Source organism: Schistocerca serialis, chromosome 2, assembly GCF_023864345.2.
Source record: "Schistocerca serialis cubense isolate TAMUIC-IGC-003099 chromosome 2, iqSchSeri2.2, whole genome shotgun sequence".
NCBI lineage: Eukaryota > Metazoa > Arthropoda > Insecta > Orthoptera > Acrididae > Schistocerca > Schistocerca serialis.
In genome coordinates, this window is record NC_064639.1 from 591,003,731 (window position 1) to 591,075,819 (window position 72,089).

The window sequence follows — 72,089 nt, forward strand, 5'->3', positions numbered from 1 at the left end:
TTTTTGTTTCTGTGGTATAATCAGCGAAGCGCGTCGTCCGTTGTAACTGGTCGTTTAACTGGGGGACGACGCCTTGGAGCCTGCCAGTTTGAATTGTAACCGACAGTGCTGTCGCTGTGTGTATCAGTAGACACCGGTTCCTCAGCGAATTTAAGTTAGTGTTTTTTTATTTGTTCCTGGTGACTCCGAGACGTCCGTCTGTCCTTTTCACCGTTCCTTTCAGCTTTCATCCAGGCTCGATCAGAGTTGTAGTTTCCGCGCACCCCTGAGTTGCCACAGAGATTTTGCTATACCTCAAAGATTCCTTTCATTGAACTGGGTTTTTAACATCTTACGAATATTCAGGAAGAGAAATTATGAGTTGTTTCTGCTGTTATTACTTGAAAGTTGTCCTGCCTCTGTGGAAGTTTTTCTCAGTAAACCATTTATCCTTTTTAAGGTTCTTAAGATTTATGTACAGACGTTTTTTTTTTATTTATTATTTTTTTTTTTTTTTGGTGAGCTTTGGCGCCCATAGACATTTTGTCTCTTTAGCAATGTTTCAGATTCTAGGGCAGTTATGCACATTATTCTGGGGTAACAGCAACTTGCTGTTGTCATGTAATTGTTATATAAAATTCTGTAATAAATTATAAACCAGAGTTTGTGTTTAGTAATTATCTACATCTACATCTACATGATTACTCTGCAATTCACATTTAAGTGCATGGCAGAGGGTTAATCGAACCACAATCATACTATCTCCCCACCATTCTACTCCCGAAAAGCGTGCGGGAAAAACGAACACCTAAACCTTTCTGTTCGGGCTCTGATTTCTCTTATTTTATTTTGATGATCATTCCTACCTATGTGGGTTGGGCTCAACAAAATATTTTCGCATTTGGAAGAGAAAGTTGGTGACTGAAATTTCGTAAATAGATCTCGCCGCGACGAAAAACGTCTTTGCTTTAATGACATCCATCCCAACTCGCGTATCATATCTGCCACACTTTCTCCCCTATTACGTGATAATACAAAACGAGCTGCCCTTTTTGCACCCTTTCGATGTCCTCCGTCAATCCCACCTGGTTAGGATCCCACACCGCGCAGCAATATTCTAACAGAGGACGAACGATTGTAGTGTAAGCTGTCTCTTTAGTGGACTTGTTGAATCTTCTAAGTGTCTTGCCAATGAAACGCAACCTTTGGCTCGCTTTCCCCACAATATTATCTATGTGGTCTTTCCAACTGAAGTTGTTCGTAATTTTAACACCCAGGTACTTAGTTGAATTGACAGCCTCGAGAATTGTATTATTTATCGAGTAATCGAATTCCAACGGATTTCTTTTGGAACTCCTGTGGATCACCTCACACTTTTCGTTATTTAGCGCAACTGCCACCTGCCACGTCATACAGCAATCTTTTCTAAATCGTTTTGCAACTGATGCTGGTCTTCGGATGACCTTACTAGACGGTAAATTACAACATCATCTGCGAACAACCTAAGAGAACTGCTCAGATTGTCACCCAGGTCATTTATATAGATCAGGAACAGCAGAGGTCCCAGGACGCTTCCCTGGGGAACACCGGATATCACTTCAGTTTTACTCGATGATTTTCCGTCTATTACTACGAACTGCGACCCTCGTGACAGGAAATCACGAATCCAGTCGCACAACTGAGTCGATACCCCATAGGTCCGCAGCCTGATTAGATGTCGCTTGTGAGGAACGGTGTCAAAAGCTTTCCGGAAATCTAGAAATGCGGAATCAACTTGAGATCCCCTGTCGATAGCGGCCATTACTTCGTGCGAATAAAGAGCTAGCTGCGTTGCACAAGAACGATGTTTTCTGGAACCATGCAGATTACGTATCAATAGATCGTTCCCTTCGAGGTGATTCATAATGTTTGAATACAGTATATGCTCCAAAACCCTACTGCAAACCGACGTCAATGATATAAGTCTGTAGTTAGATGGATTACTCCTACTACCCTTCTTAAACACTGGTGCGACCTGCGCTATTTTCCAATCTGCAGGTACAGATCTATCGGTGAGCGAGCGGTTGTATATGATTGCTAAGTAGGGAGCTATTGTATCAGCGTATTCTGAAAGGAACCTAATCGGTATACAATCTGGACCTGATGACTTGCCCGTATCAAGCGGTGAGATGCTTCGCAACCCCTAAGGTATCTACTTCTAAGAAACTCATGCTAGCAGCTGTTCGTGTTTCAAATTCTGGAATATTCCATTCGTCTTCCCTGGTGAAGGAATTTCGGAAAACTGCGTTCAATATCTCCGCTTTAGCGGCACAGTCGTCGGTAACAGTACCATCGGCACTGCGCAGCGAAGGTATTGACTGCGACTTGCCGCTTGTGTACTTTACATACGACCAGAATTTCTTCGGATTTTGTACCAAACTTCGAGACAATGTTTCGTTGTGAAACCTATTAAAGGCATCTCGCATTGAAGTCCGTGCCAAATTTCGCGCGTCTGTAAATTTTAGCCAATCTTCGGGATTTCGCGTTCTTCTCAACTTCGCGTGCTTTTTCCGTTGCCTCTGCAACAGCTTTCGGGCCTGTTTTGTGTACCATGGGGGATCAGTTCCCTCTCTTACCAATTTATGAGGTATGAATCTCTCTACTGCTGTTGCTACTATTTCTTTGAATTTGAGCCGCATCTCGTCTACATTTGCATAGTCAGTTCGGAAGGAATGGAGATTGTCTCTCAGGAAGGCTTCTAGTGACACTTTATCTGCTTCTTTAAATAAAATTATTTTGCGTTTGTTTCTGGTGGATTTGGATGAAACGGTATTGAGCCTAACTACAACGACCTTGTGATCACTAATCCCTGTATCAGTCATGATGCTATCTATTAGCTCTGGATTGTTTTTGGCTAAGAGGTCAATGTGTTTTCGCAACCATTTACAATTCGCGTGGGTTCGTGGACTAACTGCTCGAAATAATTTTAGGAGAAAGCATTTAGAACAATCTCGGAAGATGATTTCTGCCTACCACCGGTTTTGAACAAGTATTTTTGCCAAAATATCGAAGGAAGGTTGAAGTCCCCACCAACTATAACCGCATGAGTGGGGTATTTATTTGTTACGAGACTCAAATTTTCTCTGAACTGTTCAGCAACTATATCATCGGAGTATGGGGGCCGGTAGAAGGAGCCAATTATTAACTTAGTTCGGCTGTTAAGTATAACCTCCACCCATACCAATTCGCACGGAGTATCTACTTCGACTTCACTACAAGATAAACCACTACTGAAAGACACAAACACTCCACCACCAATTCTGCCTAATCTATCTTTCCTGAACACCGTCTGAGACTTCGTAAAAATTTCCGCAGAGCGTATTTCAGGCTTTAGCCAGCTTTCTGTACTTATAACGATTTCAGCTTCTGTGCTTTCTATTAGCGCTTGAAGCTCAGGGACTTTCCCAGCACAACTACAACAATTTACAACTACAATTCCAACTGTTCCTTGATCCGTGCACGTCCTGTATTTGCCATGCACCCTTTGAGATTGCAGCCCACCCCGTACTTTCCCGAGGCCTTCTAACCTAAAAAAACCGCCCAGTCCACGCCACACAGTCTCCGCTACCCGTGTAGCCGCCAGCTGAGTGTAGTGAACTCCTGACCTATTCAGCGGAACCCGAAACCCCACCACCCTATGGCGCAAGTCAAGGAATCTGCAGCCAACACGGTCGCAAAACCGTCTGAGTCTCTGATTCAGACCCTCCACCAGGCTCTGCACCAAAGGTCTGCAGTCGACTTTGTCAACGATGTTTCAGATGGTGAGCTCTGCCTTCATCTCGTAAGCAAGACCGGCAGCCTTCACCAAATCAGATAGCAGCTGGAATCCAGAGAAAATTTCCTCAGATCCAAAGCGACACACGTCATTAGTGCCAACATGTGCCACCACCTGCAGCTGGCTGCACCCTGTGCTCTTCATGGCATCCGGAAGGACCCTTTCCACATCAGGAATGACTCCACCCGGAATGCACACGGAGTGCACACTGGATTTCTTCCCCTCCTTAGCCACCATATCCATAAGGGGCCCCATTACGCGCCTGACATTGGAGCTTCCAACTACCAATAAGCCCACCCTCTGCGATTGTCCGGACCTTGAAGGCTGAGAATCATCCTCTGAAACAGGGCAGGCAGCTGCATCTGGCTCAGCCAGAGACAGCACCTGAAACCTGTTTGTCAGACGCACCAGGGAGGCTTCCTGATCAGCCTCCGGGGACGTCTTTCGCTGGCTGCCACGCCTTGGAACGACCTCCCAATCAACCACAGGTGAGGGCTCAGCCACACTGCTGGCAGCAACTGGTGCAACCACAGCAGCAGACCGATCTGGGGACAGACAGGAAGAGGTTGACATCCCCGTGATACCCAAGTTCGGCTTCCCACAGTGGTGCCCATTGGCAACAGCCTCAAGCTGCACGACCGAAGTCAGCGCCGCCTGCAGCTGTGAGCGAAGGGATGCCAACTCAGCCCTCATCCGAACACAGCAATCACAGTCCGTGTCCATTCTAATCGCTGTTGAACAACAGTTACTGAAACATGAGTCTGTGCCTAGATAACGCAAGGGAAACACGCAAAGAATGTATCAACTAACATGTAAAAATGCCTAACGACTGTGCAACAATCTGCCTGAATTTACGATTACAGTAACTAAAACTCGAAATTACACCTCCTATACGAAACTACGTAACAAATAAGTGAGCTAGGAGTATACAACTTGCTGCTGGCAGCTGCTTATCCAATGGCGGCAGGAAGCACACTGGCTGTGACCAACCGACACTGGCCATTCAAAACAAGAACAGAAGACAAACGACTACGCGAATTTACACTATTCAGGTACTAAAGCGCGATGCTACAAATCTCAGATACTATAATACACCCGAAATTTATGAATTAAACAATGCAAGTACCCAAAAACACGCAAAGAAATTAAGAATTAAACTATGTAACAAATAAGTGAGCTAGAAGTATACGACTTGCTGCTGGCAGCTGCTTATCCAACGGCGGCAGGAAGTACACTTCTCTTTATTGAGCTGAAGTACCTTGAGCGTGTGTCTCACGTCTCAGCGGTTATGGGAAATACAGTTACTCAGCAGTTACTGTCCAACATCTAAATGTCGAGTAACTTTCTTTGGTGCGAATGGAAACTCACAGTAGTCGACGACGACACCTCTCGTTATTACTTCCTTGCTCACGGCAGTTGGATTTGAAAGTAGTAGATTTCCACGAATCAAGGTACACTATCCGATGAAAAGTTTCCTGACACGTATAAGTGGATATTAATAACACCAGGGTCCATTCTTTGCCTTTATGTCGACTCGCACTCTGCCGCGGACATGTACAATGAGTTGCCTTGATATCTGCGGAGGAATGGCAGCCCGTTCTTCTTGAAGAGCCGAAATCAGAGGATATGTTGGACTCTTGGATCTGGAAAGAAGTCGACATTCTAACACCTGCCAAAGGATTCCATTGACTTCAGGTGGGGACTCTGGGCAGACCAGTTCATTTCTACAGATCATTGCCTCACAAACCTGCTTTATGACAGAGTGCACTGTCATGGTGAAACAAACAGTCTTCGTTTCTTAACTGCTCCTCTACCGTACACAGAGAAAACTGTTATAAAATTATTCTAAAACTTCCTCATTTAATCTTCCTTAAACACAATAAGATGACCACACCCTAGTCACAAAAAACATCCCCATACTGTAACACTACCTCCTCTGTAATTCGCTGCTGGGAGTACACGTGATGGCAGGTAATATTCTCGAGGCACTCACCAAATCGAAACCCTACCATCGGATTGCCACTGGTTATACGTTGATACATCACTCCAAATTACTCGATTGTAGTCATCTGCGGTCCAGTGCCGTTACTATTTATTCCACCTCAAGTGTGGTTTAGCGTTGACTACAGAAGTTTGTGGCGTGTAAGGAGTCGTACCTCATTCTCTTTAACACCCAACCCAGAGTCACTGTGATATGTGGTCTGTTAGCAGCACTTGGGAACTGACGAGTGACTTCTTCCGCTGAATTCATGCGATTTTAATAACCACCCGCCGCTGTGCTTGACGCTCCCTGTCCGTCAGTACAGGAATTCTGATGGTAATGGTTTAGCTTTGGTTTATCCTTCGCGTTTCCACTGTACTACTACATCATCAGCAGGCGACTTGGGCAGGTTCTGAAAGGCTGAAATGTCCTTTAAGGATATGCTACTAAGGTGACATCCAACGACCACGTTTGGAATCACTGAGCTCTCCTGTCTACTGTCACCGCTTCTCTATTGACTACAGAATAGACCCCATCTTCCTTTACACTTGCGTATCCACCTACCATGGCATCTAATTGTCAATTACGTTTTACGGCGTCCGGATGCTTCTGATCAAATAGTATACTCGTGGTGCGGACGTTCGGCAGCGTCATGTGGAGAGCCCAGCGGCTTAAAGGTCTCGGAGATCCGGCGTCACGTGCCTCGCCGTGCACCCACAACCCGCGGGTGATCAGAGATGCTGGTATCAGGCGTCTTACCCAGCCTGAGCCCGACTATGTAAGGGGGCCAAGTCGTTTGACAGACGGACATTCGCTGAGCATTGTCGTGCTGGTAGTGCGAGTTTTACAATTTGAGAGGGCTTGCGTTTGGTGATCGAGTGAGCAGTAGGACACGTCGCGAGTTGTCGTAAGCATAACTGGAGTGGAACAGAGCTGTATTTAATATTAGCGAAGATGTAAGTGAAATCAGTGTCTACAATGAGTAAGTAGTTGAAAAGCGATTAGAGGAAGAACTTTAGTTAGAGAAATCTGAAGGAAAGATGTGGGAAAGAAGTTGTGGAGGATGTTGCCATGGAATTTATTTGGCACAGGCGTCACAGGTCAACAATCACAAATTGATGATAAACAGTAATTGTACTATACGATGCTTGATCTGAGATTTAGTGATTTTCAAGGATAATATTCTAGAATGGTATTAACCAGAGTGTAAATGTCGTAAAGCAGTGACGTGTGCGACTGCGTACTGAAACTTATTAGGGTAGGACCTTCTGTGTAATAAACCGTAGCTGTAGTCGCAAGGGCTCCTGGCTAATTATTAAATAAAAACCAGGCCAGCCTATTATCTATGAAATTGTATTAATACATGAAACAGTACACTTAATCCTCCTCCACTAGCTGTATTTGAGTTCTTCACTCTCCAAAGGAAATAACTAGCGAGTGCTTTTAATTTCACTTGGGACCTCTAGAACAATCGAAATATAATGAGAGGGGCTGGAAGGTTATCACTATCACGCTGGCGGCCGCGTGCGAACTATTTCTTTCCTCATAACTATTGGAGCACTTCCTCTAATTCAGGTTACTTACAAGTGAAGCGATTCCCAGAGCATGGATTCAGATGTATTCAAACTTCATTGTAATTGACATTAAGACATTAAGAAATATGCTCTCCAGCAGACTGAATGCCGTCTTACTCACATTGTGATCTGAAAATCCTGATTTCTGTGTTTGTGTGCGTGGTATTGGATGGCGGGGGGAGATTAGGTGAATCGTTGCTCTTCTGACATGTCTGATGTGGCGGGGCCGTAACTCCCTCTATTCTATCATCCTCTTCAACTCAGAGCAGCACTTACATTCAACTTCCTGGATTGTTTGTGGTATATATTTCAATCTCAGCGTTATGCCACAGTACTCTCCCTTTACAACTCACGTTTGTACTATGCAACTTATGCTCTGACGTTATTTTATGCATCCTGGATGTTTTAAGACTAAAAATTTAAGTAAATGTGCAATTGACACTCACATGCATCAACATGGACACTCAGTTTCTAACATTAATGATAACTTAAGATATTACACACCACTATCAAGAGCAGGTAAACGGTTCAAACCAATACATTCTACATGAATTGGAGATAACTAAGTTTTTTCTTGGATTATTTGCATAAATTAAACACAGCATGGTTTCCCAACTGTCTGAAGAGGAATAACCTTACTTTGATAATACCTGTACTAGTTAACATTCAAAGAAGTTCTATAATAGAAAGAGAACAGAGACCAAAATTAATGCGCAAGATAGACACTTAGGTTAGCCTAACAACAACTCATGTTTAATTTTTCCTATACCCTGCATAAATTTATACTATAAATAAACTGTTTATGGTGTCAGTCCAAAGATAATACTAAACTCTGACACTGAGCAAATATGTGGCTCTTCTCCCACATCCACAGTGTGAGCTCACTTATCAGTGTGATGTTGAACACCCCCCCCCCCTTCCCCCTCCCCACTGACCTGGATGCCTGCACCCATTCGGTTGGGTAGGGTGTCACAGACCCTTTGTACCCTCTTCAGAGGCAAGGCAGCCTACAGCTGTTGTAGCTGGTCCTTAGTATTCTGGATACTGACACTGGGGCGGGCTTGATATCCGCACTGGCTCCACAAATCTTCTATCGGAGACAGATCTGGGAATCTTGATGGCCACGTGAGTACCTCTACGTCATGCAGACATTTCAAAGAGACACATCCTATATATTGAAGAGCATTTTCCCGTTAAAAAATGGCACCACGGTATTATCACATGAGAAGTAACATATAAAGTCGCACGATGTCATGACATACCGTTATGCCATCACAGTTCCCTCAGTCGCAACCAGCCGTAATTTGAAGTCATACCCGACGGCTCCCCACACCATGACGCCGGCAGTAGCACCGCTGCGCCTCAAATGTTGGGAGAATGGGACCTCTCCCCAGGTCCCTGCCATACTCGCCGACGATGATCCTACGTGGTAATGCTGAACCGCGGTTCATCGCGACGCCATTCATTAGCAGTCTATGCTTACTGGTCGCTGCTCCTCTCCAAACGCAGCCGTTTGTTTTGTGGTGTTATCGGCAGCCTATACATTGGGCGGCAAAACCCTAGTCCGGCTCCTGCTTGTCTCCTATTAATGGTGTGGGATGGCACAGAATGTTGCATAGAATTCATTACTTGTTCTTGGATGGCACGTGCAGATGTGAAGGTGTTACGATTTTCTTGGTACACAGTATGGCCGTCCTACCTCGCGGCTGTCAGAAGTGGCCGACTGGAATCTTGACGACTAGCAGTCCCGCCCTGACGTTCCCACGCAGTCCAAAACTGGGCAACTGTCACTCCCAAATTCCCTCAAAGCTGGATATTGCGCGATTCGACCAACCAGTCAAATGGGGACGTACGATGACACCCATTTCAAACACTTGTCAAAAAATGGTTCAAATGGCTCTGAGCACTATGGGACTTAACTTCTGAGGTCATCAGTCCCCTAGAACTTATAACTACTTAAACCTAACTAACCTAAGGACATCACACACATCCATGCCCGCAGCAGGATTCGAACCTGCGACCGTAGCGGTCGCGGCGAAACACTTGTCAGGTGCTGATAACGCTGTCTCACTCGAGAACGCAGTATCTCCCTGTCTTTTACAGTCCTCACACCGATCATGTGTACGTGTACGAAGTTAGTTTGACATGCGGCCATGTCTTCAGGATTCTTCACTGTGTGTATGTATGTGTCTGTGTGTGAACACGTGCGCTCTCTCTTTATTTATTGTACGCAATCTGATGGCTCTATAATCCTTTTGTCTTTTTAAATATTTCTGCTGCCAGTCAGTGGAAAAAGCTCCCTATAGTCCTTAAATAACATGTTCACTCTTAGAGTAAAACCATTTTCGTTATTAGCGTGATGCGACTCCCACTCACTTTCTCTGCTGAAAAGAAGGTCTTTTGGAGCCGCCTGGATAGCTGTGCGCGTTACCAGGCTGCTTCCGGGATTCGGGGAGGCGCGCTCCCGCGGGTCGAACTGTGCGGTGGATTAACGGTGAGGCTGGCGTGCCGGTCAGCCTGAATGTGGTTTTTAAACGATTTACGGCATCCGAGTTATCAATAGAGGGCTGGTACCCAAGTCCTATCTCAGTTACATGACTAACAAACGTTCCACAAACATTCACACTAGACGCAGATACTTGGGGTACAAATTCCGTTCTGGGGAAGGGGGGGGGGGGGGGGGCGGGGAGCGGGGAAGATGTTGTGAGAGGATGGACATTGCCAAATGGAGATTGACTTTCTGACCCTGTGGAGATACAGGATAAGACCAGCAAAAGAAGTGTGAGGTAGTTTGAAACTTTGTTAAACATGATTTGAGTGACTTCTTTGCTTACCGGGTGTTCTTAGAACTATAAGAAGAAACACTAAATGTGAAGCACATGTGTGAGGTGAAACTAATACGAAGAATATCATGAAGTGTTTGTGTGCCCAAGCGGTTTATTATATGTGTGCTGTCTGCACTGCAACGTTTCATGCATCGTCCTGAAAAAGCATTAGGACCAGAGCAACACGAAACGCCTTCCAGTGGAACATATTTATTTAATTCAATCGTATGGCTAGGGCCCCCTGTCGGGCAGCCCGTTCGCCGAGTGCCGGTCCTTCAATTCGACGCCACTTTGGCGACCTGCAGTCGATGAGGATGATAGGATGATGATGAGGACAGCACAACACCCAGTCCCTTGGCGGAGAAAATTCCCCGACCCAGCCGGGAATCGAACCCGCGCCCAGAGGATTGACAATTCTTCACACTGACCATTCAGCTACCGGGGGGTGGACGATGGAACATAGGTAAGTGCATAAAACTGTTTCACGTTAAATGCAATAGAATACAGGAACATTAGAATGTGTTTGATATCCAAAAAACTTTAAGAATTTGTGCTAAATACTCAATTATTCATATACAGTACAGAAGTGGACGAGATGCTAGTGACGAATAAAATGGCTCTGAGCACTATGGGACTTAACTTCTGAGGTCATCAGTCCCCTATAACTTAGAACTACTTAAACCTAACTAACCTAAGGACGTCACACACATCCATGCCCGAGGCAGGATTCGAACCTGCGACCGTAGCGGTCACGTGGTTCCCGACTGACGCGCCTAGAACCGCACGGCCACAACGGCCGGCTAGTGACGAATACATGAATATGCCATTTGAATACGAGCATGATATCCCAAAAACAATAACTGCATTACAGTAAAGTTCTTTAAAAGTACCTGTTTTTATGCCTGGTTGCTCTGATGTCTTAACACATCCTCCGTCACCCTGTCCCTCTTTCTCTACGCCGTTTTCCCCACATTCTCTTGCTGTTCAGTCCTGCAGAGAAGTTCATTTCCTGTCTTCTCAGTGCACTTAATTTTCAGCCTCTTCCTACAACGCTACAACTCAGACCTGACGACTTTCTTCTTTTTCCGATTCGTACGTTTCCAAACTCCTTTACCTGAAGTTAAAGCCCGCCTACCTACGCCCACCGTCAACTCCGGACTTCAGAGCCAGAGCTGCCAGGGGCTGACGGGAGCCCGGTGCCTTCAGGCTTGGTGCCCACCCCTACCCCCAACCCTCTCCCCTTGCCCTGGTCGCGCCAGGCCTGGCCCGCACAACCGCAGCCCACGGGCGCAGTAAAAGCCGGCCCAGCTGCATTCCGAGAACTGCGCGATAGCGCCTTCCCCCACCAAGGCCGCACCGCTCCGCACGCGGCGCCATAAAATGCAGGGACTGCGCCAGTTGCCTTCGTGCGCTGCACTCAGCTATCAACCTGGGTCCTGCCTTCAGCCTTCCTACCCTCTCTCTAAGCATCTGCGGCACGGTACCGCATACAGAAACACGGAATTTCTCCTTACCTTAGATATATCAAAACTGTGCACAGTGTTCCTGGAAACTACCTGCTCAGTAATTCGTGACCTACTTGCTTTCTTTCTTTCGCTGGTGCTTTGTCCGGCGGTTATGCAGGCTCGGCATGGCTAGGATCGGATTTGGAAGGTTAATTTTAAGGAGCGGCCGGATGCCCTTCCTGCCACCACCCTGTATTCCCCGAACGGAATTAGTGTACCCAGCTGTCTGCGTCTAGTTTAATCCATGGAATAGTGCGAACGTTTTCAGATGTCTACGAGGCGTGTAGCTGAGGCGGAAAGTGGGGACCCGTCCCGTAGTCACCTAGCGGGATATGGAAAACCGCATAAAAACTACATCCATGCTGGCCGGCACACCGGCCGACGTCATTAATCCGCCGGACGGATTTGATCCGGGGTCGGCGCCTACCCGAGTCCAACAAGCAGCGCATTAGAGCTCTCGGCTAACCTGGCGGGTAAGTTGTGGCCTGAAACTTCCTGTGTGCCGGACCGAGACTCGAACTCGGAACCTTTGCCTTTCGCGGGCAAGTGCTCTACCATCTGAGCTACCCAAGCACGACTCACGCCCCGTCCTCACAGCTTTACTGCCACCAGTACCTCGTCTCCTACTTTCCAAACTTAATCTTCCAGGAAGTTTCATATCAGCGCACACTCCGCTGCAGAGTGAAAATCTGATTCAAGTTGTGACCTACTTGAACTGTGAAAGTCCTCGTTCACCCCAGTGGACGTTCTACGGTATGCTCTCTTACATACGTGTATTACACTAGTATGTAGCGCTAGGAGTCGAAGGAGAGGCTAAGCACAGCTTATGTCACCTGTATACATACATACTCCTTATCATTCACTTGATATGAGAGTACCCCTTACAAGGGAATAGTCCAATCCGACATGTCGAAACCTCTCCTGAAACTTTTACGCATATAGAATACACCGAAAAAAAGCAGTGTCAGAAGGCGTACTGCAAGTAATTTAAAAAGAAATGTTAGAGTTACTAATGACGCTCACTAAGAACGTTTATAACAATAATTTGTACAGATCTTCCTGCCTAGCCCTCGAATCATCGGATAAACAGACGTAGCCGTGACAACAGGACGCAGCGCCGCATAGCACGAAGGCCAAATTGCACACACGTGAATTTTAAGCACTTAAACCGCCCCAAAACTTTCTCATCTGATTATTTTTTTCGTTTACTAACAGTTCATATCGGCAGCTAAACTGTTGCAGATTTTATTACTGAAAAAGCGACTAGCAAAGCGAAAAGAGTCAAGGCGGTGTATGATCTTGGGACTTTAATTTCTTGACATATTTTGAAATATTTTATAACAGTCCTTGTAGCACACTTCTTATGATAATTTTTGGATAATTTATGTTTCGGTAACAATCAAACAGTTCCTTGTTTTTTTCTTGTAGTCGTCACAAAAATGTGAAGTACACTACTGGCCATTAAAATTGCTACACCACGAAGGTGACGTGCTACAGACGCGAAATTTAACCGACAGGAAGAAGATGCTGTGATTTGCAAATGATTAGCTTTTCAGAGCATTCACGCAAGGCTGGCGCCGGTGGCGACACCTACAACGTGCTGACATGAGAAAAGTTTCCAACCGATTTCTCATACACAAACAGCGGTTGACCGGCGTTGCCTGGTGAAACGTTGTTGTGGTGCCTCGTGTAAGGAGGAGAAATGCCTACCATCGCGTTTCCGACTTTGATAAAGGTCGGATTGTAGTCTATCGCGATTGCAGTTTATCGTAGAGCGACATTGCTGTTCGCCTTGGTCGAGATACAATGACTTTTAGCAGAATATGGAGTCGGTGTGTTCAGGAGGGTAATACGGAACGCCGCGCTGGATCCCAACAGCCTAGAATCACTAGCAGTCGAGATAACAGGCATCTTATACGCATGGCTGTAACGGATCGTGCAGCCACGTCTCGATCCCTGAGTCAACAGATGGGGACGTTTGCAAGACAACAAACATCTGCACGAACAGTTCGACGATGTTTGCAGCAGCATGGACTATCAGCTCGGAGACCATGGCTGCGGTTACCCTTGACACTGCATCCCAGACAGGAGCGCCTGCGATGGTGTACTCAACGACGAACCGGGGTGCACGAATGGCAAAACGTCATGTTTTCGGATGAACCCAGGTTCTGTTTACACCATCATGATGGTCGCATCCGTGTTTGGCGACATCGCGGTGAACGCACATTGGAAGCGTGTATTCGTCATCGCCATACTGGCGTATCAACCGGCGTGATGGTGTGGGATGCCATTGGTTACACGTCTCGGTCACCTATTGTTCGCATTGACGGGACTTTGAACATTTGACGTTGCATTTCAGATGTGTTACCACCCGTTGCTCTACCCTTTATTCGATCCCTGCGAAACCCTACATTTCAGCAGGATAATGCACGACCGCATGTTGCAGGTCCTGTACGGGCCTTTCTGGCTACAGAAAAAGTTCGACTGCTGCCCTGGCCAGCACATTCTCAAGATCTCTCACCAATTCAAAACGTCTGGTCAATGGTGGCCGAGCAACTGGCTCGTCACAATACCTGTACGCGCCATCCAAGCTCTGTTTGACTCAATGCCCAGGCGTATCAAGGCCTTTATTACGGCCAGAGGTGGTTGTTCTGGGTACTGATTTCTCAGGACCTATGCACCCAAATAGCGTGAAAATGTAATCACGTCAGTTCTAGTATAATATATTTGTCCAATGAATACCTGTTTATCATCTGCATTTTCTCGGTGTAGCAATTTTAATGGCCAACAGTGTATTTATTGGATGACGAAAACAATCATTTTCATTACAACAGGCACACCTCATAAAAAAAAATCATTAAGGTACTTCCCAGTAATTTAGAGAGAATTGGAATGGAGTGGTAAATGATCGTGGCCGTTTCTCTGCATATTGTGCTGCGTACTAGGCATAATCGATCAAATTCGTAAACTGTGGTGATACAAAGTAACAATGCAGCAACAACTGAAGTTTATCGATAGTGTTCCGCAGATCAACCTTGAAACGTCCCCTTTGAACAATTTATAAGACTGTGCTTAAACTGACACACAATATTTTGTTAGCGCAATCTGACTTTCAAAATTCCCTGCAAAAGAATGGCCCTGACTAACATTAAACTATACCCTTCACAAATCACTTACCTCACAAAAATCTTCGCTGCTCAAGCTACTGCAACACAGCGAGCGCCACTACTGCCAGCTAAATAAAAGATTCAAACTATGGAAGGCACTAACTACTGATAGGGATAGTTAGCAAATGAAAGATATTAATAGAGAACAAACAATGTATTTACCTTGATATCATCATATATAAATATAGCAGTTCATGACAAATTTCAAAACTCCGCCATCTCTCTCCCCACATCCACCACTGCTGGCGGCTCACCTCCAACTGCGCAACGCTACGCGCTGTTCACAGCCAGCTGCCTAACACTACAATGGCGAGAATTACAACAATGCAAAGCAGCCACAGACTGCACACAGCACAGCCAGTGATTTTCATACTGAGCGCTACGTAACGTTGCCAATAAGAAAACATAGACAGCCTACTTACATAGAGAAAACATAAACAGCCTACTTACATAGCCCCCATGCTCCCCACAAAAATTTTTACAAATTGGATTGGGCAGTGGCCAATACAGATTTGAAAAAAATTTTTCATAATTACAATAACAAAGAAATCAAATGCACACACTTATTGATACAATGTTGGTCAAAAGCTAAAAATTTCTCACAGTCCACAAAGACAGTCCACATTGTTCATCACAGTAAAAATGCAGAGTTTTTCTCAAAGTCTGAGCAGTTAAAGAAAATGCACATAGAAGTAGTGGATTTCCATGCAGTCTTGAAGAAGTAGTGTTGTCCTTCCAACGGAAAGACAGTGCGGACTCTTGACATGCAGACAGGTAATGGGCCACAACATAGCAAACCCACAGCAGAGTCATTCGACGTTTTGAAGAATATTGGTAGGTAGGTCATCACAGAACAGACCCACTGTAGTCCTGGTAGAGATTACGGTATTGGTGGGCCACCAGAGGTGCAGACCCACTGCAGGCCTTGTAGAAATAATGGTACTGGTGAGTCAGCAAAGGTGTAGACCCACTGTAGTCCTTGTAGAAATGGCCAGCAGCCATCTGTTGCGACTGTGCAGGTGCACAATCACCATCGAAGAGTCTTGCGGAGAATATAGCAAGTCCATAAACCACCACTTGTGCACTCACAAAGTTTTTGGAATTGTCCTTAGAACCAGCAATGCTGTTATCCAGTCCCTTGCTGAATTATTAACACACGTGCAAACACTAACAGTCCCTACTTCTCACATATTGTCCATATACTATGACCAACAGAAACGTGTGCAGTGAAATGTAACTTACAAGTTAATAATAAGATGAACTGGTGACAATTACAATTTTATAACATAAGAATACAATAAAGGTACAAAATACATCATTAAAAACATAACACTATAGATAACATTTGTAGTACAGGCTTTACAAAAGAATAGAAATAGACATATACGTCAGTGTTAGAGGAATTATGACATGAGTACATACATAGAAGATCAGAATAACTTGCGAAACATCAACTTCACACATGAGCATTTAAAGAGAATGAATAATGTCTAACATCTTTACAAAGTAAATAACATATTATTAATGCAAATTATATTTGAGGATAACAGTATTCCTCATCATAGTTCATGTAGCTGAGTATGAGAAAAATTCTACAACAAAAGTCTGATGAGGTAAACATATAAAGACAGGAAGAACATATATACACAAGGGTACCCAAACACATAGTGGGATAACACAAAAGGAAAGGACAGGGTTTGTTTCATTGCAGTATTTTGCAAACAAAACTTTCTTTGCTTCTTGGAGATCTCCCTTTTTTCATCATTATTCCCAAAAGTCCTATCTTACATAGAGAAAACATAAACAGCCTACTTACAACCTGAAACGACAAACAGCTATCTGAAATTATACTGTCTGACAATTATCAGAAAATGCTTTACACTGTTGAAAGATGTTTTTTCTCGAGAGCTGTGTTCTGAGTGGAAACCGAATTATGACAATGGTCTTTTCATTGTCCTCCAAGCCAAGAGTCAAAGAAAAGAAATGAATTCTTCTCTGCAAATGAAAAGAAGACGTTTCAGATGTAACATTGAAAATTATTCTCACCCTTTTATACACATTTTGCTATATCAGTTACAAGACTTTTCCAAGTAATCAGTACTTTTTTTAAGTTTTGCTTCTGATTTGCTGTGTTGTTCCTGAAGACGATGATGAAGTTGCAGGAACAGTCATCTAATGATAACAAGCACTAGCATTGTTTTTTATGACTATGTCGTAGTATGCATCGGCTGCCGAATCGACTCTTGCTTTTTTTCGCTCGAAATGATGAAGTGTAGTTCGCACGAAACTTGACTGACTGCATTTGTACGCAGCTTTTATGGATAAGGTCAAGCTTTGCCTGTATGTCAGCTACGACTTTCTCTACAGCATTACCTATTAAAGACGTCTTCCCCACACGTTTTCTTCAGATAAAGTTCGTAACTGTGTGACTTCCTTTTCCATGAGTTTCCTGTATCTCTTTAACCAAGTGGAAGAAGCCAGGATATAAATAACGTTAATCTCACTTGCAATTCAGAAGACTCGGTCTCGTAGATCATCCTTGATAGCTGTGCACTGACTCTCATAAACGGTTGAAAATCTTTCAGATAGTATTTTTTTTTCATACTTTTGCGAGTTTCAGTCTGGCGCATATTTTGTACTTTCTGTAAATCTTTCGTCCATTTACAGAACTCATGTTCAGATTTTATGAAACGAAACTTGCTTTCCACCCTGGTTATGTTTAAGAGATTTATTCTTCTTCGTTGCTACAAAAAATTTACAGCTTATTCTTTGAATCTGAAAGCTATTACTGTACACGTTTTCTTTCGGCTTGGAAGGCACTCTGTTTTTGCTACGCACTTTAATTAGCACAATAATCATTGTTCGAGCCCCAATTCACAGAACTGTCAGAATTATTTCCTGTTTCTTCTAATGCTTCCAAAGTTTCCAACGAAATTTCGACATCAGCTTCAGAAAGAAAATAGTATAATTTAAGTCACTTTCTACCATAAATATTTTGGCATTACCCTTCTCGATGAGCAGCTCCAGCCCTCTTCATCAGTAGTTTATGAAGTTAACACCACATAAGTAAACTCAGCTCTTATATCTGCCGAGCAAGCTGTGCAGTTCGGACGGGGGGATTAATGAACATTTCATTGACTCTTTCTGAATGCAAATTCCAGTGGGTGCAGATTTCACTGAGCACAGTCTACGGGACACCCTAAAAACTCTTCAGTGTTATGTGAAACTACCATCATTTTAGATGTTCGAAATGTTTTGCTCCACAATTTTCGCAAAGTCATCAAGTAGAAGTAATCTAGAATGTTTCAACTCTTAAAAACAAAATGAAAATATAGACAGTTAATGAAACCTGTTAGTTTGCTGACGGCACTTAATTCACACAATGGATTTCGAAATTATACACTGAAACATTCACATAAATCGATCCAACATCTAACCACATCGAAAATCTGTACTGCTACTGTAAGCATAATGTAGCCAGTTCTTGTGTGCATCTTGTATGAGGAATAAATATGTAGCCAGCCGCGGTAGTCTCACGGTTCTAGGCGCTCAGTCCGTAGCCGCGCGACTGCTACGGTCGCAGGTTCGAATCCTGCCTCGGGCATGGATGTGTGTGATGTCCTTAGGTTGGTTAGGTTTAAGTAGTTCTAAGTTCTAGGCGACTGATGACCACAGATGTTAAGTCCCATAGTGCTCAGAGCCAATAAATATGTAATAATCGAAGTTTCATGTCGCAACTCCCACCTATTGCTCAAAATGTTTAAGTGATGTTACGTATTTGGCTACAGTGATCTGGAGAGTTCACGAATTTCTTTCGGAGTGTGCCGTGGATACAGTGAGAAGTAACTGCATTAGCGCACTATTCGTTTGGAGATCGAGACGCTCACCCTTCGCGGTAATGGTAAGTGAATGAGCCGAGTGATGCTCTGAAAGAATCTTATACTGTTCTCGGATATATTTCTTTAATTCCAGTAGGTGATCACAAACAATATACAGTCGTTGAAATATAGATTTCGGTTCATAATGACCATTTTCAGATATTTCGGAAAAGAGGAAAACAAATACAACTGCTCAACAACATAGATCGCGTAAATAATTAACTATAAAATATCGAAGTGGTGCCAGTTTCATTGATTATCTGTATCACAAATCAAATATCCTGGAATCTGGTACCAGTTGCAGATTGCCTGTATAATGGGGAAAGAAAGATTTGATTATACACTCCTGGAAATGGAAAAAACAACACATTGACACCGGTGTGTCAGACCCACCATACTTGCTCCGGACACTGCGAGAGGGCTGTACAAGCAATGATCACACGTACGGCACAGCGGACACACCAGGAACCGCGGTGTTCGCAGTCGAATGGCGCTAGCTGCGCAGCATTTGTGCACCGCCGCCGTCAGTGTCAGCCAGTTTGCCGTGGCATACGGAGCTCCATCGCAGTCTTTAACACTGGTAGCATGCCGCGACAGCGTGGACGTGAACCGTATGTGCAGTTGACGGACTTTGAGCGAGGGCGTATAGTGGGCATGCGGGAGGCCGGGTGGACGTACCGCCGAATTGCTCAACACGTGGGGCGTGAGGTCTCCACAGTACATCGATGTTGTCGCCAGTGGTCGGCGGAAGGTGCACGTGCCCGTCGACCTGGGACCGGACCGCAGCGACGCACGGATGCAAGCAAAGACCGTAGGATCCTACGCAGTGCCGTAGGGGACCGCACCGCCACTTCCCAGCAAATTAGGGACACTGTTGCTCCTGGGGTATCGGCGAGGACCATTCGCAACCGTCTCCATGAAGCTGGGCTACGGTCCCGCACACCGTTAGGCCGTCTTCCGCTCACGCCCCAACATCGTGCAGCCCGCCTCCAGTGGTGTCGCGACAGGCGTGAATGGAGGGACGAATGGAGACGTATCGTCTTCAGCGATGAGAGTCGCTTCTGCCTTGGTGCCAATGATGGTCGTATGCGTGTTTGGCGCCATGCAGGTGAGCGCCACAATCAGGACTGCATACGACCGAGGCACACAGGACCAACACCCGGCATCATGGTGTGGGGAGCGATCTCCTACACTGGCCGTACACCACTGGTGATCGTCGAGGGGACACTGAATAGTGCACGGTACATCCAAACCGTCATCGAACCCATCGTTCTACCATTCCTAGACCGGCAAGGGAACTTGCTGTTCCAACAGGACAATGCACGTCCGCATGTATCCCGTGCCACCCAACGTGCTCTAGAAGGTGTAAGTCAACTACCCTGGCCAGCAAGATCTCCGGATCTGTCCCCCATTGAGCATGTTTGGGACTGGATGAAGCGTCGTCTCACGCGGTCTGCACGTCCAGCACGAATGCTGGTCCAACTGAGGCGCCAGGTGGAAATGGCATGGCAAGCCGTTCCACAGGACTACATCCAGCATCTCTAAGATCGTCTCCATGGGACAATAGCAGCCTGCATTGCAGCGAAAGGTGGATATACACTGTACTAGTGCCGACATTGTGCATGCTCTGTTGCCTGTGTCTATGTGCCTGTGGTTCTGTCAGTGTGATCATGTGATGTATCTGACCCCAGGAATGTGTCAATAAAGTTTCCCCTTCCTGGGACAATGAATTCACGGTGTTCTTATTTCAATTTCCAGGAGTGTATATATTTCGCGAAGTTACTGACCGAATTTAAAAATTTACAATGTTGTTATTATTTAATCATTATGATGACACAAGCATCACAGTTACAAACTTTAGTTTTCGTCTTGAGGAAACGTAACTGGTGGCGCGCAAATAGAAGATCTTGTTTATTTTGTATTTTAGAGCCCACCCCCCCACCCATCCACACACACACACACAGCACACTTAACATGATGAAAGGAAACAAAAATTATCACTTACGATATTTTAGCTATTGATGCAGTACAACTTCGGCATGAGACATGACGTTTTAATTCATTTCATTAGTCGTTTACTACCTACTCAATTTACAGCACTGTTTGGAGACAGTATTAACACATACCACTGAATTCACCCTCAAAATTATATCACCGTACAATACATAGTTCAGGAGATATGACATAGATATTTATATGCGTGAAAAACTAGATTCTGCTTTAAATTGAGCGCAGTAAAACTTCACTGTTATGCATGACGCTTTAATTTATCAGTTCTTCTAGCTCTTTTCGCAACACACTTTGCAGAAAGTATCTACATATATCACTGAATGTAGTAGCAAAATAATATCATTATACGTTACATATTCTGCCTTAAATTGAGCGCACCAAAAACTTGCTTTTCCTTAAAATGGAGCGCAAATGATCTAGACTATATTCATCCAGTGTTTCATAATCTTACCTACTACCAACCAACTTTATCCATAATTTCAAACATTTTCTAACTTCCTGGCAGATTAAAACTGTGTCCAAAACTGAGAATGGAACTCGGGACCTTTGCCTTTTGCGAGCAAGTGCTCTACCGTTTTTTTTATTTTTTTGTTTATTTATTTTATCTGCTCGGGCTCGGTGCTGACGTCGCAAGACACCCGTTTCAGTTCGTCGTTGATCCATTAACTCAGTTTTTTATTACAGAAGGCAGCTAACCCTCTGACGGAACGCGCTGAGTTACTGTGCCGGCGCCGTCTGAGCTGCGCAAGCATGAGTCACACCTCCTCCTCGCAGCTTTACTTCTGCCATTACCTCGTCTGCTACCTTCCAAACTTCACGGGAACTCTCCTGCAAAACTTGCAGAACTAGCACTCCTGGAAGAAAAGATACGGAGACATGGCTTAGCCACACCAAGTGGGATGTTTCCAGAACGAGATTTTCACTCTGCAGCGCACACTCCGCTGCAGAGTGAAAATCTCATCCTGGGTTTTCTAAACTTGCTGTCACCTACTTGTTTAGCGTCAAGTATTTAACACATTAACCCATTTGTAGAAACAGACGTTTGGAACTGTTTTGTTCATGGGAGGCAGATTTTTAAATGAATCGAGGTTTACTGGTCTATGTACAAGAATCAATTTAAAAAAATAATGACTCGTACTTGAATAAAAGAGAAAAGTCCTTACACCATCATAATACGATTAAGCCAAAATGGCTTCGTATTAAGATATAAACAAAGGGTCGTGAGGAATGGCGAAAACTCCTACATTGTTCTATACCAGCTTAACATTCACCAGCGACGTACAGTCATTGCAGGCTTTGGCTTCCGACACAATCCTACTCAGAGAGAGTCTTGGATGTCGCCGCCAGAATGTACTCCAGTAGTTCCCACTGCTCTGGTAGACACAGTAGCAGGTCAAGGCAAAAAATTACTCTAACCACTATACACACAGTTATGCTATCCATCTCTCGAATTGCGTGTTTCGCTACATCACTGGATGAGGGCTGCACAGTGATGAGTTTTGAGGGCGAAACTGGCGGGCCATACCCCTGCTAGTAGCGCAATTTTTGAGGAAATAGTTCTGCGCGGACGTATATCGCAAAAGGAATGAAGACGGGGTTTAACGTCCCGTCGACGTCGAAGTCATTAGAGACGGAGCACAAGCTTGGATTGTGTCAAGGACGAGAAAAGAAATCGATCGTGCCCTTTCAAAGGAACCATCCCACCATTTGCTAGGAGAGATTTAGGAAAATCATCTGGATGGCCGGACGCAGGTTGGAATCGTCGTCCTCCCAAATGCGAGGTCAGCGTGCAGACCACTGCGGCACCTCGCTCGGTGCAGACGTGCATAGCGTTGGTACAACAATGGTGCCAATCTGTTCCACGGTTGCCGAGCGATGTGCAGTTGCTGGTCGTCAAAGGCCACGGAGCAAGCGTGGACCAGTACGCTACTGGCGGCAGGGACCACGACAACGTGCACTCCTTTGGACCACAAGATCGACACTGAGACGCAGGTAAGTAAAGGTACTTTCCCAGAATGTTTGCCTATCGAAGCCGCGGGTTCCTAACGATAGATATCGAACGTGCTATCGTAAATAGATAAGGCGACTGTGGTGGCGAGCGTCAGGACTCGTAAATTATTTGTGAGTTGCTAGGGAAACCCAGACGATTTATGTCGGTAGTGAGTGGGATGTTTGGTGTCGTTGACGTTTCTTCGGCCGATTTCCTCACATGGAAGAATCTGATTCCATGTTTACGCAATGTAGAAAATGTTTGCCTTTCTGTCGCAAACATGGACGAGTCAATTCTAATGTCCGATACCACCCGTTGGCTGTGACCAATGACGTAACGTGTGCTGTTATTTTGTTTCTGCCGCAGATTGCTGTCGATGAACATTAAATTACTTCTCTGGATTTCCTCGTTATGCGTGTATATTAAAAATTCGATGTAGATTGTTTTGTTTTCATCTCGTAATTTGTTTTCGGCATCTTTTGTTAATGAAAGTAGTCGTGATTTATAAGTAGTGGTGATCTATAAGGTCTTGATTTCTGACGCTGTTCGTTGTGGATGAGTCAGTTGTTTTTGCTGCGAAAATTCTGCTTCAGAAAATGAGTGACCGTAAATCAACTATAAAATTTTTGCCATCATTGGGCATCATTTCTGAATTTTGCAAGTGCAGTGTCTGTGGAAATTATATGCTTTTGATGAAGATTGCGTCATCACGAACATCCGACGAATTCATGTGGTGGTGCAGAAAAAATAACACATGGAAATCCATACGCAAGGGGACGCGGTTCGAAAGATCGAGGCTGAATTTAGACATAATTGTCATGCCAACCTACTGTTTTTGTTATGAATATTCTTGGAAATCTGTCATGCACGAAGCACGGGTTTCGTGTGGAACTGTAGTCGACTGGTTCTCGTTTTGTAGAGAAGTCTGTGGGGGTTCATTGAGAGGGGGGGGGGGCTGGGGCTGTAGTTGAAGTAGATGAGTCATATTTTGGAAAGAGAAAGTACGAAAGGGGGCACGAGGTTGTTGGGCTTTGGGTTTTTGGAGTAGTAGTTTCAGGAGGAGATTGTACTGATGTATTTAGGGTTGTACCAAATCTGACAAAGGAAGTCCTGACATCGTTAAGAGAAGAATATGCGGAAGAAGGTTCTGTAGTTCCGTCGGATGGGTTTGCTTCGTACAAAGGGTTGGGTGAAAGGAGTTATCATCATTTGGTTTAAAGGTTATAAGACGGGGGCATGTATTAATACTATCGAGTGGAATTGGGGGGCTGTAAAATCTGTTGTTGGGCGGGGAAAGAGAAGGATTTCTGTGTTGCAAGGCCATTTAAATGAATACTGTTGGAGGAAGACTATTCCTAAAGATTATTGTTTATTTCTTGCATTTATGAAAGTAGTCAGCAATATGTACAAGCTTCGTTTTGTTAGTTAGGTGTTGGTGGGTCTGATGCTTTTTTCTTGTTTTACGTTGGGTTTTTTATGTTAATGTATTGCGCCAGTGCTACTTTTTTTATTTCTCTGGAGGAAGATTTTTGTGTTGTTTTCAAATTTTCTGGTTACAATGGTGGGCCGAGGGGTATTGCTGTGTCTTTGCCGGAGGCCTTATGTTATTAACTCGTGGTTTCATTTTTTTACTATTTCAAAATATTGCGTCCCATTGAGGGCGGGTGGTAGGGAAGAACTGATTTGGGTGGTACCTCATTCGTGCCTGGCAGTTTGTGTTTCTTATTATTTTTTTCATTACTTATTCTGGATTTTGCTTCTTTCGTTACAGTTTGACCTTCTAACATTATTATTTCTTGTTGTGTCCTTATTTCGTTCTTGTCAGTCTCGATCTCTGACTCCTTTGGAAGTTCATATGCGGTAAGTTTCTTTTTATGTAGCCACTTTTATATTTTCCTTTTCGATGTTTCTGCTACGCTTCTCGTATTTTTACTGTCTCTCCTGGTGTATCAGTTTTACTGAATGTCATTTGGAGCTACTGTAACTGGTGTGAATTCCGTGTAGTATAGCTATCGGTTGCAAGGTTTGGTCATTTTTGCGTTTTATTTCTTTGTGTGTGCAGTAATGCGTGTAAAGATTTTCATCTTTTGAAAATCTAGTCATATTCTGTAGTTCACTAACATGATAATTTTTTAAGCACGTCTCTGAGATGTTATAAGATTTTCGTGCAACAAACAGTAATATTGGAAATGGTAACTAGAAATGACCTCCTACATAGATTGCTTTTAGTTACCGATTCCAGCGATTCGATGGTTCATTATTTAGATCGTTTTTGCAGTACGTGTGGAAAATACACTCCTGGAAATGGAAAAAAGAACACATTGACACCGGTGTGTCAGACCCACCATACTTGCTCCGGACACTGCGAGAGGGCTGTACAAGCAATGATCACATGCACGGCACAGCGGACACACCAGGAACCGCGGTGTTGGCCGTCGAATGGCGCTAGCTGCGCAGCATTTGTGCACCGCCGCCGTCAGTGTCAGCCAGTTTGCCGTGGCATACGGAGCTCCATCGCAGTCTTTAACACTGGTAGCATGCCGCGACAGCGTGGACGTGAACCGTATGTGCAGTTGACGGACTTTGAGCGAGGGCGTATAGTGGGCATGCGGGAGGCCGGGTGGACGTACCGCCGAATTGCTCAACACGTGGGGCGTGAGGTCTCCACAGTACATCGATGTTGTCGCCAGTGGTCGGCGGAAGGTGCACGTGCCCGTCGACCTGGGACCGGACCGCAGCGACGCACGGATGCACGCCAAGACCGTAGGATCCTACGCAGTGCCGTAGGGGACCGCACCGCCACTTCCCAGCAAATTAGGGACACTGTTGCTACTGGGGTATCGGCGAGGACCATTCGCAACCGTCTCCACGAAGCTGGGCTACGGTCCCGCACACCGTTAGGCCGTCTTCCGCTCACGCCCCAACATCGCGCAGCCCGCCTCCAGTGGTGTCGCGACAGGCGTGAATGGAGGGACGAATGGAGACGTGTCGTCTTCAGCGATGAGAGTTGCTTCTGCCTTGGTGCCAATGATGGTCGTATGCGTGTTTGGCGCCGTGCAGGTGAGCGCCACAATCAGGACTGCATACGACCGAGGCACACAGGGCCAACACCCGGCATCATGGTGTGGGGAGCGATCTCCTACACTGGCCGTACACCACTGGTGATCGTCGAGGGGACACTGAATAGTGCACGGTACATCCAAACCGTCATCGAACCCATCGTTCTACCATTCCTAGACCGGCAAGGGAACTTGCTGTTCCAACAGGACAATGCACGTCCGCATGTATCCCGTGCCACCCAACGCGCTCTAGAAGGTGTAAGTCAACTACCCTGGCCAGCAAGATCTCCGGATCTGTCCCCCATTGAGCATGTTTGGGACTGGATGAAGCGTCGTCTCACGCGGTCTGCACGTCCAGCACGAACGCTGGTCCAACTGAGGCGCCAGGTGGAAATGGTATGGCAAGCCGTTCCACAGGACTACATTCAGCATCTCTACGATCGTCTCCATGGGAGAATAGCAGCCTGCATTGCTGCGAAAGGTGGATATACACTGTACTAGTGCCGACATTGTGCATGCTCTGTTGCCTGTGTCTATGTGCCTGTGGTTCTGTCAGTGTGATCATGTGATGTATCTGACCCCAGGAATGTGTCAATAAAGTTTCCCCTTCCTGGGACAATGAATTCACGGTGTTCTTATTTCAATTTCCAGGAGTGTATAATATATGCACTCGTAATTGCTCTCGTGTTCTTATTTATTCAAGTCATCTTCAACTTATTTAAATGAAATTCGCGGATAAATAATAGTCGCGTTAAATGTATTATTTTATGACATGCTACATTCGTTTGTTTAAGAGTATGATCGGTTCCATTCATAGATGGTCCATTGCATCATCTTTGCCTTACGTATGACGTCATTGGTCAAAGCCGACGGGTGGTATCGGACACTAGAATTTATCCAACATGGACTAATACCGGTTAAGGAAAGGAGGGATTGTGTAGACTGCCGTGGGGCGAAGTGTATGAGACTTCGTAATAACAGTTCTGATACTGAAATACCGTTGCAATTTCATTCCGGAAAGTGTGGAAAACGAACGACTATCAGGAAGAAAACATGGTTTGACTATTCCAAATTATCAATTCAGAGCAGCGCAATTCTTCTATCTTGGTCGATTAGGGACTACACCCTGCAAGCAACAGCATCGGAAATTGTCTTATCTACTAATACCATGTGCGACTATTTCGGGATTTGCAGAGAATTGTGTAATGTAATACTGAGCGAACGACAGTGTACCGATCGATAGATCAAGTAAAGTTGTTGAAGTGGACGAATCGCACTTAGCAAGAAGGAAAAACCGGAGAGGGCGACCTTCAAATAATGAAATGAAACACATTTGGGTATTCGGTGATATTGAACGAGAGTCTCGGAAGTGTTTTGTTGTGAGAGTGTTGTTCAGAGACAAGGTAACTTTCGTCGGTTTCATAAAGCACTTCATACTGCCCGGTAGTAAAGTCATTACAGGTACTGAAAGCTGAAGGATTCCACCACTAGTTCGTCAACCACTCTGTAGAGTTCGTGTCTTCTGATGACCTCAGTGTGCACCCGCAGAACATAGAGTGGTTGTGGAAATCTGTGAAGTCTTCCATTAAAAGAGAAGGGCATCCAGGAGAAAAAGACGGACTCTACTTGTTTCAGTACCTCAATTTCCATAACTTGCGTTTGTAAGGAAAAGTTAACGCATGTGACACTCTACGCATATTTTTGCGTGACATTGGCAGAGTTTGTTCAGGCTACGGCAAAAAGGGAATGCTTCCCGTAGCATACACATCAAATGGACTTCCTCATGACAACATCGACGACGAGTGAGGTAAGTCGCTTCCTTTGTAATTACAAGTATTTTAGTAACGCTCTTCTTTTGTCTTTTCTGTAGTGACCACTATAAACATGCTCATAACATCCGCACCACAGTCGCGTGATCGATTTACAATCGCACATTCGATATCTATGTTTGGACCCCGCGGCTTCGATAGGCAAACATTTTTGGAAATTACTAATTAAATTTCTCGAAAGTACGATTTTGCCACCGCAGACCCATAATACATCAATGAAATTTATTCAAGACGGGAATTATTCTTGTCGGAACAATTCCGCTATGTCAAAAATCTACACATATTACAAATTAAAGCCCAATGCCGCGTTTATCTGTCTCTATGTAAATGCTAATTTCAGGAACTACTGGAGGAATTTGATATAATTTTCACTATTAGATGGAATGCTTGAACAGGAATCCTAATACGTTCATAGCGCGGCATTTTTCGTTCAAGCGCATCGTCCGATTCTATCCGACTGATTTGACCCAAGGCCTTCTGTGTGACTTCATGAGTTTACTATGCGAAAGTATGTAAGCACTCTTTCACTAAATGTGCCATGTTGTTGTCTTAGTAACCGATGTAAACTATGAAATTTGTAAACTACGCAGTTCATTCGAAATATGTCGTGATTTACGAAGGTGTGGTTATGGTGAAACCCGAAAGCACAAATTGCGTAATTGTTGCTAGAGAAAGTAGTAGCGATTGTGTTTATATTTCTCTTTGCCACAAATAGCCCATTTGACTTTTTCTTTCCTCCTTTGGCGCGATTTCCCACAGTAAGGTTGCTCAGGAATCTAAGAGCACAATTTAAATTGTTGCGATAAAGGATTAGTGTTTGTCATAATAATCTTGTTTCTAAAGTTATTTGATCGTTCTTGAAATGTGTCACGTTTATTGACGGTTAACTTAGACAGAAACCTAAGTGCACAGTTAAAATGGCTGCGAAAGAAAAGCCTATTGATCGTATTTATAACCTTGGTTCTCAAAGACATTTGACTGTTTCTTTTTTCGAATGTGACGTTATGAGGCTGCGGCGCATATGAAATGGATCGTGTTTTAGGAGTAATGATTTTAACGGCAGCTCCCTCTTGTGATGGATGTTCGTTTTTATGACGTCGTGATAATGGTTCAGCTGAATAGAATCGAATATCTCGTAGTTATTGCCTGTTTAGTTCTTTTTGATTTTTTCTGGTAGTTTTTATTAGTTTATAGTTTTTTAAGTTGAATGTTTGTGTTTATCTGATTTGGTGATGAGTTTGAATGTATTGTTGTTTTCTGTACGATATTTCTTTGCTTGTTTGTGTGTGTGTGTGTGTGTGTGTGTGTGTGTGTGTGTAGTGCGTTTTTTTGGCCAGCTTTGACTAATTTGGAGTTGTCTATGGTTGTTCAGTAGATTTTTATGACCTTTTTCATTTATTGTGAGATTGTACTTTGTGGAAGGAAAATGTCTTTGAAATGAGGGTTTTCAGATTTGTGTTTCGTTTGTTGGATTTGAGGGGAGGGGGGGAGTGTATCGATGTCTATGTGGCACTGACGTATGTGTAGTTAAAGTTGCACTACTGATTTTTCTGATTGTGTATGGGGTTTTGGTATTGCTGCCTTCGTTTGAGCTATTTAATTCATGCAAAATATTCTATTCCCACTATGCGTTTTTTAAATTCTTTTGTGGAGTCTGTTCTCTGAAAAAATTCCGTGCTTTATTTGCCGTTTATGTCTTAATTTATGCAGGGTGGCTGATATCACGGTATTCATTTGAGGTGTATAGGTCAAGTGACTTATTCAGTTCAGTTTTGTGTTTCTTGTACTTTTTTCATTCTGTATGAACTGGTCCACATGATTTTCGATTTTTTGGTTGGTTATTACAAGTGATTAAAATTTCAGAAAAAGCTGAATGATTTATTCATTGGAAAGAGCTTCACAAGTTAAGCAAGTCAGTGAAGTGTTGGGCCACCTCCTGAAACTATTCGGCTTGGGGTTGATTGGTAGATTTGTTGGATATCCTCCTGAGGGATATTGTGTCCAATTATGTTCAATGGCGCGTTAGACTGTCAAAATCCCGAGCTTGTTGAGTTGTCCTGCTCATAATATTTCAATTAGGGAGAAATCCGGCGACATTTCCTGCCAGGGTAGGGTTTGGCAAGGACGAAAGAAAGCAACAGAATCTCACGGCCTGCGGACGGGTAATATCTTTGCGTAATGTAAGCGCAGGGTGATTTGCCACGAAGAGCAACAGAACGGGTTGTCGATAATCGTCGACGTACCGCTGTGCTGTAACATGCCGCGGATAACACTCAAAGGTATCCTGCTGTGAAAATAAATGACACCGAAGTCTTGTTTGCAGTGCCACATGGCAGAAGACAGTCAGGTTGGTATCCCACCAGCAACCGGGGCTCTCCAGACACGTCGTCTGCCTGAAATCTCATTACTGGAGTAGTGATGAGTCCCGCTTCGAACTGAGGCACCAGTGAAGACGTCTCGGTCAGCTGTGAGATGCCAACGTGACTCTCGTCCGCCATATCACCCGACAACCACGAGTGATGATCTGGAGTGACATCTCACTTCAGAGCAGGACCTCTCTGGTTGCTACCCGCAGCACCCGTACAGCGTTGCGGTACGTCGACGATATTCTACGCCCCATTTTGTTGCCGTTCATGCATGCCATCCTGGGATTACATTCCACAAAGGTATTGGCTGTCCGGGCGTGGTAAGAGCTTCTGCTACTTGTCTTCGTGCTTGCCAGACCGTGCCGTGGCCGGAAAGATCGCCGGACCTCTCCCCGTTGAGAACGTTTGGAGTATTATAAGTAGGGCCCTCCAACCACCTCGGGATTTCGACGCTCTAACGTGCCAGTTGGACAGAATGTGGCACGATACCCTCAGGAGCACATCCAACAACTGTGTCAATCAGAGCCAAGTAGAATAACTGCTTGTATAGGAAGAGAGGTGGGTCAACTCGTTATTGACTGGCACAATTTGTTAAGCTCTTTTTTCTTTTGAGAAAATCATACAATTTTTGAAATTGTAGTCATTTGTTTGTCTGTACAGGTACATAACGCCTACCGATTTCCATCCCATTCGTACCATACCTTCGTGATACGTTTTTATTGCTTTTTATGTTACTTATTCTTTGTTGTAGAGTGCACATAAATATTTACGGCTCCTATAAAACTCCGTGAGTGCCTCAACCAGGAGTAGCCCTGTATTTTCAAAAACAGCACTGTGAGCACATCAGTTCCTATCGATACGTAATTACTCATCATCAGTCATAGCTGCCCACTGTGAATCATCCATTATGAAACACGATTTTCGTATATAAAAAAATGGACGAGTAATGCCAGTTGGGTTTATATGAACAATTAGAAGATTCATCGGCACACAGTTTGCTAAGTGACGTATTACAAGATAGAAATGCAAATTTCTTCAAAATTTCACCACAGTCGAAAGCTTGTTTCTTCTTTTCCTAATGCCCTGCTTAGAACCGAGTGAAATTACTACTCGCCGGTCTTCCGTTTAGGCCGATACTCACCACATGCAACGAGTGAACGTGTTTTCTCTGCGCCGTCCATGTTTGGTTTTTCTTCCTACTCTCTTAGCTAAATACCTGTGTAATTTGACTGTCCTCACTCCACTCCGGCGTGTAGGTTTCGTGAGCTTTATTCCTTACAGTTCTCTTTGATTTCTTATTCCAGCTGCTTCTACGATTGCTGTTATTCAAGAGCTTGTGAATCTGGTGGATTATATTGTTTGGATCCGTCCTTTCTATGCCTTCCGCAGTCCTTACATTCGTATTGTAACCGTGAAAGAATAATTTGCTTAAACTTTATAATTGGATTTTGACTTTTTCTATCTTTCATTCCTTGTCTTCAGATACCTACCGTAATTTTGTATAATTTTACCTCTCATTGCTCATGTTTTGTGGTGTAGAGTCCGTGTCTCTGAGGCGTAAGGTGTTTCTGTTTTCATTGATATTGTATAATGTATACTGTCTCATTTTATAGTTTCAGGTGACTAGTTTTATGTTGTAAATACTTTTTTTTGTCAACTGAAACGTGGTTTCTAATTTTTGAAGTCTGGTTGGAATGGATGTCGTGTCGTTACAATTTTCAGTAACAGGCAATTTTTTGGCATGGAATACTTTAGTGCCAATTTTAAATTCACTCGGAGCTGTTAAGATACCCGTCAAAAACACTTTTTTGCGTGATAGTTGTCCATTTCTCTCTGTTTGTTTCTACAACATTTCAAGTTATTTTAGAGAAACTGTGACGTATCTGGTCATTATTGCCATGGTATGAGAAAATTCTAGATTATCTATTACAAACCTTTGAGTTTAGCTTCTGGACGATGTTTTGGTCCACCTGCCCTTCTCGATTCTTAACAATATTTTTGCGGACGTAGTTGAATACCGATGGAGACGGGCCATCCTGCCGTCGTGTTATGTCTATTTCATATTCGTTGGCCAGTTCTCCCATAAATTTTACGTTTGGAAACCTCTGCGAGTGTTTTATTTATGATGTGCATTTTCCTCGGATCTAATCCATATTCAGCTAGTATTCCGAAGAGGGATTCTCTGCGTGTGATATCATGTGCTTTTGTTTTCCAAACAGACGATTCCGATGGCGTGTCCTTTGTTTACATTCCAAGAATACTTGTTTCATAAATAACAAAATGCGTGCAAAATATGATGAATTAGCCATTCATTCTTTGGTAACAGCAGCATGTTTACTCAACACCAATTCGATGTTAGTGTCTGATATGACCAGGAACTGGGGCGTTTAACGTTTCGCCTTTATAACACGTACACGTGATGATCTGTGTACTGCGGAGATCGACGTCATTTTTAACCGTCACGAAGATTTTATACTTACCAGGCACGTTGATTGACATAGGTGTACACAGTAGACGCCTCTGATTATGTCTATGTGCCCGAATGACGGCCTGGAAAGTAATTACGAAGGTTGGAACTTTAATAGTGGCAACGGTTTATTTACAGCGTGCAAAATAGATACGTGTTTCAAAGTTTTACTGACCTGCAAAGTAGTCACCAGCATTGTGTATAACCCGTTGCCAGAGATGTGGAGGTCGTAGGATACTCTTAGTAGTGCCAGTTGTGTTGACATTTCGAGCGACGTGGTCTATTAGCCGACGAATTTGTAGCAGTTCTGATGCGAATGCCATGACGTGTTTCCTTCAGTTTAGAAATCGAGAAGAACTTACGAGGGCTTAAGTCAGGGGAGTGCAGTAGGTGGTATAGCATTTAGCAGCCCCAAAAATCGAACAAATCAGTAACAGCTTGCACTGTACGTGCTTGAGGTTTGTCCTGCAAAATGATGGTCAGGTCCTGGAGAAAGTGTCATCACTTTTGTCTCTACGCTGATTGTAGGTTGTGTTCCAAAAATGAACAGCATAGAGACAGAAGCGATGACATTTTCTGCAGGTCCTGACCATCATTTTGCAAGACAATGCTCAAGCACGTACAGTGCAAGCTGTTACTGACATGTTTGACTAATGGGGCTGCCAAGTGCTATACCACCTACTGCACTCCCCTGACTTATGCCCTCGTAAGTTCAACTCGATTTCTAAACTGAAGGAAACACTTCACGGCATTCGCTTCAGAACTGCTACAAAATGGACCGCGCCGCTCTACCTGTCAACACAACTGGCACTGCTAAGAGTATCCTTCGGCTTCTACATCGCTGGCAACGGGTTATACACAATGCTGGTGACTACTTTGAAAGTAAGTAAAACTTGGAAACACGTATTTACTTTGTACGAGGTGTAAATAAATAGTTGCGTCTATTAAAGTTCCAACCCTCGTAATTCGGAAGTGCAGCTAGTGGTGTACAGCAAGATGCCTTTTTTAAAATTATGTAAAATGTAGACATTTAAATAAAGAAATGTTATAAGTTACGTAGTTATAAAAGTGATTATCACACACACCATTGGGAAATGTTGTTAAACGCGTAACATGCGCTCATTGTATTTCAGTATTTTTTGCAAGATAGTATGCAATATCTTAATAATAAGAAGAAATTTTTGCATTATTCGCGGCTGTTTGTAGTTGTTATTTTTACTCATAATGTAATCATCCTGAAATTTCTTTCTTAGCTGTGGAGACGGTTAACGAGGTTGTAGGTAACTGTGTGGGTAAATGAAGTAGTATTTGATAATTTTAATGAATATCTTCTGAAATCTAAATCTCATAGCGATAGTAGAGTGTCACATAAAGGCATTACGTTTGCCATATCCAAGTTGAATTTCTCAGCAAAGATGCTTTAGGCCAACGTTCTCAGAAACTACGTCGTCCTGTTTGATTTATGGTGTCTCGATTACTATTTTGTGATTTTCTTCGAGTCTTAAGCATCAACGAGATGCCCTAAAACACGAAACTTGGAAACTGGAACTACAGCTTTGACTGTGAAGCGTGGACAATCGAGGTGTTTGCCAGGTAATGAGGGCTGTTGAGTGCGCATAAAGTAACTTGGCCCGCAGCTGTGCGGACGACTCTTGTGCGGCATTGTAGGGGAGGGGCTACGGCAGTGGTCGGAGCACCGTTGTGGAGGAGCACTGCGCATTACGTGAGAAACAGTTCGACGGCTGTGGCTTATGCTGAATTAGTAAGCTAAAGTCAGCAGCTAGCAAATGATTTTTTCAATAGTTTGTATTGTATTGTATTCTATGTTAACCGGGGGCCTAGAAATGACGGAGAGGCACCGTCCCCGCCGCAGCCGCAGTGGTCCACAACCCCACGACGACTACCGCAGTCCACTTCACCCCTCCGCCGCCCCACACCGAACCACTCTTTCAGGGTTATTGTGCCACTAGTGTAACCCCTATGTTTGCGTGGTAGAGTAATGGTGGTGTACACATACGTGGAGAACTTGTTTGTGCAGCAATCGTCGACGTAGTGTAGCTGAGGCGGAATAAGGGGAACCAGGCCGTATTCGCCGAGGCAGATGGAAAACCGACTAAAAACCATCCACAGACTGGCCAGCTCACTGGACCTCGACTCAAGTCTGCAGGGCGGATTCGTGTCGGGGACCAGGCGCTCCTTCCCAATCCGGAAAGCCGTGCGTTAGACAGCACGGCTAACAGGGCGGGCTTATCAGTAGGTTACGTCAGTGCAATTATTCGACAAAAACAGATGTTCAGAGTCAATGGTTCCATAAAAAAAGGATGCACCAAAGCAAAACAAGCAGGTAGTAGATACCCCTTCGGTAAAACACCGTGTCCTCCTGCGTGAAGACGTTCGTAATTGCCTGCTGCACATCCTCGTCAACACTTGAAGATCTTTTTTAAGGTACTGGAAAGGCTTGATAATCGCACAGGGAGAGATCAGGCCACAGGGCGGATGCTCGAGTGTTCCCACTTTTCCTCAACGGATGAGGCTGGCCTCCAAGTGGTGTCTTGAGTAGAATTGCAACCAGCATAGAACTTGGCGTTCCACTCCAGAACGATGGTTTTCGACAGACGTGCTGCCCCAAACACATTCTTCATTCTCCGATCAGTGTTAACCGGTGTTCGTCTTTCGTCAGCCAAGAAAAGGGTAACAGCTCGTTGGTCCTGTTCTGACACTTTTGGTAATAACGTCGCCATAGTTCACGTTTCCGCATTTACCGCACGCACGTCAGAAGACACAGTGCCACACTAATCCCTCGCGTGCATGTCGGTGTTTATGTACTCACATCGGAGTCGCGCTTCATTGCATATACGCTTGCAGCAACAGCCTCAGGCGGAATCTTTTTGATCGCTCCTTATAAAATAAGCAACAAGCGTCATGTGGAAACCGCGCCAGTCCCCTGATAATCTGTTGGGAATTACTACTCAAAATAAGATTCTCTTCTCCTTCTTCGTCTTTCAAAAGTAGTGAAACGAGACCGTGGATAGCACTTGTACCTTTGCTTACCCGCCCCTTTTTTTCTCTTTACTGAGTGATTTGAGTAGCTCGCGGTTCCTACAACCCTCTCCATACGGGTTTTAATGAGATTTTACTTTCTTGTTTGTTCCTTCTGACATAAATTTGATGGCTCTGTGTATAGTCACAAGTGCCTGATTATGAAGAACTTTCCTGTACCTATGATGTCCAAAGACTAAAGACTGAAGTACCATGCCACGCAGTGAGCAAATAGCAACGAGATCGCTGGAAGTGGGCAGTGTGCAACGGACAGTCAACAGAGGCAGTCGCCTCCGTGACAACAACGAATCAAAACGCCCAGCGCTCGCGATGAGAATGCGTTTCTGTGTACGTGCCATGATCTTTTGTGTCAACTGTACTCTTTAAGTTGGTAATATTAAAGAGTGCACTGTTAATGCAGGGGAAAGAGCGGATGGGTGGGAAGAGTACATTGAAGGCATCAGTGAGGTGGAAGGCTTGTCCGTTGATGTGACAGGAAGAAACACGAGTCGCTACACAAGAGATAGGGGATCCTGTATTAGAATTTCAAAGAGCTTTGGAAGACTTAGGATCAGATAAGTCAGAACGGATGGATAACATTCCATCAGAATTTCAAAAATCATTGGGAGAACTGGTAACAAAACCACTATTCGCTTTCATGAGTATAACCACTAATCAGTTTGGTGAGTCAGGCGACATTCCATCTGAATTTCGGAAAAACATCATCAACACAACTCTGAAGATTGTAAGAGCTGACAAGTGCAAGAATTATAGCACAGTCAGCTTAGCAGCTTATGCATCCAAGCTCCTGACACGATTAATAAACAGACGTAAAGAAAAGAAAATAGAGAATGTGTTAGACGATAATCAGTTTAGCTTTAGGAAAGGTAAAGACAGTTGTGACGTTGCGGCTGATATTGGAACCAAGACTAAAGAAAAATAAGGACACCCTCATAGCATTTGTCGACCTAGAAAGGCGTTTGACAACGCCAAACGGTACGAGATTTTCGATATTGTGAGGAAAATAGGGGTAAGCTATAGATAAAGACGGGTAATATACAGTATGTATAAGGGCCAAGAGGGAGCAATAAGAGTGGAAGACCAAGAACGAAGTGCTCGGATTAAAAAGGGTGTAACATAGGGATATTGTTTCAATCCATCCAACGAAGAAGCAATGACGGAAATAAAGAAAGATTCAAGAGTGGAATTAAAATTCAAGATGAAAGAATATCAATGATAAAATTCGCTTATGACGTTCCTATCCTCAGTGAAAATGAAGAATTACAGGATCTTTTGAATGGAATGAAGAGTCTAATGAGTAAAGAATACGGATTGAGAGTAAATCGAAGAAAGACGAAAGTAGTGAAAATCTGTAGGGAATTCTGCTACCTAGGCAGCAAAACAACCCATGACGACGGAGCAAGGAGGTCATAAGAAGCAGACTAGGACTGGCAAAAAGGGCATTCCTGGCCTAGAGAAGTATGCTAGTAGGCCTATCGAATATATACCTTAGTTTGAGGAAGAAATTTATGAGAATGTGCGTTTGGAACATAGCGTTGTATGGTAGTGAAACCTGGACTGTGGGAAAACCAGAACAGAAGAGAACTGAAGCGTTTGAGATATGGTACTATAGAAAGATGTTGAAAATTAGGTGGAATGATGAAGTAAGCAGGTTCTCCACAAAATTGGTAGGAAAGGAATACATCGAAAACACTGAGAAGAAGAAGAAGGGGCAGGATGGTAGGACGTCTGTTAATACATCCCGGAATAACTTCCATGCTACTAGGAGGAACTATAGAGGGGAAAAATAGTACAGGAAGACAGAGGGTGGAATACATACAGCAAATAGCTGAGACGAAGATGTTGGCACAGGAGAGCAATTCACAGCGGGCACCATTAAACCACTCAGAAGAGTAACGACACAAAAAAAAAATGGCACCAAGTTCGATCAAACTTGAGGAGATATACAGCGTGGTCCATTGATCGGGACCAGACCAAATATCTCATGGAATAAGCGTCAAACGAAAAAACTACAAAGAACGAAACTTGTCTGGCTTGAAGGGGAAACCAGATGGCGCTATGGTTGGCCCGCTAGATGGCGCTGCCTTAGGTCAAACGGATATCAACTGCGTTTTTTAAAAATAGGAACCCCCATTTTGTATTTCATATTCGTGTAGTACGTAAAGAAATAGGAATGTTTTAGTTAGTTCACTTTTTTCGCTTTGTGATAGACGGCGCTGTAATAGTCACTAACATATGGGTCACAATTTTAGACGGACAGTTGGTAACAGGTAAGTTCTTTGATTTAAAATACAGAACGGAGGTACGTTTGAACATTTTATTTCGGTTGTTCCGGTGTGATACATGTTCCTTTGTGAACTTATCATTTCTGAGATCGCATGCTGTTACAGCGTGATTACCTGTTAGTACCACATTAATGCAATAAATGCTCAAAATGATGTCCGCCAACCTCAATGCATTTGGCAATACGTGTGACGACATTTCTCTCAGTAGCGAGTAGATCGCCTTCCGTAATGTTCGCACATGCATTGACAATGCGCTGACTCATGTTGTCAGACGTTGTCACTGGATCACGATAGCAAATATCCTTCAACTTTCCCCACAGAAAGAAATCCGGGGACGTCAGATCCGGTGAACGTGGGGGCCATGGTATGGTGCTTTGACGACCAATCCACCTGTCATGAAATATGCTATTCAATACCGCTTCAACCGCACGCGAGCTATGTGCCGGACATCCATCATGTTGGAAGTACATCGCCATTCTGTCATGCAGTGAAACTTCTTGTAGTAACATCGGTAGAACATTACGTAGGAAATCAGCATACAATGCACCATTTACATTGCCATCGATAAAATGGGGGCCAATTATCCTTTCTCCCATAATGCTGCACCATACATTAACCCGCCAAAGTTGCTGATGTTCCACTTGTCGCAGTCGTCGTGGATTTTCCGTTGCCCAATAATGCATATAATGCCGGTTTATGTTACCGCTGTTCGTGAATGACGCTTCGTCGCTAAATAGAACGCGTGCAAAAAATCTGTCATCGTCCCGTAATTTCTCTTGTGCCCAGTGGCAGAACTGCACACGACGTTCACAGTCGATGCCCTGCAATTCCTGGTGCATAGAAACACGGTACGGGTGCAATTGATGTTGATGTAGCATTCTCGACACCGACGTTTTTGAGATTCTCGATTCTCGTGCAATTTGTCTGCTACTGATGTGCGGATTAGCCATGACAGCAGCTAAAACACCTACTTGGGCATCATCAATTATTGCAGGTCGTGGTTGATGTTTCACATATGGCTGAACACTTTCTGTTTCCTTAAATAACGCAACTATCCGGCGAACGGTCCGGACACTTGAATGATGTCGTCCAGGATACCGAGAAGCATATATAGCACACGCCAGTTGGTCATTTTGATCACAATAGCCATACATCAACATGACATCGACCTTTTCCGCAATTGGTAAACGGTCCATTTTAACGCAGATAATGTATCACGAAGCAAATACCGTCCGCAAGGGCGGAATGTTGCGTGATACCACGTACTTAAACTGCGACTATTACAGCGCCATGTATCACAAAGCGAAAAGGTGGTCCAACTAAAACATTCATATTTCTTTACGTACTACACGAATATGTAATAAAAAAATGGGGGTTCCTATTTTAAAAAACGCAGTTGACATCCGTTTGACCTATGGCATCGCCATCTAGCGGGTCAACCATAGCGCCATCTGGTTTCCCCCTTCAAGCTAGACAAGTTTCGTTCTTTGTAGTTTTTTCGTTTGATGCTTATTTCGTGAGATATTTCGCCCGGTCACTATCAATGGACCAACCTGTATATTGTCAACACTGTCACACTCTCTCTCCCGTCTCTTCTCTCTCTGTCATTCTAACGTAGCTATTATCTCATCGTTTACAATCAACTACATTTCTATTTCGGGTAATTTGGTATGCGGAAATGAAATTAAGAACGGTGTTAATCTTTTGTTACAATTTTTGTTCGTGTTATTGAACAAGTACAAAGTTTCACTATACAAAACTCTGATATTGGTTTAGCCCTCAGTTAAACCAAACGACTGCAATACAAGTGTAGAAACCAAAAATGACGTAGAAACACAAAATATTTATGTTATACTAGTGTTTCATAGTACTGTTTCGAAATTACGGCCATGGTGAGTATTGCAGACTACAACTCGTTGCAGGATGAATTAAGGAACGTGATCATTCATGATGGTGAGGTGTAAAAAACGTGTTCTGTTCTGCGTCGCATGTTGGTGATGTCTCCCTCATAAGTATTTCAAATGGCTTCGTGAAAAGACTTGAAGTGCGTTAAGACCTCCATGACCAGCCCATTTCCATACTTAATTTATTAGTAAGGTAGGCATAGAATCACTTTTCGATTATTTGTTTACCGTCTCACTCTCGAAAAACATCTAGATCTTTCCGTGTGAGCTTTGATTTCTCTTACTTTATCAAACTGGTATAGGTTTTCACTGTGTTGCTGGCAGTCAATTAAATATTTTGGCATTCGGAGTGGGAAGTTGGTGTTTGAAAGTTCGGGTAAAGATTTCGCGGTAACGAGAAACACCTTTTATTTAATAACAGCCACTCCACGAACATGATCGTTAATGACTCTGTGGTGTGAAAATGTTTTGTGTCCTGCGTCGCAGGTTGTTGATGTCTCCCTTATATGGATTCCAAATGGTTGAACCGAGGCATATGTGTGAAACTCTCTCCTCTGTTTCGCGTCATTACGAAACGAAATTCCCTTATTTGAATTTTTTCGATGTCCTCCGCCATCATTTCTGGTTTTCTTCCGCATACCATTCAGCAGCACTCCAAAACAAGACGGATAAGCCTGAAGCAAGAAGTCACCTTAGCATTTTTATTGAAACCTCTCAAATGTCCTGCCAACAGACTCAGTCTTTGGTTCACATTACCACAGCATTTATCTGATGGTTAAAATTTATATTATTCGAAGACGTAATCTCTAGATATTTAGTTGAAACGACAACTTTTAAATCTGTGTGATTTATCGTGTAAACAAAATGTAACCTAATTTCTTAGCATTCATGTGATGTTTCTCACACTTTTTGTACTTCAGAGTTAACTGTCACCTTTAGCACCATATAGGTATCTTGTCTAATTAATTTTGTGCTTTGTTTTGATCTTCTGATGACTTTACTAGATAGTAAACGATGTCATTAGCTGCAGCCAATCAACATACATCTAATCTCATCCAAGAACAGCAGAGGTCCTATAATGCTTCCTTGGGGAACACTAGACAGAACTCCATTGTCATTAAATGACATCCTGTCGGTTCTCCAAACTTTGAGCTTTCTCGCAGATCATTAAGAAGCCGGCTGCTCAGCTGAGGCGATATTCCATAGGCAGACAATGTGGTTAGAAATACTGTTCTCAGGAGTTGTGTCCAAGGCGTTCTGGAAACTTAGACACATGAAATCGACATGAGATCGTCTGTCGACAGCAGTCATTAATTTGTGTGAATAAAGAGGCAATTATTGTATTTCACAAGTACAACAATAACACGCTACACTATATGAAGCTGTTATAGCTATACAGCCATAAACGTATTACATTACTCGAATTATAAGAGCAAAAGTGGAAATTTTCCACTTATGCAAATGAAAATTTCGTTACAAAATGTAGGTGATAAACTGGAGCAGATGTAACGCTCAAAAAACACCGATGTAGTCCTCCAGAATGGAGATATAGGTCTCAAGCGTGTTGGTCTAAAACCGCACATTATCAGTTGTCTAGCTAATCCCCCTCCCACCTACCATTTACCCCATTCACCTTACCCATCATCCCTGAGTCATGCATTTGCACGACACAAAGTGGAATTAGTAATATGTGGGAGATTACTGAATGCTGTTACAAGTCTGGTACAAAGGTATTCCTCTTGTTCTACAGTTTATGACTGAGATCATTTACAAAAATCCTTTAACTTCTCACAGCTTGTGATGTCGTGTGACTAGGGCCTCCCGTCGGGTAGACCCTTCGCCGGGTGCAAGTGTTTCGATTTGACGCCACTTCGGCGACTTGCGCGTCGATGGGGATGAAATGATGATGATTAGGACAACACAACACCTACTCCCTGAGCAGATATTATAATTATTTATATAAAAATGTTGTGAGTGTAATATATGCCTACTCCACCCCCTCCGAAGGTGGGATGGGGTGAGATGGGGTGAAATGTAAAAATATTAAATGAGGACCTATATTAATATCAAATCCATAGTTTTCGGCGTCACTGCATCCTTGCTGACCGCCAGATGATGTTCCGCCCATAGAATTTGGGGTAGACGTGGAGGTAAATGTCGGGGAGGGGGGGGGGGGGTACAAAGACAGTGACATATCAGCATATATCTCTACCGCTTGAAGAAAAAATACTGCGACATAAGACACACCTAGTACTCCTACGGCTGAGGGTTCGGTGTGTAACGGATGACATGAAAGCATAGCTCAGGAACGCCTGGAAAAATTTCAACCAAAGTTAGAATTAAACGTATGTCATTACTTGTATAGAAATACTGTGGGAGTAAGATATCTGTAATACTGCTAAGGAAAGGGATGAGGATGATGAGGAGTGAAATGTAGGAACGTCTGAAAACCCCCTGTTGGTATTTGTATCTTATAATTAGTTGACTTGGAACACTTTAGAAATATGAAGCGCCGTCTGTGCATTATTTACGTAGTTCAGTACATCAGCTCCATGTTAAAATCATCATTGCAGCGTGCCAATAATGTTGCCAGCGTGTTTCAGTGTCGAAGACCATGTTTGAGTCTCGGCCGCAGCACAAATTTTAATTCATTTCTTCAGCTTCCAACCTTATCGTAGATAGATTAGAGAAGATCATGTCGCATGGCGCTATACTACAAATATATTAACGTCGTCTCTAAGAGTTCCACAGTGTAAGACAGCGGAGAATCAGACAGATACTAGTGACGGTTCTTTATCTCGAGACGAGAGTCAGTTACTGGTCGAATTACGAGTTTACTCAGAATTAAGATGAAACATTTGAGCTAAACTCGCTAGAGATACAGATGAATATGTGTACATATATGTGTGAGAATTGCGGGAGTGCTCAAATTTCGATGCCCCCGAAATTTCTGTATGAAACTTCTTAAAGCTTTTTAAATAAAACATTTGCCATTAACATTCTACATCTTTAGTCTTTAAGTCTACAAACTTACAGCCATCTGCCCTAGATGGTTTCGAATTGTAGCGTGCAAAATGGCGGTGTGTAATGTAATTATGTTGGTGCGAGAAAAATAGCGTGCTGCAAACGAATTTCGAATTCGAAGAGTTCCTTCACGTATGGAATACCTCTCTTTCAGCATGACAACGCAAACCACACATGAGCCCTGCGACATCTGCAACAATCTGACGCCTTGAGTTCACTGTCATCGACCACCCTCCATACAATCCCAACTAGGCACCATCTGAGTTTCATCTGTCTCCAAAACTTAGAGAACAGCTTCGAGGCGTCTTCTTCGATAGTGATGAAGTGGTGCAAGCACTGGTTAGGTTCTGGCTCCGTCAACAAAGTCAAAGATGACGTTTTGGATAACATCGGAAGTTCACTGAGGCTTTTTGCGGATGATGCTGTAGTATATCGAGGGGTTGTAACAATGGAAAGTTGTACTAAAATGCAGGAGGATCTGCAACGAATTGACGCATGGTGCAGGGAATGGCAACTGAATCTCAATGTGAACAAGTGTAATGTGCTGCGAATACATAGAATGAAAGATCCTTTATGATCTGGAAGCAGTTAATTCCATAAATTATCTGGGAGGAGGCATTAGGAGTGATTTAAATTGGAATGATCATATAAAATTAATCGTCGATAAAACAGATGCCAGACTGAGATTCATTGGAAGAATCCTAAGGAAATGCAGTCCGAAAACAAAGGAAGTAGGTTACAGTACAATTGTTCGCCCACTGCTTGAATACTGCTCACCGGTGTGGGATCCGTACCAGATAGTTGACAGAAGAGAGAGGGAAGATCCAACGGAGAGCAGCGCGCTTCGTTACAGGATCATTTAGCAATCGCGAAAGCGTTACGGGGATGATAGATAAACTGTAGTGGAAGACTCTGCAAGAGAGACGGTCAGTACCTCGGTACGGGCTTTTGTTGAAGTTTCGAGACCATACCTTCACCGAGAAGTCAAGCAGTATATTGCTCCCTCCTACGTATATCTCGCGAAGAGACCACGAGGATAAAATCAGAGAGATTAGAGCCCACACAGAGGCATACAGACAATCTTTCTTTCCACGAACAGTACGAGACTGGAATAGAAGGGAGAACCGATAGAGGTGGTCAAGGTACCCTCCATCACACACCGTCAGGTGGCTTGCGGAGTATGGATGCAGATGTAGATGTAGATGTAGAAAGATCCTTCAGTGACGGTTTCAACAAATTCTCTCTCGTTGGGAGAAATATCCTGGTCGCCAGGGTGACTATGCTGACAAATAATTATGTAGACATGAAGAATAAAGATGCAGAATGTCAGAATGTTAACGTTTATTTTATTTAAAAAGCTGTATGAGTTTGCATATAAAACATTCGGATGCATTATTTTTCAGCACGCCCTCGTATGATAAAGATATGTGTATGAAACATAAGTGACCCACGCACATGCGGGCGAAGCAGTGGGCAAGCAGCTAGTGTAGTTTTAAATATATTCCCTCTATATCCTATGCTCAACAGGAATAGTACACTGAATAGGAGGGTGTCTAGGACATTATACATGACACTGATTAGAACGCTGATGACATACGCAGCTCCTGTCTGGGGATACGCAACGTCCACACACCTGGACCGCCTCCAGAAAATACAGAACAAGGTATTCCGTATCATAAGCAATGCTCCCCGATACACGCAGGCAGCGGACCTTCACCGAGAATACCGACTGGAGACTCTCCAGGAGGTATTCAAAAAACTCGGCACACGACTGTACAAGAAATCAAGTCACTCGAACAATCCTCACATCCTACACGTGGGCAACTACGATCGCAACCATAGATGGAAACACAAGCGCCCAATGACACTCCTTAGGGACTAACCATCTATCGAAACTTCGTAACTACGCAAACGACACAATGAGGCGAGCCCCTGCACATCAGCCACTGAGTAGCTTGCTAGCTGAGCCCCTGCCATGAGAACTGGCAATCGCAGGGAAGCCATACACCACTCACAAACAAACCCCCAACACATATCACACTGCCAGTTCCTTCAGGACCATCGAACTGACAAACCTACAACGACATGGCTATGTTACAGGAGCAGCAGCAGCAGCAGCTGGCCCAGGAGACATCGTCGGCCCAGCAGCAGCAGCGCTCACCTCCTCGATAGTAGTGATCATTCCATGACAATCTGGCATTGCTTCTATGGTACTGATGCATGATACCCAACCGCTAACATAACCTTATCTTGCACGATCTATCGCAGATAGCAAGAAACCGCTACTGCCCTTACTACCCAACCTGACACTGTCGCAGAGGTTTTCTTCCCTTGGCACTTGCCTTGGCACTTTTTCCCTCTGCCCTTCAAACCGCTCTTCTTTCAAGCTTGACTCTGTCGACTACTTCTATCACCCAGATGCGCCCGTATTAATGGGTAACCCTACCCAGACGTACAGATAACATCGCAGTTCCTCGCTCCTGCGATCACCTCGATTCTAAACACTAACAATGCAGAGGTGACAGTAGACCTTTTGAGTTGGTCACCATGCTTATGCGAGCATGGAGGGGCTCAGACCTATTTTTTTAAAAAAAAAAACCTACTTGAACAGATACTTATTACTGTTTTATTCATAATCTGAAGTTGATCATTTGAGAGAAGGTGTTAAGATTTTTTTTAAATTTTATTTTTAGAACAGCGAAGTGAAATATTACGGCTGAAGACTGCGTTTTGTTAATGAAAATATTCCTGATCTATATCGTTATTTGAGACTTTGGGTGTTCAGATTTGTTCAACCTAGAGCTTAATTTAGTAGGTAAAAGTTGTTGGAGGATATTCACGGGACGCGATCCGACAAGGTCTGAGAATCAGAGTTGTAGCAGGTTTGAAAATTTCGGACTGTGTGCCGCGACAGCCCTTTGACGCGTTGACCCCCACGTGACCCGGTGTGACCTCTGGGCTCGACAGGCGATCAGCGCCAGAGGCCGTTAGGCCAAGCACCGCCGTGTCCGCGCTGGCATTGCTCATCCCACGGGGCGCACCGACACGGCCACATTAGCTCAAGTTCGTTACGACAGCGCGGCGCTTGGCCGCTCCCAACACGGTCCGGCAGCGCAGGCACACGCACTCACGCACATACACGCACGCACCCGCGGGACGGGGCGGCGTACGCCGGCAACGGCCGGACACATCGGCACCTCTCCCTCAGGCCGACAGACACGCACCCGGAGATCCGTGGGAGCGGGGGAGTCCCCGCCACTCGCTGGCGGCCGGCGCGTCACCCGCACCGGCAGCGGACGGAGCCGGAAATACCCGAGCGCGGGCGACAGCCGTCAGAAAACGCAATTACCGGCGCTGTCCCGGCCGGCCCGCCGCGGTAATCCAATCGGCTGACGGCGGGCGACAAAGCGGCTGCGCACTGATTGGGGGGACGCGACGGACGGCCGCCGGCAGGATGAAAGGTGCGCAGACCCCAGTGCGTCACACGCGCTACGCGCACACACCTACGCGTCGCTAAAACGGCCGGCCCTTTTTTTCTGTCACGGGCTAACAGCGGAGAGCCATCCCGCCGGGCAGATTCTGCTTTTAATCGCAGCAGCAGCAAAAGTCTTTGCTTCAATTTAGGCTTGAGCGTCGGTCTCTCTTTGACATGCGAGTAGCGATTTCGGTTACCGATCCCGTTATCGCCCGTTTTGTGGATGTGTCCGCATCGCGCGTTCACAGTGGGCGGCTAGATCGATGACATCATCAAGCTTGGTGAAAACACAGGTAAAGCATATTGTGTTCGTCTACGGTTGGCAATGATTCGAAACTCAGGGTAGGGGGATAGCAACTGTTACTAATTTCGTAGTGAATAGCAAAAAACTGACGAAAAAGACTCTTGGACATCATTGCTGCTACTCAATATCTATTACATATTGCGCCTAACTTCAGATTACTACAGTATTTTAAAATGACTTCCTATTCTCTACCGACTGCACATTCGTTGAGACATTAAAGAAGCTCAGTTTATTTACAAGTACTATGTGTTCCGTGCTAGACGACGTCCTTCGGTTTCAAGCTGCAAGCTGACGAACTATAGCTTAACCGGCCATGCATTACGTAACTAATCAAGAAAGATCCAGAATTTTACTCACACTAAAGCAGTCTGACTGAAGAATTAACAACATCCTCAAAATGGTTCAAATGGCTCCGAGCACTATGGGACTTATCTGCGAAGGTCATCCGTCCCCTATTAATTAGAACTACTTATACCTAACTAACCTAAGGACATCACACACAGCCATGCCCGAGGCAGGATTCGAACCTGCAACCGTAGCGGCCGCGCAGCTCCAGACTGTAGCGCCTAGAACCGCTCGGCCACCCCGGCCGGCAACAATATTCTCAAGATAACTTTAATATATTACATAGTACTTAAATACAGTGCCGGAAAATGAATTATTACACCTCGAAAGACGAACTCGATTTCCATTTGATACGTCATCTGCCACTTGAGGTCGAGGAGATGTACTGATAACGGTTTCAACGTCGTCCACCAACAGATAGTGTAGTGGCGTAGCTACCAGAGCGCTATCTGTGTCTACCCCTTCATAGGGAAGACTCAATGGGCTGCAAACCTGTGAAGCAAGGAGCCAACCGACCCACGGAGATGCACTCCTGCTTCTTATAGCCAACTGAGCGAGTTTGGAAGGGGTCAAATTTTGGAGTTGCGAGTGGCAGGATGGTCCTTTCCATATGAGTTCGACGTGCTGCGTCAGTTGCGCAGCGTTACTGGTAACAATAGTCGCATGAACATTCTCACAACTGTAGACGTCCACATATCACAGACGCCCGCCAAGGTAGTCATATTGTAAGGGCAGCAGTGCCATATAATACAGATACTACATCATAGAAAAGAGGGCTTACGATCCCAGACATGTCAAAACTAACGGTTGTGAACAGGTTATAAGCAATGGGATCACGGGCACGCACACCTCTGGCCCGTCTTCCACTCATGCCACAGCATCGACGGCTCAACTGGTGCCGTCAAAAGATCGTTGGAGACGGAACAATGCGCCGTTGTCTTCAGCGATGAAAGCAGATTCTACCTGCACGCAGGTGATGGTCGTTTGCGCGTACGATATACGAGACGTGGTGAGCGCTGCCTCGTAGAGTGCATTCGACCAAGATACATCGCTACGGTCGCAGGTTCGAATCCTGCCTCGGGCATGGATGTGTCTGATGTTCTTAGGTTAGTTAGGTTTAAGTAGTTCTAAGTTCTAGGAGACTGATGACCTCAGAAGTTAAGTCCCATAGTGCTCAGAGCCATTTGAACCATTTTTTTGCTATAAGCTATAACTCTCGTTCACCTTTAGTGTTTCTGGAGGAAACGCCCATCAGCACAGATGTTATTAGATCCGTTGCTTAGCCGTTGCTGCAGCAGGAAGGTTATGTGCTATTCAAACATGATAACGCTCGCCCACACAATGTCTGTGAAACTGAAGGTGCTCTGCAAGATGTGCAGCAACATCCCTAGGAAGCGCAATCCGCGGACTTGTCTCCAATCGAGCACGTCTGCTATATGATGGGAGGACAAGTCACTTGTGCGACTCGTGAACCAGTGACACAGAACTAAGTGAAGAGGTCGAGCAGGTGTGCGATAAGATATCGCAGGACAGTATTCTGTACCATCGACTGGATACCAAGCGAGCACCTGCACTGACGCCCATGGAGGCTACACCACATGCTAATACGGGCTTTTTAGAATGGGTCGATACCTGGTATCGAATCGCTAATGCTATTGATCTGCAAATGTAAAAATTTCATACACCCTACATTCACTGTTAATAAATCTTGCTTGAATGGGAAACCACTGAAGGGGTGTACCAATTTTGAATTCCAGCACTGTATGTAAAACTCGTAATATTTACAAATGCTGTACAAAACGACAAAACAGTACAAAATGTTCAGAACAACAAAAACAGTATAAAATGCCGGCAACTGCTTATGGTGATCCCTAGTGTGTGGTCCTTCGTGGGAGCAACGACCAGGGAACGTCACGTGTACGTACTCCATCCTCCACCTACGTCACTCACCTTTACAATTTATTTACAACGACCACTACTGTAACTTCGACCTCAGGTGATTTTCAAGTCGTTACAGGTACTGAGGACACAGCAACGGGCAACAATAATGGAATTCCAGTAGAGGATATTGTAAACAAACAGTACAGTCGATGACAAAGTCATTTAAACGAATCTACGAGCTTGCGGTTCCACAACAAATGGAATTATGATAATGAGTTGTTACATTAGTCTTTGTGGCGGGAAGGATTGCAGTTTGTCTTGTGAAGATCTGTTGAGCGGAGAGCCAAAACGCTCTCTGATGTGCGGCTACAGTATAATGTCGCCAACAGCTATACCGTGTTGAATACACCGGTTCTCGTCCGATCATCGTGATTAAGCAACATCGGACCCGGTTAAAACTTGGATGGGTGACCGCCTGGGAACATCGGATGTTGTTGGCTCCCTTTGTTTGGTGAGCAGCGTAGGTGACATCCTTCTTCCCCGCGACTCTGTTGTGTACCCTCATGGTTGCGATGGATTAGCGGTTCGGGCGTTAGGAGCCATATTGAAACGTCTGTAAAAGGTGGAATTTCAATTGTCACCTCGAAAATACAAAGCTGCGCCCATGAAACTTGATAATGGGGAAAATGTGTCGCGTTATGGTGTGAATATTTAGAGGAGTACTAACACCAACTTTGGATGACTTGGTGAACATCTTGGTTACAACTTGTATTCTGTCTAAAATTCACTGTGGAAGTCCCTGACATGCAATGGTTTCTTCATCAGAGAAAACAGAAGCAATCCACCGAAGCAATCCACTGATGCCCCTATCGGGAGAATATGGGGGAGAGCCGAGGTTGGGGAAATGAGGCGAAATTTGATATGGCAATGAAGCAACATGTGACTTGTTTCTTGTGCGAAATGAACATATCAGCGGAACCTAGTAAACAGTGACCTTTGTCACGTTCTAAACGTCATGCAAGATGTTGGGAGCCTGATCCAGACTGATTTTTCACTTTTTCAGGTATCGACCCCAGAGTGGAGTAGATGTACTGTGGAAGTCTGAGTTGTGCGAAAGTGGGAAATGAGCGATTGATGAGGTCTAGCAAGTAAACGGTGTGAAACAGTGCAGTGAATTTTCACCTCTCCTTTTCTTTGTGGTCTAGGATGAGATAATAATTAAGACGGCAGAAAAAAGATTGGGAAAAGTATACGAAAGCAATAGTGTTCGCCGATGACTTGCTCATTTGGGGAAACACGGACGACGAGATTGGGGAACAGCTGGATACTTGGGAAGAAACTGTGATACAGTACGAAATGAAATTTAATGTACACAAATGTGAGATCCTGGTTGCAGCTTGAGATAAACATAGATTAACTAGCGGAATAAAAATTGGGTTGAACAGCTGAAGAGTTGGAGAGTGTCAGCTACTTGGGAAGTGTGAAGGAGGAAAATGGAGAAAATGAGAAACAGATCATTGAACGCGGCTGAAGCAGTCCTGCAAAATGTTAGAAGCCTGGTTTGGAACCAAGGTGTCTCACAATAGGCAAAGAAGTTATAGAAGTTACTACATACCAATACTGATCTACGCATCTGAAAAGTGAGTAATGGAAAAAAGAGATGAAATCAGATCACAGGCATGTGACATGAACCTTCTCTGAAGCAGGACTGGATTAACAAGGAATGACAGAACGAGGAATGAAAGGGTAAGGGAAATAGTGAAAGAGGAACCCCTGGAAAGCTAGATAGAAATATCAGAGGTAAAATGGTATAGGCACTTAAAGAGAATACAAAACAAGAGGACTCTGAAGAAGATACATGAAATGGAGTTGCTATGGAAACGACCAAAAGGAAAACCAAGGAGTAGATGGCTGGAAGGTGTCGAAGAGAGTGTTGAAAAAAGAGTTGATGACTATACCAGAGAGAACACAGGAAGGTGTACATCATATACCCCTACACAACAAAAACTGTATTCACAATGTGTACTACCACCATGTAATTACTAAGTTACTCTGACGGACAACTACACTGGTGTACGGTGTGATTCAAATGGCTCTGAGCACTATGGGACTCAACTTCTGAGGTCATTAGTCCCCTAGAACTAAGAACTAGTTAAACCTAAGGACATCATAAACATCCATGCCCGAGGCAGGATTCGAACCTGCGACCGTAGCGGTCTTGCGGTTCCAGACTGCAGCGCCTTTAACAGCACGGCCACTTCGGCCGGCAGGTGTACGGTGTACTGTACGTTAAAGCAGCAATAACAAATGAGTTGCGGGAGTGTGGAAAGGAGGGGGATGATTACCTGTGTTTACATGAGTCAGAAATCATAGACAAAACGTACACCTCTATTACAGTATAGCACTGGATACATAATGTGTACAATCACAGTAGTAAACAGCTCGGGTTCTTCAAAATCTGTGTGCTCATTATCGCTTGCACATGTACGTTTTACTAACAAAAATGATATAGTGTGATACATTTGTGAATAGCTCTTGGAAAGGGTAAGTCTGTTCTTTAATAAAATGTACATGATTGGATTTTAAAAAATTCAACCTCTGAACTGTATCTTGTATACCTGTGGAGGTACATAAGACGCATACTCTCAGCAAGAACTACACAATGATTTAAAAAAATCCTTGGTTGAAAGTTTTTCTTTTAATGCATCGGAAAAAATGTTATTTTAGGTGAGTAAGATAAAAGGGACAGCGTATACGAGTATATATATTTTACAATGCAACAAACGGCACTGATTACGTATTTGTTTATATGTTCAGATGTGCTAACAAAACTAACGTGGTTCCATTTAAAAAAAGGTAGGTTTGTGTTAAAAACATACTTCCGTGCATTTTTGTATGGTTTGTATTAAACAATTACACTAGCCCCTCGTCTCACGTTCGGTCTGTGGAATCGGTTCGTCAGTATTTGATGTGGTTTACTAAATATATCCAGCGGTAACGTTAGGTGACTCACCCTGTATATCTTCTATGGGAAATGGGGTGATGGCTGTTCAGTATGTGAGGACTGATGATACAATCTTCAGCCATACGTTTTTTTAAATTCCTTTATACAATGTTCAACGTCTTGTCTTGCATCAAGTTGAAAAGGATGGGGTAAAATCAACTTTCCTGGTTCAACTTGACAGCAGTAGTATGGCAAACTTCGTTTCAGGGCATTTTGTTAGTGTTGGTTGCCTATATCAGGGGCCTACATTCAGGGGCAAACCTGTTGTTCTCTTTTGACTGACTGGTCCTTAACGTACTGTTCTGCCTACTGGATTATGGTCCCTTGAGGATAATATGTGCTTCAGAGAAACCTCCCCTCCTATCTCCCCCCACACGTCCCTCTCCCCCTCCTCTTCCTCCTCCTCCAAATGCCTTAGGAAACCTCCAACCCTGCCCCCTCCCCCTTGCTGATACAGATACACTTTGAGGCCTGGTTTATTCGAATAGCCCCCTCCCACTGTATCAGTTTGATGGACTAATTTGTCAATTAATTAACCCTTTCCCTTCTGGTAAATACCACTGCCCTGCCCTCCAACTCCCCCCCCCCCCCCCCCCCCCCCCCAGTAGGACGTTGGTGGTTCTGTGCTGGAGAGAAAGGACCTCATATGACAGGAAATTCAATTATACAGCAGATGGTATATTGTTTATTTACAAAAAATTAAATTTGCAGGGATTGTATCTCTCTTGGTCATTATTGTCTGCTGTTTGAGAAGATGCAAGTCTTATAAAATACACCGAAAAGAAGTAATTACATCAATAGCTTTTTTTGTTTCGATTGCACCAGGAATACTGTCATGAAACACACATAACACGTAATTAGACTGTTAAAAGTCTTTCAATCGCGAAGCATTGCACTGTCCACTATCCAGTAGCCCGCACAGAGCGCCAGCTTGCGCTGCCACACACACAGGCAGCTCGCAGCACCGCAAAGTGACGAGTCTGTCAGCAGCTATGCCACGTGCCGGTGTCCAAGAGGTGTCGGCTCCAGCTCTGCGACTGACAGACCGGATGTCACGCTAATGCACGAACAAAAGCGTCAGGTGGCTGCAACCCTTTGATATTTGATACCCGAGAAATTCCTGTCAAATCACCAATTCTCTCTCTCTCTCTCTCTCTCTCTCTCTCTCTCTCTCTCGTCCTGTAGCGTGCCACTACAGGTCGTATTGAACTGCAAACAAACCAGTATTTATGTGGTAAACCCCCAACTGCAGATGTCTTGAAAATATTCTGTCACTCTACCAGACTGATTGACTAATTAATGAAATCAATATTATTTGTGTTGGACAATTTTTCCTTCCTTCCTATGGGTGGATACTAGTACTGGAATATTTTGTGGGATTCGATCCTGCAAGTGCCTGGTTTCGAAACCCTACAGAATTTTTTCCCCCTTGCCTCCTATCAGTGGGTACCAGCACAGCTAACTATTTGGTAGGAAGTCCATCACGCTGAAGGTAACTGAAAATTTCAAATTTCAGCTCAGTTGCATGCTATGCCCTTAAACAGTTTATGGGAGGATGTTTGGTACACTGTGTATGGACCTCAGAACACGAGTGCAAGGAATTTGTGAGTGTTTTCAGTGATCTCTGACATCTACCCACGGCAAATACTGCTACAGACTGGATTGTAGCTTAAGTGTGTTGTGTTTAGTGCTTCTCAGTAAATTGTAGTGGACTCTGTCTTGCTATGGTCTTGACTGTTGTCTCTATCCTATCATGCAGCAGATCCTTCCTCCTCATCCTCCTTCTGAATGTGGCAGAGAGAACCAATTTAGGAATTCTATAGGGCTTTAATACCCAATTGTGACACCAAATTCCCCACTGAAAGCGATCTTTGAGGTCTAGCCACAACAATACATTGCAGCAGTCTTTGTTCAAATGCCTCTGAGCACTACGGGATTTAACATCTGAGGTCATCAGTCCCCTAAAACTTAGAACTACTTAAACCTAACTAACCTAAGGACATCACACACACCCATGCCCCAGGCAGGATCCGAACGTGCGACCGTTGCGGTCGTGTGGTTCCTGACTGAAGCGCCTAGAACCGCTCAGCCAGAATGGACAGCGCAGTGGTCTTTGTCTGGCAGAGGTATTTGTTATTGTTGTTACTATTCCACCATGTGGTAGACCCTTCCTCCTCCTTCAGAATGTAGTGGAGAGCAGCAATTTAGAAATTCTATAGAGCTTTAGGAACCCAATCACAACGTAAAATCCGTGATTACTCAGTTTATTGTTTCTGATAGTTGTATTGTGAGTACGCATCTGTCTTGCAGGATTATTTGTTGTTGTTACTATTCCATAAATTGCTAGACCCTTACACCTCCTTCCAAATGTAGGGGAGAGGAACAATTTAGGAATACTGTATTGCCTTAAAAACCCAATTCCAACATCAAATTCCTAAATGATTAGTTTATTGTTTTCGATACTTATGTATCTTGAGCATGCCCCTCACATAAATTTTCTAAGGACACAGCACGCAACTGAGCTGAAATTTGAAATTTTCCTCCAACGTGATGGACTTCCTACTGAATGACCTAACTATGCTGGTAGCCACTGATAGGACGCCACGGGGAATAAAGATCAAGTAGGGTTTGGAAACCCAGTTGTTGTAGGATCGAAACCCGTCAAATATTCAATTCCCAGTATCGACTAACGGGAAGGAAGGAAAAATTTTTCCACAGAAACGGTACTGATTTCATTTATTCGTCTATTTATCTGATAGAGTGGGGGACTATTTCCAAGACATCCACAGCTAGGGGTTTATCATGTAAACCCTGCTTTGTTTGCGGTTTGATCCAATTTGCAGTGGCATGCTACAAGACGAGAGAGAGAAAGAGAGAGAGAGAGAGAGAGAGAGAGAGAGAGAGACAGAGAGAGTGACAGAGCAGGTATTTCAACAGGGATTTGTCGTTTATCAAATATCAAAAGGTTGCCGCCACCTGATTATTTTGTTTCGGTATCAGCGCGACGTCCAGTCTGTCAGTCATGTGGCCTGAACAGACACCTCTTGGACACTGGCGCATGGTGTGGCCTCTGAAGGACACATTACTTTGTGGGACCCCGAGCAACCTTCTTGTGTAGTGGTGCAAGCCAGGACTCTGTGAGGGAGAGCAGAGAGCCGATGGTGGATGGGGTGTGCTTCCGAATCTAAAGATTCTTAACAGTGTGCGTCTGATGGGTGTTTCATGACAGTATACCTTGCACGATTAGAATAAAGAAAAGCGATCGATTTAATTACTTCTTTTGGAAGTATTTTACAAGACCTGTATCTTCCCAAACAGCAGAAAATTATGAGAAAGAGTGGTACAACCCCTGCAAATTGAATTTTTTTTTATAAATAAACAATATACCATCTGCTACGTAATTGAATCTCCTGTCATGAGTTCCTTCCTCTTCAGAACAGAACCACCAATTTCCAGCTTGGGTGGTTGGAGGGGAGGATTGCAGAATTTACCAAAGAGGAAGGGCATTAATTAATTGATCAATGAATTAATTAGACAATCAAATTGATAGAGTGGGAGAGGGCTACTTGAGTAAGTCAGGCCTGAAAGTGTATCTGTATGAGCATGGGGAAGGGGCCAGGGTTGGTGGTTTCCTTAGGGGTTGGGAGGGGAGTAGGAGGGATAGGGGTGAGGAAAGGTTTCTCAGAAGGACAGATTATCCCTAGGAGGTCATGATCCACTCAGCAGAACAATAGGTTAAGGCCTGTCGGTCTAAAGAGAAAACCGAGCGAGTTGGCGCAGTGGTTAGACACTGGACTCGCATTCGGGAGGACGACGGTTCAATCCCGCGTCCGGCCATCCTGATTTAGGTTTTCCGTGATTTCCCTAAATCGCTCCAGGCAAATGCCGGGATGGTTCCTTTGAAAGGGCACGGCCGACTTCCGTCCCCACCCCTCCCGAATCCGATGAGACCGATGACCTCGCTGTCTGGACTCCTTCTCCAAAACAACCCAACCCTCTAAAGAGAAAAATAGGTTTGCCCCTAAATGTATACTTGCCCCTGACATAGGCAACCCACACTAACGAAATGAGCTGAAACGAAGTTTTCCCCACTACTGTCACTTAGACTAACTGTAATTTGAGACCATCACCATCATGCACGTCTGAGCTCTGAGAGACCAATGAAGAGACCAGTAGATGATTAGTCGGAGTGCCCATCCCAGATATTAGTGATGCAATGCCGATCTCTTTCAGCTCATACGGAGATGCAGCACACAGTGACTATCTGAATATGTTGCACCAGTTTTTGAACATTTAAGAAGGAAGTGGTTCTGCTGTTTCCCATCATTAGGGATAAACATTCATTGGTGCTTAAGTAGATCAAAGAGCCACATTAAGACTCCAGACCTCCTAAAAGGTAGGGGCTGGAATCGAGCAGATTCATCGACGGGCAGCAGCTTAGGCTCTTAGAAGGAGAAATTGTTTGAATGTTAATGAGAGAAAAATGCAGGTCGAAGGCAAGAGGAGATCCGTTCAGGAAAATCGTTTTGGGATGATTTTCCTTAGGAAAGTTGCCAACCCCTAGAGTTTGATGCCATGCACCTTAGTGGGAAGCCAGTCACAACCACTTCATCCGTCAAGGGCTTCCACATTCTATCCCAAGTTACTTTCCAGCATTGTGGGTACTACTTATTACTGTATGAAATAGGTAACACTTCCTGGTGTTAGGCAAAAATACATTCGTTTGGTCAGGAATCGACTTTCGGCTTCTTTCTCTCATCATCAACTGACAACTCAATGGCGCAAACACAGATACAATTATGTGCAACTTACACAGATATTATTTACGTATAAGATTGAAGAGTGATGATTTTTAGAGTGCTAACATAGGAAAGTACTACATTTTTTGGTCACACAAAATAATTATGTTTACTAAAAAAGGAAACAAAATTCTTTGTAGAGGTACATATAACAAACTATGAAAAATAATATATAATTTACAATTTCAAAGTAGTCTTTGTAACTAAAACTTAATCGAAAAGAGGAGAAAAAGGAAACTGAGTTTGATAATTTAACGCTAAGCTGGCATTCTGCGTAATATGATTGTTGGTTTCCGGTATTTCCAGCAGGGTCATCTTTCTGCTTTACAAATATGAAACTTCACATTCGGTATCATGAGAGTGGTTTTTTTAATAAAAGATAATCGGCAAATGTTGAAAATTTTTCAGTTACAGGTGACAGAATGCAGTTACAAATCCAAAATTAATTTTCGTCAATTGTTGAAAGGACCTCTGCAGAAACACTTTCATTCCCTTTTGGTTAATGTAATTACTATGGCGCAGCAAAAATGTAATAGTTTCCTATGCAAAGGATCTATGTGTCATTTTTGTATCATCCGTGTTAACGGTATTTGCATTTGTCAGTTTCTGTCTTATTTCATATGGGCAGGTACCCCAAAAATGTCATTGATTTTGTGTTTGTGATGCAGACGTTCAGATTGTATTCTCTGACTATTTTATATAAATTGAAGATAGCTTCTTCTATGTAATTTTCATTCTGACTAACAATTACTTAGTCATCAGCAAAAAGAAGTGTACTAACATCCACATAGTTAATTTTAAAATGTTGTATTGTCTGTAACCAATCTGTGGTAACATCGGTGTTACACATTAAAGAATGGGTGAGAAGGGACACCTTTGACTACCTTGTAAACCCTGTGCAGCTCTTATAAAATGCGATGGAGTCCCTCTATTTCTTAAAATTCCCAGAGTTTGTTTCGATTTAATTTATGAAAGGCCTTTTCGTAGTCAACGAAGGCAAGAAATTTGGTAAATTCAATTCACAATGTTTTTCTATTAGTGGTCTCATGGTTAAAACAGAGTCCAAACATGACTTGTCTTTTCGAAAACCATGTTGGGGATCAGATAAAATAGTTTCAGCGATTAGCGATTGTCGTTTGGTTAAAATTCTCGCAATCATTTATAAAAAGAATTCAGAAGGCTATTACCTCTATAGTTCTGACATTCATGTCTGTTCCCTTCCTTATAAATTGGCCATATATGGGCTATATTCTACTCTTCAGGTATATAATCACTTTGCCAGCGGCCGGCCGGTGTGGCCGTGCGGTTCTAGGCGCTTCAGTCTGGAACAGCGTGACCGCTACGGTCGCAGGTTCGAATCTTACCTCGGGCAAGGATGTGTGTGATGTCCTTAGGTTAGTTAGGTTTAAGTAGTTCTAAGTTCTAGGGGACTGATGACCCTTCGTACCTGCATCGTAATTTACTGGGCATAGTAAATAAGTTGTTGCATTTCCCCTCTGGGGTGCTTTGCACACCCTCATATGGCAAGATGTTGGAGCTAGGACTGTTGGTAAAATGTCAAAGTATCGATATACACGTGTTATTTACACAACATATCGATATACAAAGGCAACATTTCATTCCCCGATGTGTCAATGTATCGATGTAAAAATCCCGTTACTGAGTACTGTAAGGGGTCCGTAGGCCCTTACTGTAACTTTGTACTCGGCACAGGTCGATAGGACGAACAATCGATTGTGACACGTTGTGAGAGCGAGTGTCGTGATGCGCCAGAGTGGTTGGCGGGAATGGTGTCTGTGTGGAGGCCAGTATTGGAATACAGGTTTTTTTTTTAACCAAGAAGGGTGTCACCATCGCCGTGGTTAGACCCCTAAATAATAAATAAATACCGGGAAAGTGATGAAGTATCTTAATAAAAGTGATCAGTGACGTTAGTAGTGCCGATATTTATTTTCGCGTCTACCGCGCCGGCCTAACCTTGGATTGCAGTGTTGGATGCAGTGATGGATTAGCGTGTGACGATAATGATAAATGAAGAAAGCCTGTGCTGAGATTAGCCGTAATTAGATATGTATGACGAAGACAGTGGCTGTCTCCTTTTTGTGTTTTGAGAAAGATATAAGTTCGTAATTAGTAAAACTGTGTTGGTGTTCCTTATTACCATACATTCAGTATTATAGTACTGAACAGGACGAACTGGAAAGTAACAACTTCTGTAGCAGTCAATTCCGATTACCAGCCCCATTAGGTTCACGGTCGTGTTAATAATAAATATTGGGCTGCTATTCGATCAGATCAGGTCGGGATAAAAACGTAGGTGTTATAGTACCAATATTTTGATTTTATATTACTTTTTTTTACTATTTTCGGTACATATTTGAAGTTGTTCTCTTGAAACTGTAGAAGAACATAATTTTACTTTCACTGTGCGAAGGAGTTTAACTACATTTTGAGCTTTCATCACGTCCAGTCTTTCTCTTTGACTGTGTAAGCATGCTCTGGGGGGGGGGGGGGGGGGGGGTGCGGGGGGGGGGGGCGGTGTGAATGGAACAAGTTTTCCGATGTGAAGCAATAGCATGCCAGCTGCGTTAAAGAAAACAATATTTTAAGCCAACTAGTGTGCTATTTCTTCACATTAGATTCTTCAGAAGCAGTTACTGAAAATGATGAACAAAAATCTAAATGACAAATTTGGGCTTTGTGGTGGGCGGAGACGTGTGAGGGGAAATGCTGACGTAATCGGCGCTTGGCACTACTAACAGAAACTGCATCGCTTAACTTCACCACGCCATTTCGACAATACTGCGGCTGCTAGGTCACTGGCTTTGGCAGAAAGGAACAAACAGGGTAGTCGACGTCAAGTGTGCTGGGAAAATCTGGTGAGACGGAACCGAGTGGCGGAGCGATCGGATAAATTTTATTGTGCCACTTACATGCAGTTACCATAGTTAGCAAAGTGGTTATCTCCAAGCGTAAACGTACATAATTTTCCTTTCATTTCTTGCTCTAAGGGGGACAGCCAGGCTGCTAGTTTGTTGACGTACAGAATATCTAATAATAGATCAATTCTTAAATGTACAGCTCTAAAACCAGTAGTATATTTACAATGTGAAGTCGACATTTTTATGGGCCAATAGGTCGATACGTTTCCTCCGTTTTATCGATTAATCGATACGTTTTCTCTATACATGAAGATCCGAGGCTGTACCTTTAAATCCCTAAATATCGGATACACGATACTTTTTAAAAACATCAGCACCCCTAGTTGGAACACACAATGCATCCAGGACCTTTATTGAACGTGATCTTTCTCCTGGTCCAGATTTTATGATGTCGCAAGGCATAGTCCTGCAGGGGTGTAATGACTTCCAAATCCTTGAACACGATGCACTCACCGGTCAAAGTTGTTGTGACACTGTAACTCCTCCACGTGAGTATGTTCGTGGGTGCATTCGGGCCTGGCTTCATTTTCATGGATGATAATGCACGACCGCGTCGATATGCGCAGATGAGGATAGGATCGTGGAATGACTGGATATTCTATGAATGAAAAGGCCTGCCCAGTACCCCGACTTCAGTCAGAACGAGTACACGTTAGATGTGTTGGAGAGATGTATTGCAGCACGTGCACAAGAGCTAACGAGCATCCAGCAGTTGTCAGCCACGCCGGCGGAGGAATGGGAGGCATAGCCTCAAGAACTCCTTACCAAACCAACCATGCGCCAGCGTGGCAGCACGTTGCCGTCCGTGGGTATTACTCCATGTCCTGCCTTCTGTAATGTTCAGGCAACCATCATAAATCACGGTGACTTTCGTGTAACTATTGTCCTAGAATAAAATGTCATCTCAGTCCGCGTCATTGCGTATTTCTTTCAGTTACGTTCTGTGCTATAATGTAGCACTCCTTTCTATGTGTGGGCCAAGTCTCCGAGTAATGTTTCTTGGCAGAGACACATTTACTTTAGTTCTTATATGTTTTTCTCGCCAGTATATCTATAGGACAGTTTAGTAGGTACACAGGCAATTGAGCAACGTGGAAACTTTCATGTGCGTAGATTATTGGTAGCTGATAAAAAGTCACATTTAGTACCCGAAAGATAATAGGATATGGTTTCGCCTTTTTGCAAACACACTGCTTTCTATTTTTACCCAAACATGTTTCGGCACCTTTGAGCCATCATCAGTGATTTTTTTATTTATTGAAAAACAGTAAAAAGTCAAAATATTCTAGGTTATAATTGATTTAACAAAGTGAGGCCTAAAGAAAGTTTTTTTCGTTTTGCATCCTACAGTGATTTTACATTATTTAGTTTTGCAGGACTAACTCATTCGTATCATGCACTGATAGCTTCTCATCTGCAGACCAAACGATGCAAATGTAAATTTCATCGGCAATTTAACATATACCTTGATTTTTAAAAATGTGATTTTTGGCGTGTGAAAATGTATTGCGTATGTATTTGTAACTACTCATGTTTTTTGGGACTGGTCCTTCTTATTTTATGATTCCGAGGTCACTGAACACACATATTAGTGTAACTCATGTCTGTATAAACGCGTTTTTACTTCGCGAAATGCGGTGAGCATTATGTTGTGTTTCCTAACCCTGTGGGCGTTCTTTCGTTCCCGAGATAATTTGGGGCCGAATTTGAATTCTGTTTACTTTTTCTCTCTCTTTCTGTGTGTGTGTGCTAGTAGACATGACGTACCTTCCCCATTTCCGATATACAGATTCCATGTATTTCTCCTTGGTTTGTTGGCTTATGGCTCAGGTACTTGGTGCCCTCGTTTGGTATTGAGGATCTTGTTTTCTGTGGAATACTGTAGCGGCCATTCTGAGAACTTAATAAGCAAGTGTCTATTATGCGCTTCTGCAGAAGCAACGTCTGCGGAGGGGGGTGGACCGTAAGAAGATTGTGGGCCGCCAACGTAATGGATGCCATTAGTGCCATAATTATAAACCGCTTACAGCAGGCAGCGTCTCAAGCACAAAGGTCAAGGAAAGAGTGACTGGGAGGCTACCCCTAGGACAGTGGTCTTCCCAATACAGTGATATGTTTCTACAGTACTAAATAATAGCGGTACGAAATGATAGTGGTACAAAATGGCTGCAAGTCAATTAGGCTAATGAAAATTCAAGCAAAAGGCACATATGAACACACAAAATTATGAACAGGAATAATACAATCTTTGCAAGTGCCTGTGCTGATACCTTCACGGGTGTAGGATAGCACAGTGGTAAAGGCCAGTTGACGCTCTGCGCGCTAACGAAATAGCTTTAGCTTACTCGAGTTAAGTGTTGCAACTGAATCATCTTTCCAGCGGCCGTGGCGAGGAAGGCTGCGAACACGGAACACAGAGCACAACGTGCTGACGTGGGTGGCCAACAAATCCTCGAGGACGTTGTCTCTGCCACGACCAGCTCACGTCCGTTTGACGCTGCAGCAGTTGTAACAATTGTGCCTTTACACTCCTGATGTCCGCAAACCGTAAGAGAGCCTAATGAGCGCTATCGTAAAGATCACGTAGGAGACGACAGTAAAATTATTGCGTGCTCAAAAATTCCCGCACCCTATCAATGTAGAATCGTATCAACGTCTGTTGGAGCCTCGGCTTTGCCAGTTGAATCCACCATCCCAAAATGAAGGCGTATCGCGCAGTCGAACGGAGACAACGGTCCCACACTTCCCAGATCACTTGATCTAGTAAGGATTCTCGAAGGTGCACCACACTCAGCATCCAAGCCGATCGAAAGGGTTTCATCGTCTGACGCGCTTCATTTAAAGTATCAGTCAGTAAGCAGTGGTCCAGAAGCTGGCAGCGATGACCTCAACGGCCACAATCCTATTACGCATGCAATCAGATAAATAAAATCTGTCAAGACTGCTGCTAGAAATAGCAGTAAAATAGGTAAATTTGACGAGAGTGGAATACTTACGGACCAAAACGTCTTGCAGTTGCAAACAACGAAATCTTGCAATTCCTGACAGAAATTAAAATTGTGAGACTGATCCAAAGGATGCGACACACAGTTAAAATCATCACCTGTCAATGTGAGATCTGAGTTTCTGTTGGCGCATACAATTTTTTTTTTTTTTTTTCCGTACTCCGCAAGCCACCTGACGGTGTGTGGCGGAGGGTACCTTGAATACATCTATCGCTTCTCCGTTCTATTCCAGTCTAGTATTGTTCGTGGAAAGAAGGATTCTCGGTATGCCTCTGTGTGAGCTCTAATTTCTCTGATTTTATCCTCATGGTCTCTTCGCGAGATATGCGTAGGAGGGAGCAATATACTGCTTGACTCCTCGGTGAAGGTATGTTCTCGAAACTTCAACAAAAGCCCGTACGTACCGAGCTACTGAGTGTCTCTCCTGCAGAGTCTTCCACTGGATTTTATCTATCACCTCCGTAACGCTTTCGCAATTACTAAATGATCCCGTAACGAAGCGTGCTGCTCTCCGTTGGATCTTCTCTATCTCTTCTATCAACCCTATCTGGTACGGATCCTACACTGCTGAGCAGTATTCAACAATGGGCGAACAAGTGTACTGTAACCTACTTCCCTTGTTTTCGGATTGCATTTCCTTAAGATTCTTCCAGTGAATCTCAGTCTGGCATCTGCTTTACCGACATCAACTTTATATGATCATTCCATTTTAAATCACTCCTAATGCGTACTCCCAGATAATATATGGAATTAACTGCTTCCAGTTGCTGACCTGCTACACTGTAGCTAAATGATAATGGATCTTTCTTTCTATGTATTCGCAGCACATTACACTTGTCTACATTAAGATTCAATTGCCATTTCCTGCACCATGCGTCAATTCGCTGCAGATCCTTCTGCATTTCAGCACAATTTTCCATTGTTACAACCTCTCGATATACCAGAGCATCATCCGCAAAAAGCCTTAGTGGACTTCTGATGTCATCCACAAGGTCATTTATGTATATAGTGAATAGCAACGGTCCTACGACACTCCCCTGCGGCACACCTGAAATCACTCTTACTTCGGAAGACTTCTCTCCATTGAGAATGACAAGCTGCTCTCTGTTATCTAGGAACTCTTCAATCCAATCACACAATTGGTCTGATAGTCCATATGCTCTTACTTTATTCATTAAACAACTGTGGGAAACTGTATCGAACGCCTTGCGGAAGTCAAGAAACACGGCATCTACCTGTGAACCCCAGTCTATGGCCCTCTGAGTCTCGTGGACGAACAGCGCGAGACGGGTTTCAGACGACCGTCTTTTTCGAAACCCATGCTGATTCCTACAGAGTAGATTTATAGTCTCCAGAAAAGTCATTATACTCGAACATAATACGTGTTCCAAAATTCTACAACTGATAGACGTTAGAGATATAGGTTTATAGTCCTGCACATCTTTCGACGTCCCTTCTTGAAAACGGGGATGACCTGTGCCCTTTTCCAATCCTTTGGAACGCTACGCTCTTCTAGAGACCTACGGTACACCGCTGCGAGAAGGGGGGCAAGTTCCTTCGCGTACTCTGTGTAAAATCGAAGTGGTATCCCATCAGGTCCAGCGGCCTTTCCTCTTTTGAGCGATTTTAATTGTTTCTCTATCCCTCTGTCGTCTGTTTCGATATCTATCATTTTGTCATCTGTGCGACAATCTAGAGAAGGAACTACAGTGCAATCTTCCTCTGTGAAACAGTTTTGGAAAAAGACATTAATATTTCAGCCTTCAGTCTGTCATCCTCTGTTTCAGTACCATTTTGGTCACAGAGTGTCTGGACATTTTGTTTTGATCCACCTACCGCTTTGACATAAGACCAAAATTTCTTAGGATTTTCTGCCAAGTCAGTACATAGAACTTTACTTTCGAATTCATTGAACGCCTCTCGCATAGCCCTCCTCACACTACATTTCGCTTCGCGTAATTTTTGTTTGTCTGCAAGGCTTTGGCTATGTTTATGTTTGCTGTGAAGTTCCCTTTGCTTCCGCAGCAGTTTTCTAACTCGGTTGTTGTACCACGGTGGCTCTTTTCCATCTCTTACGATCTTGCTTGGCACATACTCATCTAACACATATTGTGCGATGGTTTTGAACTTTGTCCACTGATCCTCGACACTATTTGTACTTGAGATATTGTGTTGAGCCATCATGTACTCTGAAATCTGCTTTTTGTCACTTTTGCTAAACAGAAAAATTTTCCTACCTTTTTTAATATTTCTGTTTATGGCTGAAATCATCGATTCAGTAACCACTTTATAATGGTGATTCCCTGTTCTGCGTTAACTGTTTCAAATAGTTCGGGTCTGTTTGTCACCAGAAGGTGTAACATGTTATCGCCACGAGTCGGTTCTCTGTTTAACTGCTCAAGGTAGTTTTCAGATAAAGCACTTAAAAAATGTCACTGGATTCTTTGTCTCTGCCACCTTTATGAACGTTTGAGTCTCTCAGTCTATATCCGGCAAATTAAAATCTGCACCCAGAACTATAACATGGTGAGGAAATCTACTCGAAATATTTTCCAAATTATCCTTCAGGTGCTCAGCCACAACAGCTGCTGAGCCAGGGGGCCTATAGAGACATCCAATTACCATGTCTGAGCCTGCTTTAACCGTGACCTTCACCCAAATTGTTTCACATTTCGGATCTCCGTCAATTTCCTTCAATACTATTGCACTTCTTATCGCTATAAGCACGCCTCCCCCTTCACTGTCCAGCCTGTCTCTGAGGTATACATTCCAATCTGAGTTCAGAGTTTCATTACTGTTTACATCTGGTTTCAGCCAACTTTCTGTCCCTAATACGATGTGGGGATTGTGACCGTTTATTAATGAGAGCAGTTCTGGGACCTTTCTATAGACGCTTCTGCAGTTTACTATAAGCAGATTAATATTGTTATTCCCCGTTGCATTTTGCCTACTCCTACCTTTCCGCGTCTCAGGAGGCGTCTTGTCGGGCCTAGGGAGGGAATTCTCTAACCTAAAAAACCCACATGTGCACTCCACACGTACTCCGCTAACCTTGTAGCCGCTTCCTGCGTGTAGTGCACGCCTGACTTATTCAGGGGGGACCCTACATTTCTCGGACAGGCGATGTACAAGCAAATTTAAAACCTCGGTTCTTGGAGTAACCCGGGAAAAGTAACACTCACACACTGACACTAATGCCACCAAAGACGACCAAAGTCAGAGGTATCGATAGTGCTGCGAAGTAGCAGGTGTGCTAACATGGCCTCTGTTTTCTGACAAGGGAGAGAGCAGGATTCCAAGGAGAATTTAAACAAAAACCTCCATTCCTGTTTAAAAGGTTGCTCGCTAATTTAATCTCAACACCTTCCTTAATAACACTGTCCCAATAGCTGGATGTGCATGCCAATATCTCAGTATTGTTATATAACATAGGCTGACCAGTATCCAAACAATGTTCGGCAATAGTAGATCTACTTGGCTGCTGCAATCGTGTGTGCCGTTTATGTACAGTATCTCGGTCTTCCACAGTCCTGATAGTCTGACCAATGTACACCATGCCACAGCTACAAGGAATGCGATATACACCCGCCTTACGCAAATCAAGATCATCCTAAACACAACCCAAAAGCACTCTAATTTTTGATGGAAAACACATTTCACATCGTATTTCCATAAAATACGACCGATTTTGTTGGAAGTCCTTCCTGCGTAAGACAAAAAGGAAGTAGACTCAGGTATCGACTCAATATTATCACCAGTCACCCTTTGCACAGTTAGTCGACAGCGTAACGCAAGTTTACTCATTTTGACAAAATGTAACTTCCAGATGGGCCAGCTCAGCTGCAAAGTCTCAGAGTCAGAAATGACATGTGCCCTGTGTACCAAGGTACGAAGTCACCTTCACACTGAGCCGGATGGTGTCAACTATCATCCCGTAAATATAAGTCAGTGTGAGTACGTTTCCGGTAAACTGCATGTCCCAATGATCCATCAGCCTTGTACATCGCCTGTCCGTTGCAGTTTGTGACTTGAAAATGGCGGGTGTGCTCCTGCCGAAATATCGGCGGTCGCAGTAAATATTAACCTGGCTGAATTCCCGTAGGTTGTTCGAAAATCACCTATCAAAATACTGTGTGAAAACCCTCTTCCTCATCAAATCGGGAAGGGTCCAAAGTGCGTCCGGAATTGGACTGTGTATAAAGGAAGATCAAGATCAGGTGAAGAAAAGTACGTCCTACTCCTCAACCATTATAAAGAACTTCAACTATTCAATGGGAATGGTTTACCTAAAAAAGAACAAGGCAATGGACGTGGAACATTTGGGAGCCACATTAAACGTAGTGCAAAAACCAGGAAGTGAAAAGCAAGTAAACTGAACTTCTTGCAGGAATACGATATCAACACAGGAATCACAAATAAATTGACCAACGAAGCGAGCCGCATTTCCGATTCCACCCGTTTAACACTCAAAGAAAAATGTATAAGCCTAAATAACTGAACAACAGGAAACAAAATTCTAGCTGCTGATCTTCTTAATTACATCAATGTGTTTCAAGGCCCATTGTCGAGTCCGTTGCAAAACCCGAGGGTGGGGCATTCAGCATCGGCAGTCAGGAACATAGGCGGATCTTGAGCGTCATCCAAAGTAGGCGAAAACAGGGAGCCTCGGCGACCCACACCGCAGGATGGTGTCTTTGTAGTTCAGGTCTACGAACAAGAGAGAGGTCAAGCAACACAACATCTGGGTCAACGGATAGTACTTGTTGGCTACCAATCGCCTCCCTAGGAGTAACAACAGTAGGCCATTCCGGATGTAGCGTTACGACTATGACGGCGAATTATTCGTCCACCTAGCCCTGGTACTGAAGAGAGATGTACTGATGCACGACTGAACACTAGCAGACTCATGGCTTATGGCGCGCCGCGGCAGGCCCCGCTGGTTGATCTGTTCCGGCGGGCCAGGTGCAGAGACAAGCAGCGTCAACTGAACGGGTAAATCCCAAAGCTGGGAATTTTGACAGCTATCACTCGCATGTCCTTTGTGCACGAGACAATGCTCCAGCAATGACGGGCTCTGAGACAAACTACAAGATGGCTCCCTACAGCTCTTTGAGAGTCTATAATAATTTTCAACCAGATAGTAATACTTATCTGAATACATCGGCGATCCCAGAAATATGAGGCACATCCAATGATACGACAAAATTTCAATATCTTTAAAACCATAGAAGTTAATATTTCACAGCAAACAACCATTTATAAAATGAACCTCTCAATTAACAGCGTTTATAGCTTCATGCGAGTTATATCAATTGAGTTTTTCTAAAAACTGTGCTAATTTGAAAATGGTCAATCGCATTTGTTAGGAGACACCAGAACTGAAAAGAGAACCAAAAGACACTTCTATTAAGAAAGCATAAATAATTGTTTAAACAAAATTTGACTAGAGTTCGTTGACATTTAATGACATTTAACATGAATGCGCTTGTGCAAGAATACTAGCTTACTTATTTATGAACAAACCAGTATTTATATTTATTGTGAATGTGCTAAGTGTGAACGAATGTTTATAACGTTTCTTTACTTAATATTGTGGTAACATATTAGCTTAGTGCGGGAAACTGGTCCAGATGAATCATGTCATGTCTGTACCATGTAAGAAGGATGTATTTTTGGTGGGGATGGCCTTCAGCCAATGGAAAAGTAAACAGTAGCTGAACACTACAGGAAACAAGTAGAGAGTGCGAGAGAAGAGCTCAAGGGAGCGGTTCGGGATACTTCGTGTCGAGTTCTGCACGAATGCAGACCTGTCTTGAGTAACGTGCATCATTCAGTCATGTAGGTGATAGTTTCTGAGTCTTGAACGGCCGCTACAGTACTCCAACTTAGGAAAGGTCTTTATATTTCGAGGCTAGATTTTGCCGCTTGATTTACAGAACTGAGAACAGAGAGAGAATGAGTTACTGTTCTTCGTACCATGTATGTTAATTTGTGCATCGTGTTGTACTCTTACCTATTTTCAGCTGGTAAATCTTTCATGTACTGAGATCACGAAATGGACTTAGTCTTTGATGACTATTTAGTTGGGGAATTTTGTTACCAGTCTAGTATTACTCTTGACGTAAGTTTATTGCTTTTGTTGATGGAATTTTCTGTCTGTATTTTAGCTGAATATCGTAGGACCACTTCCCATTTGTATGAGATGTCCTCTCTTGAATAAAATTTACTTACCATAATTCTCTTTCATGTACATTAATTACAGGAGTTGAGTGGAGCCCTTGTTATTAAATTAATCATTTAACTTTCATTTTGTGTTTCTGTGTATTTTGTTAATTTGTAGTTCTAGCCAACTGCATAGACTATTTGACTTCAGGCTCAGAGCTGTAGGTTATTGGGTTCAAATGGCTCTGAGCACTATGCGACTTAACTTCTAAGGTCATCAGTCGCCTAGAACTTAGAACTACTTAAACCTAACTAACCTAAGGACATCACACACACCCGTGCCCGAGGCACGATTCGAACCTGCGACCGTAGCGATCGCTCGGCTCCAGACTGTAGCGCCTAGAACCGCATGGCCACTACGGCCGGCTGTAGGTTATTATTTGCCGCATTAGCTGTGGATCATTAAGGCAGACGTGTGCGGCTCGACCCTCTGACTATATCGAGCTATTCTTTTTAAATATAGTCAGTCGTACATAGCCCAAGTACCTAAGGTATGAGCAATGACAGGCAAAGTCGTTACTGGTTTGCGCATTTGGGATGCTGTTAGGCAGAGCAACTACTCCGCAGTAACTGTTAGGTACCGTCGCAATTAGGGGCTCCTCCAGGATATGAGTCTAATCCCTTTAGAATTGCAGTTTTAAGTCTAACACGTTACATTATTCTGTGATTCAGCTCCCAAATCTGTCACATGATAGGCAGTTTGCGTGGGGGCTCCGAACATAAATTTTTGCAGCAGTTGCATGCATGATAATCAGTACTAAAGCAAGGTGTGGGGAGGTTCACTACCAAATCTACCGAAGCGTTCTGAATTGGAGTCCGCAGCGGCCAGCAGCTGTGGAGACCTCGGCGGCGACATACCAGCAGTTGCGACCACGGCAACGCGGGCCACCGGCGGTGACTTCGAGTTTATCAGCACCGACACTTCAGGCAGCAGCAGTAGAGTAGGAGCAGCCAGCGTGACCGGCAAGTTAAGTACCTGTGCCGATAATGTTAAATAGTGTGAACCTGCAGTATCTTCGTCACTGATAGAGCTTCCAACAATTAAGCAGTCACCCAACGTGTGTAGTTCAGATAATGTTAGTCAGCTAGTAAGTCCAAAATCTGGACTTGGTGATATTGATAGGGATGATTCTAAGTGGTTCAAATGGCTCTGAGCACTATGGGACTTAACTTCTGAGGTCATCAGTCCCCTAGAACTTAGAACTACTTAAACCTAACTAACCTAAGGACATCACACACATCCATGCCCGATTCAGGATTCGAACCTGCGCCCGTAGCGGTCGCCCGGCTCCAGACTGTAGCGCCTAGAACCGTACGAGACTCAATAAAAACAGAGATAAATTTAGTAGAGACTAGTGTACCAGAAAGGGTAAAAGCTGAGGTGAAGAAAATTAAATCTGCTATGAAAGTGATGATTGGTTCATAGTAAATTAGAAGCTGTAAGCGCAAAATTTCTGAGGTTGGCCTCACACAGCGGAAAAACATTTAGGGAGCAATTTGGAATAGATATATTACGAGCTAGATGGTTATGTTAAGGATTGTGTGCTGAGGCAAAAGGTACTTGAGGAAGTGACCACTATTTCTATTAACAATTTGTCTGATGGAAAGATGGAGTGTGGAAATGAGGTGGTGAAAAATAGAAAAAAGTTGGAAGCAGAAATTAATAACCAAGTTTTGCAGCGTGAACAGCAGATTAAAGATGTATGGCAGAATTAAATGCTTCAGCAACGAATGAGACTGCTACTGTGATAGTTGTTCCATGGGGTAATTTAGCAATGACAAAATGTTTTGGAGATGATGGGAAATATCACACATCTGATTTTATTGCTGCATGTGGAGGTGATTTTGTGAGAGGAATGCCGGAAGAGACAAAAATTAAGTTCGCTAAAGGAAATCTCGAAGGCAATGCTTCATGAAGCGTTTGAGAATTCTTTCCTAAACAAATTCTAGAATGATGTGAAGCACCGGCCCGTATGGCCGAGCGGTTCTAGGCGCTTGAGTCAGGAACCGCGCGACAGCTACGGTCGCAGGTTCGAATCCTGCCTCGGGCATGGATGTGTGTGATGTCATTAACTTAGTTAGGTTTACGTAGTACTAAGTTCTATGGGACTGATAACCTCAGCTGTTACGTCCCATAGGGGTCAGAGCTATTTTCATCATTTTTTTTTTATGTGAAGCAAACGCGACTTCAGAATGAGTTCCGCTGGAAGTGTCAATACGCTCCAGGACCGTTTACCGGGGTATTTACAATAGGATCTTGTCCGCAGTCCGACAGATAAATATCGAGAATAAAGAAAGGGACGTTGAAACTGATCATTTGAGGGCGATATGTTTAGAAAGGGGTCGGATGGACAGTCAGAGACAGAGCACCCTGTGTTCCTGCTGCTAACAAGGCGACTACACCGTTCATTTGTTATATCTTTTTACGAGCGTCCAACAGCAGTGACGTATTTACAGATGCCTGTGTAGTTACTACCTTATTTTTGTAATTTCTTGCGTGTTCGAGTGCTTACTAGGCACAACATTTTGTTTTTATTTTAATAACAGCGTAGCGTACAGTACCGCTGTTGTTATCGACTCCCGTATCGTATAGGCTTTTGTTTGTTTTGGTTAGTGTGGCTCAGTGTCGTTTGTTACATAGTTTTACGAGTTTCAAACAGGAGCGACTGCAGCAATGGATAGGAGCTGTGATTGTTGTATATAGGTGCGAGCTGAGTTGGCTTCCGTCACAGCTTGAGGCTGTTGCCAAGGGGCATCACTGTGGGGGGTCGGACACAGCGACGCGAGGGACGTCGAGCACGTCCCACGTGTCCCCCGATCGGTCCGCTGTTGTGGCCGCGCCAGGTACTGCCTGCATTGAAGTTGACCTCTCACCCGTGGTCGAGTGGGAGATCATTCCAAAGTCTGGCAGGCAGCGAAAAACTTTCCGAGGGGCCGATCGTAGGGCCTCCCCAGTTTCTTTGACGAATAGGTTTGCGGCTTTATCTGTGGCTGACGCTGTCTCTAAGCCGGATGAAGTCGTCCATCCCGTTCCAGAGGAGGTTTCTCAGTCCGCAAGGTCTGGGCGCTCACAGAGGGTGGGCTCGCTGGTAGCTGCGACTCCAACGTTAGGCGCGTAATGGGGCCCCTTAGGAACATGGCTGCCAAGGAAGGGAAGGAAGCCAGTGTGCACTCCGTGTGCATATCTTGGAGATTCGTTCCGGATGTGGAAAAGGAGCTTCCGGATGCCATGAAGAGAACAGGGTGCAGCCAACTGCAGGTGGTGACTAATGTCTGTTGCAATGACGTGTGTCGCTTTGGATACTAGGATATTCTCTCTGGTTTCGGACGGCTGGCGGAAATGGTAAAGACTGCCAGTCTTGCTTCCGAGATTAAGACGGAGCTCACCATCTGCA

General features: G+C 43.9%; 1 pseudogene; it reads left to right on the forward strand.

Moving 5' to 3' along the window:
* The first annotated feature begins 49,103 nt into the window (after nt 1-49,103).
* On the forward strand, nt 49,104-49,222 carry LOC126459668 (5S ribosomal RNA; annotated as a pseudogene).
* Nucleotides 49,223-72,089: the final 22,867 nt, after the last annotated feature.